Source organism: Euphorbia lathyris, chromosome 4 (genome assembly GCF_963576675.1).
Source record: "Euphorbia lathyris chromosome 4, ddEupLath1.1, whole genome shotgun sequence".
NCBI lineage: Eukaryota > Viridiplantae > Streptophyta > Magnoliopsida > Malpighiales > Euphorbiaceae > Euphorbia > Euphorbia lathyris.
In genome coordinates, this window is record NC_088913.1 from 18,825,304 (window position 1) to 18,897,392 (window position 72,089).

Sequence of the window (72,089 nt, forward strand, 5' to 3'; positions counted from 1 at the left end):
GGTCAAAACCGTAAGAAATCTCGCTTTGAGCCAATAATTAAAGTTTCTTAAAATAATATTTTGAACACATTTTTTATCCGACTTACATTGTTCCGACAGTGTACGAAATTGTTCCAAACCAGTGTATCATTCGTTCCAACATAATACTTATATTGTTCCAACAGCATAAATCAGCGTACCAGTTTTTCCAAAAAAAATAGTTATATTATTCCAGTGTAATATTTATATTGTTCCAACATAATAAATCAGTTTACCAAAAATTCCGGTGAGCGGAATCCGGTTGACGTTTTCTGGTGAGAAAACAAGTGTCCAGAAAATTCTCAAAAAATTCCCAAAAATGTAAAATATTATTCTGAGAAACTTTAATTCTTGGGTTGAAGTGGGATTTCTTACAGTTTAGTCTCAATAAAACGTTTTCCTTAATTTTATCTATTTTACATGCTTCAACAATTTGTTGGGTCAAAACCGTAAGGAATCTTGCTTTGAGCCAAGAATTAAAGTTTCTTAAAATTATGTTTTGGAATTTTTTGATAATTTTCTAAACATATTTCTTATCCTACTTACATTGTTCCGACAGTGTATGAGATTGTTCTAAATCAGTGTACCATTTGTTCCAACATAATACTTATATTGTTCCAATAGAATAAATCAACGTACCAATTTTTTCAATAAAATAGTTATATTATTCCAGTATAATACTTATATTGTTCCAACATTATAAATCAGTTTACCAATTGTTCCAAATCAATGTTATTATATATCGTCTTCAATTTCATTTTTTATTTTTAAATATTTAATATAGTATCTTCAAATTTATATTAGTTATATTATTTAGAAAATGTATTATTCTAACAGAATAAATCTGTGTACCAATTGTGCCAACAGAATAGTTATATTGTTCCAACAGAATACTTATATTGTTCCAACAGAATTGTTATATTGTTCCAACAAAATATTCCAACACATAGTGCTGAAAGGTAGAACCAAAATTGCCCAGAAAATTATCAAAAAAATTGAAAATATGTAAAACATAATTTTAAAAAACTTTAATTCTTGGCTCAAAATGAGATTCCTTACGGTTTTGATCCAATAAATTGTTGAAGCATGTAAAATGGATAAAATTAAGAAAATTTTTTATTAGTACTAAACCGTAAGAAATCCTACTTCGACTCAAGAATTAAACTTTCTTCGAATAATGTTCTACATTTTCTGGAATTTTTTGAGAATTTTCTGGGCACTTTGGAGTTTCTCACCGAAAAACGTCCACCTAATCGTCAGATTCCGTTGATTTGGGACTAAACCGTAAGGAATCTCACTTTGAGTCAAGAATTAAGTTTCTCAGAATGATGTTTTACATTTTCTAGAATTTTTTGAAAATTTTGTGGACATTTTTTTCTCACAGAAAAACAGATCGCCAGATTTCGTTCACCGGAAATTTTTTTACCTGAGCTTCTGGGATCTTAAAATGACCGTCTAATTAAGATGAGTCCAACGATATAAATTTGCTTGAAAAATGAGGTTGGAAAAGTCGGAAAAATGCATTTTAAATAAAAAAATAAAACAATTTTCTTTTTCCTTTTATTTACAAATTTGACACATTCCCTCTCCTTAATTATAAAATTGGTCTTTGTCACACAATAAGGCTTGTCACACCATAAAAAATATGTCACACTTGATCTCTTTTCTCTTTCTCTATATATATGATAAATTAACTAATACAATTTTAATATTTATAGTAACGTGTCATTAATTTACGTCAACAACGTTTGGGGGAGCAAAAGGAGAATGTAGAGGTGTTGAATGAGAGCCAAATTTTCATAGAGGCTGCAAAAGAAAACACAAGAGATCGGATCTGTGGAATCTAAATTGTGGTTTATTTATATGGCAGTAACAATAACTACTTCTGCTCTTTCATCATCTAATACCTATGTTGTTCAATTAGAGCAAGTAGGAAATTTGAATCAAGTAGTTGGTACCATGCATGGAGAAATGACGCACATGTGCCAATAGGTAACTCGGGACGATAAGCGACTTAGAGAATTGATTCGAGAGATGTATCCAATCTTACTCTAAATCATGGTGGACAGAGTTCTGAGAGGCCACCAGATTTGCAATCTTAGTAACTTGTCATTTCTTTATTTTTTTTTTTGCCAGTTGGTTATCTTTTGGATATCTTAGGAATAGTTGATCATACATAGCTAGTTTACTTTCAAAACACTACCCAAATACGAAAGCTTGCAACTAATTAAAACATTATGTGATTGTACTTTATATTTAGATAGTTATTTTGTTTCTATTTATATATCAAGATTGTCTTATATTAAATTATATTAGTAATTTTATCGTCCATAATATTATTATTATGTATTAATTTCTTTATTTATAATATATATATATATATATTGTCTACCAATAACATGAAATTCATAGATATACCAACAATTTACTAAAGACACATGATAACAAGAATATACTAATGACATGATATTCATACATACCAAAGATTTACCAACGACACACAGAATAAATAACATGAATACTAATGCTTTACCTACGACATATATCTGCGGCGATTTATGGACACAACAATACATACCAACAACATTCAATTTATTCACGCATTAGTGATGACATTATTAAAACTATTTTTGGTGTCATTATATTTCACATCAAAATTGGTGTGAAATGCCAACCATATAACAACGACATATAGTGTACCAACACTTAGCAATGAAAATTGTCCCGACTATTAGGAAGGACTACTTATCTAATCAAGTGGTCACCGAGGGTTTACCAAATTTCTTTTTTAATTATGAACTTCATGGCTCATAAGTATATATTAACGAATTCATTTTATATATAATATATAAAAGATATCAATATATTAGCGATATTTTAGCAATTCTTTGTACTCATCCTAGGTTTTCGGTGAGTTTTGTTTCAAGGTTAGCGAACGGTGCAGCCCATATTATGGCACGAAATGTCCGGTCCTATGCTAATTCTTTTATTCATTTGAAACTAACTAGCTAAAGGGAGTGTCAAGAAAAGAGATCGACTAAGCCTGACTAAGCCACAAAAAAAAAAGAAGAATTGACAAGTATACGTATTTGGTGATCAGTTACTCGACCTACCGGAATTGGTTCCATAGAAAGAAGGTGCTCAGTCAGCTACGCGTACTCGACCTCAGCTAAAGGAAGCAGCTGCTCGACAGTTTCGCTCAACTAATAGCGATAGGGAGCGGTTAGTTCAAGGGACTCATAGATTAGATAGGACAGGAGTGAAACTTCTTTTAGAGGGTTAAGGAAATTCCACTCGTTGTTGAGTACCCAGACGGAAGAAGATCTACTTAACTAGAATAGGAAGAGAAGCACGGGTAAATAAGCTCTAAATAAGGCCTAAAGCCGGGCAAAGAAAATAGATGGCTTAAGCCAGGAAAGCTGCAAGCGTGGGGATCAGGAGCCGGGTGCTAAAAGCCGATTAGCAAAAGCAGATTACCCAGATCAAAAGCATAATAGGCAGGCTGAGAAGTCACTTACAGAAGCACGGGTAAATGAAAGAAGGCCTAAAGCCGGGCTAAGAAAGCAGAAAGCAAGGTGAAAAGGTTCCGAATGGCGGGCTAAAGGTTCAGAATGGAGGCCAAAAGGGCGAAGGAAATAGGATAGTAGAGAAGCCAAGAGCTGGCAATAGGAATAGTAAGCTAGCAACCCATTACCTAGAACGATGTAATTCAAGAGATTAGCAGCTTATTGAGCTAATAGCTCTTGCCGAGTGTAATGGGAATAAAGCTGAGTTCTGAGATGACTTTCCTGTAGTAGTTATGGTTTACAAACTGAGGTGAACTATGCATGAACCGAGGGCTATGGGCTGAGTTAGCGGAGAATGGCTGGCTGAGCTAATAAAGTTATTATTTCCACAAAAAAAAAAAAAAAAAAAATCAATATATAATTATAAACTTCGGCATGACTCTTAAGTATTTATTAACAAATTCATTTTATAATATATAACAGATCTCAATTTATAATTATAAACGTCTGCATGATTCATAAGTAATTATAAACTTCTGCATGACTGATAAGTATAATATATAAAAAGGTCTAAATATATAATTTGTAACGAAAAAAAAAATCTCAATTTTGAAAGTAATCTTCTGGAGTATCCAATATATATTAATTGTTATCAATTTATATTAATTCTTTTTATAAAAGAAACCCACTGCTCAGATTTCAGTTGTGCAGTATATATAGTGCCTTCTCTTGTGCAGCATAGTCCCTTAAAAAACACTAATTCACTTTGTTTTTCTCATCATATGGTGATGGAACCTTGTTCAACAGATCTCAGCAATGGAGATGAAATCAACATCTCAAACCTTCCTCAACAACCAAGCTGGAAACATTCTGTAAATTTATACAAATACCAACAATTTTGGTTCTACGATTTCCCTCTAAAAGGAATCATTCAGTTTCAGCAAAACTTCATACCTCAACCCACTGATATTTTCCTGGCCACCACTCCTAAATCCGGCACAACTTGGCTCAAGGCCTTGGCTTTCGCCATTAAGACAAGAACCCAGTTTATTAATAACGACTCTGATCATGATTCCCCTTTACTCTCTACACTGCCACATGATATCTTGCCTTTTATAGAATTCGTTTATGCTTATGGAAAAAATAGAGACCCCCAAAATCCATTACTTGCCACTCATGTTCCTTTTCATTCCTTGCCCAAATCGATTCTGAATTCCAATTCGAAAATCATTTATATGTGCAGGGATCCAAAGGATGTTCTTGTCTCGCAGTATATTTTCACATCTAAGCATGGTGATGCAGAGATCATAGCATTCGAGGAGGTGTATGAGAAATTCTGTGATGGGGTTTCAAATTACGGACCCTTTTGGGATCATGTTTTAGGATATTGGAAGGCAAGCTTGGAATTTCCTGACAGAGTATTGTTTATGAAATATGAAGATCTCAAGAAGGATAATTGCTTCTATGTGAAGAAAATGGCTGATTTTATGGGATGTGGTTTTACAGTTGATGAAGAGAAACAAGGAATTGTGGAAAAAGTTATTGAATTGTGCAGTTTTGAGCATTTGAGCAAGTTAGATGTGAATAAAAGTGCAGAAAACAGAGGAGATGGTATCCTCACACGTGGAAATGAATCGTATTTCAGGAAAGGTAAAGTTGGAGACTGGGCAAATTATTTAAGGCCTGAAATGGCACAAAGGATTGACCAAATCACTTGCCAGAAGTTCAGCGGCACTGGTCTCTCTTTCCTATAACGATTGGATTCCGAAGGAAGGTCTAGAAACCGCTTGAATAAAGAGTATTTGCAAGGTGTGCTAGAAAGAATAACACTTGGATCATAGGGGATAGTAGTAGACCACCCAGTTGCATTTCCAAGTTTGAATTCTGTGAGTTAGAACTGTAATTTACAATAATTCTATGGTTTTTATTTGATTCTAATAAATATGGTTGGTACTTATTCGCACTTCTAGTCAAATTTGCCAATTCGTTCTCTTGCACATAAGCGATCTCCCTTACAAAATTGAAAACAATGCATTCTTAAGGGAAGGTAAAATTGGTGAATTGTTGAAATGGCAGAAAAGTTTGGTGGGAAAATTTAAGGTACATGTACACATTTATAACAATATATTCTTAATTGCTTTGTGAGAAAATTTTAGGCTACTCTCGAGTAATACTTTCGACCAATGAATGCATATATAGTTTTTTTTTTTCACCAACATGTAACCGGTTTGGTGAACTGTTGAACTTTTGGATTATATTTTTGAAACGTCCAAGTTTATTTATTCCTCAGAATTGGCATTTTCTCTGTTTTAAGTCTTGGTTTGGGTTATATTTTTGGTGTGTTTTCTGTACATGGAGATAAATTCAATATAAGTTTGTTATTATCCGAAATTCCTACCATATTCTTGAAATAATATAATTGTCATTTTCGGTTATATTTTTAATTTTTTTTTTTAGCAGATGTATGAAACAGCAAACACCAAGGAAAGAAACACGTATATCATAAAAACACAACATTACGTTTAAAAAGCCCTTTCAAAGGCAATCCATTTTGTATTGCAAGACATAAGAATAAATTAGCTTTAGAACTCAGGTGTACTAATGAGATACCTTCCAATTCTTTTCCAGACTAGGACCCTTGATTCACTAGAGGGATTAAAAAATTACAATTCAGACATATTACTAACCGTCTAAATCGTGTCTCTGTCATTTAGAAGCCGAGAGTTGTCCACAAAAAAAGTTAGGGAACACACCTCATATTGACTACTGGATTTGCCTATGGCACACTATAGATCATATTGACTACTGGATTTGCCTATGGCACACTATAGATAAAATGCGACATCACATTTAAGGTACATATACACATCTATTACAATCTATTCTGAATTGCTTTGTGCTTTCATATAAACTCTATTAGCTTAAATATTAAAGTGGTACACCCACCTTGATCTTTTTGTATCGTACTTAAGAGGAATTTCAACAATAATAGCATTCGGGTTTAATCGTATGAGTTATATTGAGGAATGTTCTTATGTCTAGTGGCCAAGTGAGAAAAAAGAAAAATACTCGGGTAGTCAATGGATTGAAGAGTAAATTACACCAATGGTACCTAAATTTTACCCTAATTCACACTTTGGTACCTAGATTATATTTTGTCTCAAAAATATACCCGAAGTAACGATGAACGGACAATTAAGTATATTTTACCGGTTAATTGCCGGTCAATGCGATTTTGACGAGTAAATTACACTAATGGTACCTGAACTTTACCCGAATTCACATTTTGGTACCTAGATTTCATTTTGTCCAAAAAATACACTTCAAGTAAAGATGACTCAATATTTTAGTATATTTGACCGATTAGTGATTGATCAACCCGAGTTTGACCATTTTAAATTAAAAATTGAGACCAATCATACACTCAATTAACATAAAATTATAATATTTTCATTTAGCTCATAAATGACAATATTATAATTTTATGTTAATTGAGTGTATGGTGAGTCCCAATATTTAGTTCATGTTACCCGGTTACTAACCGGTCAAATGACCTAAATCTTTCAGTCACCTTTACTTGTGTTATGTTTTTAGGATAAAATAAAATCCAGATACCGAAGTGTGAATTATGGTAAAGTTCGGGTACCATTAATGTAATTAACTCATGAAACTCGCGTTGACCGGTCATAACCGGTAAAAATATACTAAATTGTCTGGTTATCGTTACTTCAGTTATATTTTTGGGACAAAATGTAATCTAGGTACCAAAGTGTAAACTATGTAAAGTTCAGGTACCATTGGTGAAGTTTACCCATGGATTGAAATATGAGGAAGAGTAGAGAGGTTTTTTTCAGGCTAAAGCATCAGCGATGATAATTCCATCTCAAAAAAGCCAGAAAACTCTATGAAAAGTGGTACACGAAATTATAATTTGGTTGTGCAATAATGGAAGTTCTACTATAATTTAGCGGATCCGTAAATAACTAATTCCCATGCCTTCAACAGTTAGCAATAATGGAAGTTCTATAATGTAATGGTCAGCAATAATAATGGTAGTGAGCAACTCAATCAGACTTTTGCCTTGGGCTCATCTGTTATACCAAAAGGAGAAGGTTTGAGGATTACCACCAATTTGAAATACAAAATTATTTGTCTAAATAAAGAGTTAATAATTTGCATGGGGCCATTAATTCAAAAAAACTCTTATAGTAGTTTTTTTTCTTTCTTTTTGAAGTGTAGACTTACTCATAAAATAAAGAATATAGTTTCCTAGTTGGTCTTGATGCGGAGCATTTCCTCAAAGGTTCGAGTCGCGATAAAAGGAATCGACAAATCGGGCGAGACACGAGGCGAGATCGGGCACATGGGACAAATGGCCGAAATGTGCCAGATTTGCGCCCATACAGCGTGTAACATGTCCCACATGTCGTGTGGGCTGCTCTTGCCCAAAGCTTTTAAGTTAGGAGCTGGGCGAGTGGCTCCATCTTTGGCGACGAAACATTTCTTTTCTGCGATGGCATATTCATTTTCAGCGACAAAATGTTGATTTTTAGCGTCGACGAATCAGCTCTTCAACGCAAGAAGAACACACACAAGGTTAGGGTACAAGGGGACCAAAGCTGTCCCAATTCCTTACATATCTTATTTACATTTATACCATTTTAGCTTTATTGTTTGTCCTTTTAATTTCAATTCTCTAAATGCCATTTTGACATTTCCTTCATACTCTACCCTTATCACTCTTTATTATATATTTGTAACCCTAGTTAGCCTTTTTAATCTTTTACATTTCATTTTGATGAGCTATATAAGCTCCTTTATTTGCAAGGATATGCATCTTTTATCAATACAAATTAGGATAATTAATTTATTAGTTCCTATATTTTGATAAAACACACTGTTTAGTCCCTGTATTTTCAAAAACACATGGTAAGGTCCCTAACCTTTTTCTCGATGAACTGTTTAGTCCCTAACGTTTTTCTTGGTGAACTGCTGTTTAGTCCCTAACGTTTTTCTCGGTGAACTGTTTAGTCTCTGCCGTTAGATTCTTATGAAGATTTTGTTAGTCAATTTGGATTAGCAGAAACATCTTTCGTCATCACTGAAGCAGTTGGCAGTAAATATGAGTTGAGAATATGGAGGAAATTAAACTCACCATTGAGAGTAAGAGGATTTCCACCCTCAATTCTAACAGAAAGAGTAAGCGAGAGAGATTTGAGTCGATTTCTACCTTCAATTCAAACAGGAAGAGTGTGCATGAGTGATTCGATTATGGGTTAGGGATTCAATCCTTTCTCCATTTTTTGTGAGCGTGAGTTGTGAAAGAAAGACATAGAGGTGTAAGTTGCTTTTGACTGATAAATAGTAAAGGGTAATTTAGTCATTTCCGAATTCATAAACGGTAAAAAATCTAACAAACAGACGGAAGGACTAAACAGTTCACTGAGAAAAAGGTTAGGGATCTTACCGTGTGTTTTTGAAAATACATGGACTAAACAGTATATTTTGTCAAAACATAGGGATTAATAAATTAATTACCCTACAAATTATTATCACCTTCTTCATTGAAACTTTTGTTAAGGTTTCTAACCTTTAACAATGAGGAATCTTTTTTTCCTAAGATTTTAGTCCATAAAACCCGGGATTAACTCCTTCTAGTTTATCGAGAGAAAAACTATCTTGTGGATTTAAGATTAAAATCTTCAACTCGTGACCGATCTGTATCAGGTCTCATTTTTAAATTCTCTAAATCATCTCAAAATTGAATTTTTTACTTTAGACTACAAGTTGTAATCTCATCAATTAGTTAATATGAATGGTTATAATTAAAGCAATTAATATTCTGAAATAATTCTTGCTTGTGTTTCATTAACAGTAATGCCACATATATATATATATATATATATATATATATATATATATATATATATTTATATATAATTTGCCAAAATCCTAGAGCCAATATTCCTAATCAAGCTTTATATACTAGGTGTGGAATACGGTACTCCTGCTAGAAAATTATAAAAAAGATTATCTTTTGTTATAAAATTTCCGAATTATATTAACTATAACCACATTTATATATAGATTAATATATATGTGTGAATATATATATATATATATATATATAGATTAATATATTGTAATGGAGAACTTTTCTTTTCTTGGACGACGGATCATGTGGGGTTTTCTTGCCTTTTGACTTGCTTTTTCGATTCCTTAGCATGGTTCGCCATTTTCTTGTCACATCATCAATCTCCATGAACTTTTTGGCCATTTTGATCAGCTCCATGAGAGATCTAGGACGATGTTGGATGAGATCTTCCCTATCACATGTTGTGTTTCAGATCACATCCTCTATTGGACTATTAAGGTCAACTCTCACGATCTGACCACACAGTTTGTTAAACTTATCAATATACTCCCTTAAGGGTTGATCTTCTCCTTGCTCGTACAACCTTCGGTAAGCCACCCATCAAACTTTGCGCAAACTTCGCAGCTTCACTGTTCCCATCCGACAATTGATCCAGCTTGGAGAGATTGAAACCAGTCAAATATCAGCCCTTTAAGGGTTGTGGAAAAGGCTCTACATATCATCCCCTCATTGGTGTAACAAACATACATTAGCTCTTTGTATCGTACATGGACTTCTGGATTGCCATCACCTTTATATTGTGGCAATGTAGGTGCCTTGAATTTCCAGTCTTTTTCATAGCTAAGGATCCGCACAGTGAATCGCGAACCTTTGTTTGTGGGTCTTTGCCTATTGGTTGAATATCCTTGTTGCGCCAATTTTTCCAAAACTCGCCTATGTATCTCATCATCCATATATTCCTTCCCCCATATTGTTGAGGCGTGGAAATTCGGTTGCACCACGTTTGAATCTGTTTGCCGTTGGTTGAGATCTGATCATCACGTGAGAATCAGGCCATCTCTATTCTGGGGTAGTTTTTGTCTAGAAACTAGATCAAATTTCCACTGTTCTTTTGGTGCTTTGGATCTATCCGGCTCTCGAAAGAATTCTCGACGGAGATTTCTTCATGTGTGTATGATAACTGCTGAATCCATGTTATGAGTTACAGGAGGATTTGACGTCCAAGGCGGCATAAAGGAAATGTAATCTGTAGAAGATCCAAGTACTGATCCATCATGTAGAATAGTGGGGATATTGGCTCGGTACGATTCTACCAAGGCCTAGGATTCGCGCTTATGAATACATTAAGTATGGTTCCTCCATGGAAATTTTCTAGAAGGCGGCTGTGTGTTGGAGTTTGCGCATTAGGCAAATTTCCCAACGTTTGCATTACGATTGCGGAGATGAATCTTGTGCGTCTCCTATTTGTATGACGAGGTCGTTAAGGCCAAAAGGGAGAAGTAGGTCTATTCAGGGTACTCGAGATAATGGTAACCCCTGTAGTGGGTGGGGCTGGGATCCCCGTGGTGTTAACGTCAGTGATCCCAGTAGTAGGCGGAGTTGGTAATCCATCTGATGCCATCTTCGCTCGTCGTGGTGAAAATCTAAATAGTTGAGAGTTCCATGCTCACCACACCAGTTGATAACTTGAGGAATTTTCTTTCGTCGGAATACCTTCCATTTGAGGTGCCATTGGGATTGGTAGAGGACACTCTGATGCCAAAGTCAGTATAGAATTGAGAGAATAATAAGAATAATCTCAAAAGTGCTCTAGAACTAGTAAGTGTGTTGGATCAAATAAATAAACTTTCACATATGTAACAGAGGAAGAGTATAATTGCTGGAAGAAAATTCTGTTTCCTTACTACTTGTATTGATAGGTATTTATAGATTACAGACATGACTCTTAGTAAATAATAATAACTCTCTATAAATACAAAAGACTCTTTGTGAAACAACACAACTCTTGATCAATACAGAAATGACTCTTGAATAATACAATAAATCAAATTAAAGACTATTAATTATAAGTTTATTATTTCAACACACCCCCTTAAACTTATAATTTTTTATCCTTTAGTAACACCAAGAATATCTCTTAATTTGCTGACAGCTTCAAACTTCATCGTCATTGACCTTTTCACTCTAGACGCCATCATACCTATTAATATCTCCATCATTTTCTTCTTCCTCATTGTCTTCCTCATCATCCTTATCAGTACCATCAACATCACTATTATCAATGTCAACTCGTATTTTGGGGTTTGGATGAAGCTCATAACTGATGCACTTTCTATGTGAAATTGACACGATATTACTCGTGTCAATGCCCTCGACTTCTTTCACTCTTTCCTTTCTTTTTTCAACTTCTTTGACTTCTTTGGAAAATATCTCATTGAGTTCCTTGATTAGCTTAGCCTCACGTCTGTTCTCCGGTACTTGCTTGATTTTATCAGAGGCTTTCTCAATACCTTCTGCACTTATGTTGTCCTTTGCTTCTTCTTCCACATGCTTGCTTTGCGTATTGTCTGATGCTTTGATTTCTTTTTGAAGTCTCTTCCTCTTTTTAGATACTTCACAAGTTTGCTCCATTTGCTTTGCACTAATTTTATTCTTTGGTTTTACTTCATCTTTGTCATCCACATCACTGTCTCTTTCTAAAGACTCTGAATTCTCATCAGCCCATAGAAATACCTCATCTAATAGATTGCCTATATATTTCTTGTATGGATCAAGTGCAAATTTATCAATTCCAATATCTTCTTCTAAAATTCGACAAAAGAATGATCGTTGTAACTTCCTCACAATTGGCTTTAATATAAGAAGATCTCTTCAATGGCCTTGGTAATGCTGCTCTTACTTGGAACTTCTTTCTTCTTACTGACTGGATCAGTTTCTAGCAAAAGACCCATCACAGAAGAATCTTCCATTTTCTCGTCATCATGTGATACATTTTCTTCTTTTTGTTTGGTTAAATAGGCATGCCTTTCACCAATTTCTCTTAAATCCTCAGAATTCTCATCATCATCATTTTCTAAGGATTCCACCAGACATCGCATGACAAAACTCTTATGTACATCCAAAGCATATTTCTCCAATCCCAAATCATTTTCCAACAACCTCTTGATCCCCTCAAAGGACAAAGAATCGACTTGTTCTTTGATGTGATTATTGCAAGAGCACACAGCTTTCCAAATCTGCGACTTGATCTCCCATGAACCAATCATGATTTCTCTTTTCATCACGATTCTCAATTTTCAGGAGAATTTTTATCTGGCTCTGATACCAATTTGTTGGATCAAATAAATAAACTTTCACAGGTAACAGAGGAAGAGTATAATTGCTGGAAGAAAATTCTCTTTCCTTACTACTTGTATTGATATGTATTTATAGATTATAGACATGACTCTTAGTAAACAACAATAACTCTCTATAAATACAAATGACTCTTTGTGAAACAACACAACTCTTGATAAATACAGAAATGACTCTTGAACAATACAATGAACCAAATTAAAGACTATTCACTACGCCAAAACCCTCTTCAGATGACGGTTAAAAACCGTCGCCCCGCACGATATAAATCTGTCATAGGGCTCGCTGCCGTCTATTAAGGCATCAGACGACGGTCACGTTCTGTCATCCGTAATAGCTTCACATGACAGCGACCAAATAATGACCTGTCATCTGACCACTAATTATATGACAGTTTATCTAATAACAATTGTCACCGAATATATGTTCTCATGACACCATTTTTAAATAATCTGTCAAAATATTAAGTTAAAATGGAGGTGTTATGTTAATGTTATGACAGTTTTTGTTTTCTCGACTGTCATCATAACGTAATTCACATGATATAATTTGTATTAAATTATGTCGTTGGAACGTAATTAGTATGGCAGTTTGTTATCAGTTATGTATCGTTAGATAGAAAGTAAGATGACATTTTCTTATAAGAATTTTGTCATTGTTTTTTTTTTGTTTTTACCTCTTCCATGAACGTGTATATATAACCAAAGTAGATTGCAAATAATGTGCAAATAACCTTTATATATAACAATAAACTTGTACATATGTGAAGATCACAATCCTAACCAAAGGTTTCTCATTACAAAACTAACATTTAACTATATAAGAAGCCTAAACACTTAAACCTTGAATCTCCTGACTTGTTATGCCCATTCTTTGCATGTTTCCTTCCATCCCTTTTCTCCCTGCAACATAAAATACACAAGTTAATTGAGTGATGAACTTAATGCCAATTGCCTCTATTGTGCCACACACTTTAATAGCGTAATTAGAGCCATTATATGTAATTCATATTGACATAAACTGAGGGTAAAAGAAACGGCTCACTAGAGATGCATGAAATTCTGATAGCACATAACCCACAGTTTATTGAAAATAGTCCAATCTGTTCTCAATGCCTAAATTGATACCCTTTTTTAAACGTGAAGCCTATATCGGTGTTATTTTGTACATGGAGCCTAAATTGATACTTCCCCAAAAACCATAAACCTATTTTGGTACCTTATCCTTACAAATTGGGAAAAGTATGCAGCAATTGCAAGGTAAACTCAGCTGAGTAATGCATAGAATTCTGAAACTACACTATCTGACAAGGCAATATGAGCTCGATCTAATTTTTTCTTAGACTACAAACGTACCTTTCAGATTCATTGATCGACCAAATATTAACCTAATGACGTATCATGTATGGTATTAATTGTATAATGCAAAACTATCATTATAATAGACTTGAATCAGATCATCTGCAAACAAAAGAGAATAAGCACTGCTTCATACTATGATCAACTGTATGGTGTATGGAAAATATTACAGTATTTAGGAGTTGCAAAAGGTACTGTAGGGATAAAATGGAAACTAAAGGAAATAGTAGCAGTGCAAGATAATTTAAGCAAATGAGCAATACCTCAATGTTTTGGAATTCTCTAATATCCAGCTTTGCCCTATACCACAACCCCAATTAAGATTTCACAAATACATTATTGTTTAGTCAACTACATTTCACAAATAAACATGACTTAACATATAAGAAATAAACTAACAGGTCAGGTTCAAAAATTCTGTACTTCAAAGAAACACAACATTCCCAGAAAAATGAAATCAACTTGAATTGCAGTGGTTGTTTGATGCATTAACTCTTGAAAGCTACCTTTGCTTCATTAACTGTTGAATTTCAGAACATTCCCATAGAACATATTCTTGTTTTATGATGCCAAAGATGTATAAAGAAAACTAACTTTGCTTCATATTAAAAAATAGAAGATATTTGTGTGTACAAAAAACAAAAATTTACTTATTCATTTGTCTTTTTTCCAAGCCAGAATGAGATATTGTCATAAACTATTGGAATGCTGATTTCTAAATCCTTGGGCTTCTTATTTAGATTCTGTAAGATTACATAAAAAAAAAAACTGTTAGGGAAGAGAGGGTAACCTGGAGAGTAATATTGATGGTGTTGTTGCAAGATGAGCCAACTTTTAAAGTCACTCAATAATATCTCACAAAGCACCGGAGATGAGCCAGAGCCTAACAGAAATTGCACCAAATCTATAAACAACAAAGCAAATAACAATTAAAAAAATTCAAAATCTAAAAGCAAATGAATCAAACATATTCAGTATAATGCTTATCATCAGGAGCTATGTAAATATTCACAAGATCTGAATCACAATGAGTAACTTTCGTGCCTGAACATCAACATAATAAAATCCCTTTATCTTTTATAGAAAGAGTCATAAAGCATAAGATGATGCAGAACTTCTCCAGTACTACGTCCCGACACTGACACAACTCAAATAACAATTATATTACATAGAAAAATGGAAGGTGTACATGTATAATGAAATCTACGTAAATAGTGGCTCTTGGTTTCAGGAATATAACAAGCAGCACTAGCATTCGTTGCTTCAAGCCCCCTAATCAAATCCAACAACCACTTGTAAGTTAAATAGTTGCAGGATGAAGTGCAGCTTCTTGAAACTCAAAATTTGGTACTAAATGGGTATACATGGGTAACCTATTAAAACACAACAAACAAGCATGAACATACCATAAAAAATATAAATTTAACACCAAACGCATGCCATGTTCATGTACAATACCACGAAATTAAATAAATTCAATTACTGAAATTCAAGTTTCTTGCACTGATTGTTGCAAGTTCCATATTCCTGTCAAACTTTATTCATGATCGTATTATAGCTGTCAAAGTATATTTGTTTTTATATATTATTATTAGATAAAAAAAGCAATACAAATGTTTATTTCATTTGTATGAATATACAGATAAAACTACACATGGGTAAGAAGTTGTCTAGTCTTAGTTCAGCATGTTAAAACAGCTTGAAATGGAGGCTGTTATCCATTTTAATGGCTCTTTGTTTGCAAAATGATCAATTTTATGATTATGGCATGTTATGCCACGTGCACAAGTCAATATTACATCTATCTGCACATACCAAAAGCAAGCTAACTAAAGTAAACTCATCAGGCTCCATTTCCCGTTTCTCTCATCTCTAAATAATAATAAAATCTTCCCTGTATGAACCCATTTAGGAGTATCCAACAATCATAGAATTCTTAGAAACTAAAGTCCTCTAGGACATATTATCAAACCATTGGCGGGCAAAATGTAAATCCACATCCAATATATGCATTTATTAGACCGTTTTGCATGTAAACATGAGAGCCAAAACCCAACTTCTCATAATGACCATGGACAAACAAGGATAACCAAAATGCTGGTTCAGAAGGACACGCTTCAGTATTAAAGAGAAAGTGATCTGATTTGGTGAATGACCCGAATCATTCATAATTTATGCACAGAACTGATAAACTCATAATAGATTAGAGAGACAAAAAAGATTAACTGAGAAAAATCATTAAGCAAAGATGAAATCCACAATTAGCAGAGACAGAAGAAGAAGAAGGATAGAGAGGGATAGATACCTTCAAGTGGAATCATCGTACAGAAATATAGGAATTTGCATCTCTTCTCTAACCAGACTGCAAAGAAAGCGGCTCGTAGTTACAGTGGCAGAAATATAGGCTCATTCCGCGAGAGTTTGAAGAACTGGAAAGATCTAGGGTTTGGGAGGGTTTTGAAATGGGAGAAGTGAGCTTACTGGTGGCAGCGATTGAGGCCACAAGACAAAATGAGAAATTAGGTTTTCACTTTGGCTTTTATATGCTGTCTAAAAGATTGGGCGCGTTAAAATTTTAGGAACTTTTTGCTCCCCCGCTTTTCTAATATTTGGTTGTCGCTTTTTTTTATTTTCGTATAACAATGACAGTCATTTATTCGCAGTGTCGTCTGATGGTTAAGTGACTTTTTCATAAAAATCGCGTTCTTTTGGGATGACAGCAGACTGTAATCGTAACGCCATCTGAGAATGGAGCGCATTTTTTTTCCGCCTTCAGATGACATAGAGTTAAAATACTGTCACGAAAACTATTCAGACAACACGAAAACAAATGTCTGTCATGTATCTTGTGTCATGTGAAAGGGAAAATGGCATAGTGATTAATTATAAGTTTATTATTTCAACAAACTGTACCTTGATCCCAGGAAGCTGGGATATTTATATAGATTTCTGTAAACTTTAGCATTGATGGTGAAGGAAATAAATGGTTGTATCTTTATTGTTCATTTAATACCTTTCAATAACTATGTAACTGTCTTTGAAAGACGTTTATTCAGTTACATCATTAAGCTTTATCATAACTGATATAAGATATAATGGTGGATTACGGACCCTTCTGCGGATCCTGGTTTATTCGTCATGGTGTATAATCCTTTGGGATCTTGGGATATCCGCCTAGCGTATCTCGATATTGTAATACTTGGTTGGTTATAATGATGGCGACTCATGTGTTATTTGTATTATTATAATGTTACTCTTTGGATAACATATTTTCGCATTATTCCTCACTTTTTTTTTTGTGTCTATTTGCTTTTAATAAACTAATATTTTTATCTAATTGCATTTAATACCTCTTTGTTCTTATCTAAATTGCTTTTAATAACCTCTAAACTTCAACTGTTCAATAAACTTTTAATAGTTTTAAATTAGTTGTGTATTTACTTTTTCACACGTAGCGATGTCGTAATGTCGAATCACCACGTTTTGATACCTGTAAAACAATCAGATAGGGAGTCGGTGACCGGTGAACCCTCTTCGAAGCTTAAGTCAATATGTGAATATGAGACTTAAGGAATGGACTACAAGTTGTAGTATGTAGAATAACGTACCTTTCTTCTTGGACCAAGCTCCTATTTATAGTAATTTGAGCTTCAACTCATGCACACGTGTTAATATCATATTGGTCCGGAACCAAAATTCCCTCTTCAAATGAGCTTAGCATATTTCTAAGGTCCGAAACCTTATTGTATAATGTTCCAAATGATAAGTTATAGACTTTACGGAAACCATCTGATATTATTTACTATATTATTTACTATATCACGTAGCAACATGGCTTTTGATAAAATAATGTCATTGTATGACGTTGCAAACCATATAGTTAAGGAGACTATCGCATTTTTAATTATAAACTACAGCAAGTCTCGGACATACAATCATACTGCTGCTGACATCTTCGATTTGGTTTTCTTTTGTAGCATGTGTAAACCATGTGTAAAGTATTATATTTATGGAGACTAACGCATTCTTTTCATTATTAACAAATTCATTTTATAATATTAAAAGATCTCAGCAATTATTGCAACTTTTAATTGTAATAAATAATGTACATATAATTATTACTAAATAATTGGAGAAATTTTGATGTTCAAACTTCATATATTTTCTTTAAAAAAAATATTTCCAAATAGATCTTGATATTGCACCTAATCTTTTGGAGTATCTGAGTTTCTCGAAGCCATAATCTGGTTTGGTAGAGGACATACAATCTTATAATATATAATATGTTAGAATAAATACATTTGTATTTAGGCTTAATACATCATTTGCTTCTTGAACTTGTTCAAAAAAAGTTGATTGGCCTCTCTGAACTTTCAAAGTGTTCCGATAGCCTCCTGAACTTGCATAAAATGTTCAGTTAGCCCCCTAAACTTGCGTAAAATGTAATCAATTGATCACTTGGACGTAAAAAAAAAATAAGTTAAATGCGGAAGATGTATTTCACGCATCTTAAAATGTTATTACATAATTAAAAAATAGATTAAAAAGGAAGTTATTGCTTGCTCAACTATAAAACTTGTCTTCTCTAATATTAAAATCGTATACACCGATTTTGGTCGTTTAAATTTTTTTTAAGACTCGTGGAATACATCTTCCGCATTTAACTTACTTTTTTACGGCCGAGTGATCAATTGATTACATTTTACGCAAGTTCAGGGGCTAACTGAACATTTTATGCAAGTTCAGAGGGCTATCAGAACACTTTAAAGTTCAGGGGGCCAATCAACTCTTTTGGACAAGTTCAGAGAGCAAATGATGTATTAAGTCTTGTATTTATTGAGACTAACACATGTGTAAACCATGCGTAAAGTATTATATTTAGTTTGATGTAACCACTTAGATTTATTGATCCACGAACAAAATAAATTGTTTCTCCTTTTGCTAAATTCGAAAACATCCAAAGAATAATAGATAGAGCAGATATAATTTAACCGATAAAAAGATCCGATAAAATATATGGAAACCAATTAAAAGAAAAAAACAATAAAATAAAACACATAAAATCTAACCCGGTTGGAATAGGAAAAAGGTAGACAAACTTCATTCTTTCTAGGGAAAATTATAAAACTAGGTCAAATGGAAGACCCATTTACATATTTAACCCATTTACTCAACCTACTACACATCTAGACTGTTTTATGTGACTTTCCCATAATACCCCAATCTTTCATCTTCTCCTTCCCCTTTCTCTTCCAAATTCACGATTTTTGTGGCTTCACCCAAAATGGCTCCACCTCCTCCTTCCACAGGGATCTAACCTGCAAGATCTTCAACACGTTTTCCTCACCTCTCTCTCCATTCTCGACTAAGACATCGATCGTTTCTTTTATATCACTGCCATATATTCTTCATCTGCTTCAGTGGTTCCTCGTTCGACTGTTCTTGAATTTTTTTCTAGTATTACGGCTCTCTTTCTACTATTGCGATTTCCTGGTTTTCTGGTCTTCCTCTTCAAGTTGTGGTTGTTCTCTCAATTTTCTGGTTCTATTGGTTCTCTGTTTTTCATCTCCCATCGGTTTTCTCAGTTTCTCCGTTCGGCGATCGATATTCTTCATTTTCTTTGGCTTTCATCTCCGATATTCTCCATAATCTTGTTGTAAATTTTGATAATGTTATGATTTTAATGTTAGAATCCGTTGTTGTTTGCCATTTTTTGTTCAACTAAACCAGACATTCGTTTCGCAGGCTTCGCATATGCTAACTAAAATCATCAACTAAACCAAACATTTGCTTCGCATATGCTAACTAAAATCATCAACTAAACCAAACATTAGCTTCGCAGACTTCGCATATGCTAACTAAAATCATCAACTAAACCAAACATTCGTTTTAGAGGCTCCACTACAAGAAAAAGTGGATTGAATGACAGGAAATACCATCATTGAAAATCGAATTCCACTCATTAAAGGTTTTTAATGAGCGGAATATTCCCCTTGAGGAAGCCCTTCTTACTAAAACTATTAATGAGTGGAATAATTCCACTCATTAATAACTTATAATGAGTGGATATTTACCGTGATTAAAAAGAATTTATAATGATTAATAAATACAGTCATTATTAATATATATAATGATAAAAAAAATACGCTCATTAAAAGTATTTATAATGATTCAAAATACGCTCATTATAAGTATTTATAATGATTAAGAATACACTAATTAAAAATATTTATAATGATTAAAAATACGTTCATTAAAAGTATTTATAATAATTAAAATCACACTCATTAAAAGTATTTATAATAATTAAAAATACGCTCATTAAAAGTATTTATTATGATTAAAAATTAGTATTAGTGACCAAACATACTATCATTACATTTATAAAGCCCAACATTAAAAATGTATATTACTGATGACAAATATAATATATTTTCACAAATTTACCACCAAAAGATAGAAAATATATATTTCCGAAGTCCAAGTATTCAATAACATCAACATAAGTAAAATTTACATATGTAATATGTTCAAAAAGATAAATGGTAGAGTTTGACAAAGAGATAATATTTCCACTATACTTAGCAAAATATAGTGATAATTTGTCCAAAAAGTACTGATAATCTTCATCTTGAACCAAAATTCTAAGTAGAATGATAATTTGTGGAAAAAGTTTTCCAGTCAATTAGCCTGCAAAAAAAATAACAATAGAGATTCAGAACAATAAAAATTTATATTTAGAAAATTGAATAATAAAATAAGTTTTAAATAATAAAAAATAACAATAAATAAAATAATACATTGCACAAAAACAATTACAGAATGTAGACTAATAGTAATATATAGCAGTAAAACCAGCGACAAACTAACGGCAAGAATAGTCTGAATAACAACAACATAAGATAATTTTGTATGAGCACAACAATAGACAACGAAATTAGCAACTACATGAGAGTCCAAGCCAGATTTTCACATAAACTACAAACAAAATGCAAGGCAACCACCGAGACTCAAAGACGGAAGAAAACTTCGTATAATTGGTTCTTGTATCTGCCCACACTACAAGGATAAATCATGCCGTATAAGAACACGACATATCCAGCCATGATTAAATATTAAACACCCTAAGGATGAAAAGAAGAGGACTGAAGAATTTGAAAATGAAACCGACAATTAGCAGACATTGGAACACTCACAAGAATATTTAGTGCTTTACCCTTAACATATGTCATTTACAAGTTGCAAATAGTGCAAAAACGAAAACAAATAAAAAGCATATAGTTCACCGCCAAAGGATATATGGGATTAAAAAATAAAGCATATAACACATCCTTGAGTAACAAATGAAATGATCTATGGATAATAATCTGGTAATTACTCTCAGCTATTGCACATGCAACATATCCAGGCTTATATTACAGACTAATAACAAAAATGGGATAAGGTACAAAAAAACCCAACGTTGATAAGAAAGAGCAATAATACTTTTAACGTTAAAAATGGTAGAATTAAGGGTCTAAAGTTGACAACTTGATCCAATTTCACCTAAAACTAACAGACCTCCCTAGTCAGCTAATATTTCAGTTCATCTACATCGGAACGAAAACATAAAAACTCTAAAGTCCTCTCCATGGGAACGAAAACGTAAAAACTCTAAAGTAATTAATATTAGGGTACATGCTAAGTTAAATTTTATCAATATTAAAAACAAAATGAGTTAGTAATCACACACCTCATGATGGTTGGTATTTGAGGTTGGCAATGCAACTGATGATAGTTGGGCACCACCATTATCCAATTGGTCTAACCTTGAGTTTATGTTTTTTTTCCAATCTTTCTCTTGCATTTTATCTTCAAGCTCTTTTTCTTTAGTAGATTTGGATCCTAATATATCCTTTCGCTTAATTCCACCTCCATAACCAAAGACATGGCTGTGGGTCTGGGGTCCAAAGCATTTGTCAATAACCTCTATAGTGGAAAGTGAAGGCTTAGATTGAATGGTCTCTACAATTTCATCCTACAAACATCGAATGAATAAATATGATATAAAGAAATAAATACAACAATAAAACTAAAGAAAATCAATTTGAAATGTGTACATATTTCTTTGTTGCTTCTTCATCTTGCAATTTTCCATCTTTCTGCCGAGTCTCGAAAAAAAGACTTAGAAAATCAGGAGGGTTTCCATCTTTGCCTCCCTATTTGATGTACAAAAAATGTGTACAGTATTTAAGGGCTTAACTGAATACATAATAAAAGGCGTTGTAGACTTGTTTCTTACCATGTCATACATAATTGTACGATGTGGCTTACTTCCGCTACGATGATGCATGACTGCCTTAGCTCTATTATCGATACTTAGTTTTCTCCTTTTCTATAAATAGTGCAAAATATCAAGGTTTTTAAAGCTAGTTTCTAAGATAAAACATACTTCATAATAATATACCAACAAATCATTCTTACCAGAAATGCTTCAGTAAAAAACTTGTTGTTCACAAGCCATGTCCAATCTACAATAGTGATATGTGGTGGTAAATGTTTTATGGCTTCCGCAATTCTGACCTCCAGGCAGTCCATAAAGTGGACATATGCTCCAACGTATCATCACGATAATTTTCTATGTTACAATGTTGAAAAGATTCCTACATGAAGTTTTTATCAGAACATCAAAAATTATAGCAAGAAAATCACATTAACATAACTAAATATTTGCTAAAGTTCGTTTGGAATCATTTTCCATGAGATTTACCTTGACTGCACCCCACATATGGTCTTTGACTTCTTGCGTCAAATCCTTCCATGTTTGAACTTGAACCGGACAGATATTGCCATCACGAATAATTTTTCCCAAGTGTCTTGACCAACATGTATGATTATCACCGACTGCACGATTGTTGTAGAATGTGACATCAATCTAATTCTAAAACAGATTTCCGAATTTGCTGCCATAACAAAAACAGTCTTAGAATAACGAATTGATGCTAAAACATAAATTTGAACTAGTGTTAAAAGAAAAGCATAAATCTGAGCTGATGCAGTTACTTGTTTGATGAATAATCGGTTGAGGTTTCTGATTTGCAACCAACAAATTAGGAGATTCTTTGACATTACCAACTAGTTTTCGTTCACTCTCACTCTTCTTAGATAACATTCCGGGTGCTATAAATTTTCCTTGACGTGTAGTACTTTTCTCCTTTGCCATTTTAACTGCACATGTTAGAAACTGCATTAATAACTAAACTAATAAATAAGTAGTTAAAGATAAATACAATAGAACATCATGTATTATAAAAGACATGACCACACCAAGTTCATTCATTTATATTAAAGAAACAGTGATCAAATTACTTGAAATCAAATGATGCAACTCTTTATAATACACTTTGTTTCCTCTTCCTCTTAAATGATGGAACTTCAATATTTGATGGCTGTAAACGACTCCTTGCTTGGATTTCTTCATTATTTGAATCTAATGATACGGGAAAGTTGAATGATCCAGCATGTTGATATGCATCATCTAGATCTTCTATATTGTCACTTCCATCATCTTCTGTTGATGGCAAATCATAAGCATCACGAGGTGTTGTTTTAATAACAACATTCCAACCCTTATTCACGTTATCATTGGCATAAAACACTTGTGATGCTTGGCTTGCTAAAATGTAAGGTTCATTTGTTTTTAGCAAACGATGACAATTAACAGTAGTGAACCCATATGTATCCACTTTGACACCTTTCTCCTTATCATGCACATCAAACCATCTACATCGAAATAAAGCCACCCGTCTTCCACCAAGATATTGTAACTCAAGAATCTCAGTTAAAACCCCATAAAAAATAATGGAATCTATTCCACTACCTATATTAGCAGTTACGCATACCCCACAATTTTGTGTCCTACATCCCTTATCACATTCTTCTATCCGAAACCTATATCCATTAACCACATAACCTTTGAAGCGTGTAACATGTTTTAAAGGACCACGAGACAATGACAATAAGATCTCCACCTTTTCACTCTTATCTTCCTTACACATATTTATGACCTACAAACAAATAATGAATATCAATTAGCTTTAATATTCAATCTTTTAAACATTTGTTTTTTTTAACACTAATTCACCCACCCTAGCTTTAAACCAACTTCGAAAACATTGATTCCTTTCATTATTCTTGATTCCGAGCATGTTATTTTGCTGAATTTTAGAATACTCTCTGCATTAAGACATCAATTAGATAAAAGCATGAATTTTGTAAATATATTATTACATTTCAAGAGATATATACTTACTCAAGAAAAGGTTGAACAATACTACAATTGTTCAAAGTATAATTATTGGCTTGTTCCCACTCTTCGGCACTAAGATCACGACTTAAACCAAATCCTAATGTCCGTCCACATTCTGAAAATAAGGATACCTCGCCTTTAAGTTTATGAGACCCACCATCGTAATTCCGCTCAAGTTTAGGAAACCTTACAGGTTACATCCTGCTCTACCAACACCGTACGAGGATTTTGAGCAGCAGCAGTTGGACTCAAACTCGGCTCACTTAGAGGAAGATGTTCACTTGGCCTTATTGGAAGAAAGAAAACGGAATGATAAAGTGGATATTGATTGATAATAAAATTGGGACTAGCAAATATGGTATTGAGTTTCATGTTTGTTTTGTTTTTTTATTGTGAAGGATATAGTGGTGGCCTAACCCTTCACTGGAATAATAAAGTGGATATTTATGTATTTTCTTACTCTCATTCGTGTACTGATTTTACTATTTCTAATGATCCTACATTGATTTGGAGATGCACTAGGTTTTATGGCTAACTGGATAAAAATAATAAAAAATATTTCTTGGAACTTACTACTGGATTTAAAAGGTACGTCCACTCTACATTGGTCTGTCATGTGGGATTGAAATCATCTCTTTTTTCTTCTATGATAAGAAAGAAGGTGCTTCTCACCCATAATGGCTTTTTCATGGTTTTAGAGAGTTTGTGGCCTATTATGAAGTATTCGACTTACCTATGAGTTACACTTAGAAAAAAAGGGATAGATACAAACAACTTTGTAGAAGAGAGATTAGATTGTTGCTTGTTAATGCTAGTTGGCTGGTTATATTCCCGGATGCTAAGCTAGTGTGCTTTTTCGCTAGTACCTCGAACCACCACCCTATTGAGCTCAGTACCGTTGTTCAGGCTCTAAGGAATTATCACAAGAAGTTTAGGATGGAAAATAGGTGGCTAAGAAAGACTAGTGTTAAGGAAAGATGGATAAATTTTATAAGCATGCAGTTTTGTACACCAACTTCCACTTCACAATCAATTAATTAAGAGATACTTGTAGAACCCAATCAAAACAACTCATATGAGTACCTTTCTTTGAAGTTCAGAAAGTTGATTAAGCAGAAATGTACTCTGAGAATAATAAATATATATATCAGACAAGGAATACAAACTTAAAGCTGGAGTTTACTGATCATTCTCATTTATTTATTGGATTGAACTTCTAATCTTTATTTCAACATATTAAACCTCCAATCTTCAAATTAATATTTTTTTTTATCTCCAAATAAGATGTGTACAGTTTTTCTATAGTTACATCGCACGTATAAAAAATACATTTTCGAACAGTTTAAAATAAAAATTTGAATTCAAATGAAATAAATAAGACACTGTTAACATGAGTATTTGTTCAAAACTGAATTTGCATATGGTTAGGAGCTTAATATGACAAAAACCAAAAGAATTAGAGGTTTAATACGTTCAAATTAAAGATTACAAACTCAATGCACAACAATCAAAATGATCAAGACCTGGTGATACTATTCGCCTTTGTAATACACTTTAATTAATTATTATATATTGTTAATGTTTTATTAGTTATGAAATTATTGACTTGATACACCAATTAAGAAATGCGCAGATCATATAACAAAATAGGTCAATGAAATTGGTTACTTAACAGTTTGCAAATCAGTGAATTTGAAGTTGAACACAAAGAAATGAAGGAGAAATAGAAATACCTTAGTTACTCTAATTTGCTTCAATGAAGAGTAGAGCTGGCATTCAAGTTGCTCAAGTTGGTCAGTCAGTGTGCAAATGTCCCAAATCTTCTCCAAGGAAATTCCTATCAAAGTCACAACTTGTAAATTCAAACAAAAGCTTTTGCATTCAAAATATTTAGAGAGCAAGTGCAGGTGTAGGTTGTAGAGCTTCCACTTTTGCCTTGAGCTTCAGGTATTCCTGGTAGCAACTCTGTTTCACCAACATCATTACTTATCAAAACTCACTTTTATCCATCACTTTTGCATCATTCATTACCTTCCTGTTTATACCAATTCAAGGGATGATAATGTGTCCTTTAGTGGTAATTATGTTAAGTGAAGGACTGATTACGGTCAAGTGAAACTTATTCATTTTGAATAATTATAACTGAGAGAGAGAGAGAGTATTAAATGAAGGGCTGATTAGGGTCAAGTTATATCTTCTTGCTAATTGATTGTTTAATTGGGCAAATGGATTTAATCAATTAATGTTAGATTGACAAAACTTACCATAAACTATTAAATTATGCCAAATTATATTATGATGCTAATTTTATATCCATAAACTATTAAATTGCTCAATTTAAATGTTCTCAGTTTTTTATAGCTCAATTGTTAATCAATAATAATGTTCATTCCAAAAAGAACCAAATTGCAGAGTGTAACTATTTCAGAGATCAAAATGCAAAATTTACCAACTACAATTCTAAACCAAAACACAGAAACTGTGCTAATCTGTGAGTGTCATATAGTCATACTTGCACAGGGACTGTGCTAATCTTCTGTGTCAGATATCCAATAGATTGAATAAAAGTAAAGTGGCCATATATATACACGGCAGTTATTAAGCAGAGGCTGACACATATATTTATCTACATACTTTACCAAAGGAGCATAATCAAATCTAACAAACCAAAAACAATCTCAACAGATGACATGAATTTAAAACAAAAGTATTGCCCTGTGCCCAAATCTGTAAAGCAAACTTACGATAAACAAAAGTATTGCCCTGTGCCCAAATCTGGTGATAGAATTATATATATCTTCAAAAGAATATTTACGTAGATATATGATTGATTCAGACATCAGAATCCTCAAACTTCTCTAGGTTCTAGACTTTAGGGATCTGATATATGCTGTAGATGGAGAGCATTTAAAGCTTTTTGAGATAGACTCTTGTCTGCTAAACTCCTATTTATGTCAATGCATTCAAGTGGTATAAAACAGGTTTCATGAGTTTTTCTTGTAACAAACGTAAATTCATGGAAGAAATTTAATGAATGACATGGGTGGCTTTTCTCACTTCATAAACATATATGTTATGAGATCTTTTCATGATCATTCACAATAGGTAATACTAGTCATAAATAGATATCAATACTGAAGCAAATTAAATTTAAATTGTTCCAATTCAATGCTTGCTTTATTAATTTGCTTCTTCCTCTAGACTCGACCTATTCTTCTAAATCCTTAAATGGCCTATATTGATCATTGTAACAAAAATTACAACATTTAAGGAGATTCATTGTTAAATTATCAAGTTTGCTTTTAGTTTTAGAGCATTCTACTAGCCTTCCTTTGGGACCCTACTTGAGGGCATTAACTATAGGGAAAAACTTGAACTGCTTTCAAGTCAAACTACCTTACTAAGGGCAATATAACATATAACAAATTTTGAAAACTATAAGAATGTGTATAAAAAATTGCAATAATCATCACTCATCAAAGAGGAAAACATGAGAACATTAGGGAAAACTGGAAAAAGAAAATTACCAAGATAGGAGAAAGAGATACCAGCAAACAAGGAGGAAACCCGAGACCTAGGTCGAACAAGAAGCTTAATCCCAGGAACAGAGGTCCCACTACCGGTGTGCCTATATCTCTTGCTGTGAGTTCAACTTCTACTTAGATTTGCTTCAGTAGGGATAGTAAAAAGCCCATACCTGGCACTAATTTGAAAGAGGAAAACATGAGAAAGTTAGGGAAAACAGGAAAAAGAAAGAAATTACCAAGATAGGAGAAAGAGATACCAGCGAACAAGGAGGAAACCCGAGACCTAGGTCGAACAAGAAGCTTAATCCCAGGAACAGAGGTCCCACTACCGGCCTATATCCCTTGTTGTGTTCAACTCCTAATTAGATTTGCTTCAAATGGGACAGTAAGAAGCTCATACCTGGCACTAATTTGAAAGAGGAAAACATGAGAACATTAGGGAAAACAGGAAAAAAAAAGAAATTAGCAAGATAGGAGAAAGAGATACCAGCGAACAAGGAAGAAACCCGAGATCTAGGTCGAATAAGAAGCTTAATCCCAGGAACAGAGGTCCCACTACCGTTGTGTCTATATCTCTTGCTGTGAGTTCAACTTCTAATTAGATTTGCTTCAGTAGGGATAGTAAAAAGCCCATACCTGGCACTAATTTGAAAGAGAAAAACATGAGAACATTAGGGAAAACAGGAAAAAAAAAAGAAATTAGCAAGATAGGAGAAAGAGATACCAGCAAACAAGGAAGAAACCCGAGATCTACGTCGAACAAGAAGCTTAATCCCATGAATAGAAGTCCCAGTACCGGTGTGCCTCCCTTGTCGTGAGTTCAACTTCTAATTAGGGTTAACCTAACCTAGGTTGTAGGAGAACGCAGAAGCCCAGACCTAACCTAGGTTGTAGGAGAACGCAGAAGCCAAACTATCGTTGATGAGTAAGAAATGCTTCAATCTTCAATGGGGGAAATATTCTTTCTAAGATGAATTAAGAAACCCAGACCTAACCTAGGTCGTACAAGAAGTCAAAAGGACAAATTTGAGGAATTGATTTTGTCTAATTTTAGGGGGGGAAATGAAATAATTGGAGGGAAATGTTTTCTAGTGTGGCGGTAAATGAAAATGTTTTCTAGTTAATTTTTTATTTTTTTAAGAAAGAAATAGTAAGGTTATTAATGAGTGGATTTGTTTTTGTTTTTTACAATTATTGACTGATTTTTTTTGATATATGAAATAATGAGCGGAATTCCAGTAAAAAATTATGTTTTAGTCCATAAAAGTAGGGTTGTATATTTTCCACTCACTAAATGTAATGAAACCATAGTTTTAATGAGTGGAAATTATACCCACATTAAATTTTGGTTGTAGTGCTCCGCATATTAGCGCAGACTTCGCATCCTCTGCGAAGTTAGATGGGAGAAAGACAGACACGCGTAAATATTGAGGGTATTATGGGAAAGTCACACAAAAACAGTCTAGATATGTAGTAGGTTGAGTAAATGAGTTAAATATGTAATAGGCTTCCCATTTGGTCTAGTTTTATAATTTACCCTTCTTTCTATTCGAAGTAGATAGTGAAATAAGGAAAGTTTTGAAGCTTGAGGTTTCGATGTGGGTGGGGTGTTGCACATATGGCATGTAACTCAAAATAAGACCTCGATCTTAATTTCTTAATTCCCCAGGATCAGTAGCGACGTGAGTGGTGAACAGGCGTCGCAATCACTTAAGGACCAGTTGCGATGCATGCACATCACACTTGTCGCTAATGACTTATTATATATATATAATTACTTAAGTTCTTAATTCGCGATGGTTATTAGGAATGTATGTACACTACATGCCGTGTGAAAACGAACAATTTACCAATCCAAATTACAAGTGACTGCTTGTTGGACACACGCTTCGCTATTGATTCTGTGTCACATTTCTCACACGGTCTATCATTCAATAGCGACGTGCGTGTTTGCGTTGCTATTGACCCTTTTTTTAAAATTAAAAGAATGTCAAACTCAATATAATTATTAAAGATAGTTATTGAAGATATACTAAATTAAAGAATACCAGAATAATATATAAATATTTTAGATTAATTAATTATGTAATGAATAATTATTGTCTCTTATATTGTTTTACTAATATGAGAACTTTTAAATTCCACTGCATAGATATGATTGGTTGAAAAAAAAACTAGGACTTGTCAACAGTTCGGTTGGACTAATAGTCGGTATTGATTTAGGAATAACAGTCTGTAAAAAATGATTTCTTTGAGATGTTCGTCACATATTCTAAGAACATCTGATGAAATCATTTTGCGCAAGGCAATAATTAATGGACCCTGTTTCTTTTATTTTTCTTTATCATTTTCGATAATTTTCTTTCTTTACAATAAAGAGGGGATCACCAATCAAGTTTATTTTATTATTGGAAACCCAAATTACAAAGTTCAAAACTAAATAAAAGCAAAACACAAGATCCACATACAACAAGGCATAAAATGAAAACCCATTGGGATTTTTCAGACCAATAAGCCAGAACCGCTAAACTTATCATGGACGATTTGATCTAGTCTTTCTGCCATATCAGCTGTTAGATAATTCTTCCAGTCACCAATTTCACCTTTCCTAAAGAATAAATTGTTTTCAATTTTGATAGGACATATTTTGCTAAAATTGTTTCTCTTATTCACCTCCAAATTGCTCAAACTCTCAAAACTACACAGCTGAACAATCTTTTCTGGTATACCTTGTTTCTCTTCATCAACAGAGAAAGGACAGCCCATGAAATCTGCAATTTTCTTCACATAGAGGCAAGTATCATTTTTCATCTCTTCGTATTTCAGAAACAATACTCTGTCAGGATATTCAAGGCTTGCTTTCCAATATCCTAACAGATGATCCCAATACGGTCCATAAGGCGAAACTCCGCTGCAGAACTTTTCATACGCCTCCTGGAATGTGATTACTTGTTTATCACAGGAAAAATGCCATAGAGAAACAAGAACATCCTTCACATTCCTACACACGTAAATGAATTTAGTGTTGGAGTTGAGAATGGATTTAGGCAAGGAGTTGAAAGAAACATGTGTCGAAATTAAGGGATTTTGAATTTCCCTTTCCTGGCCAACGGAATAGAGCAATTCCTGAACAGCAACAATATCATGTGGCAGCTTAGTGAGTACAGGATTTTGGGAGGAATTTAAGTTGGATCTAGTTGAAATGGCAACAGAGAGGGATTTAAGCCAAGTTGTGCCTGATTTTGGAATGCTGCAAAGAAGAATATCATTGGGTTGAGGGATGAAGTTTTTCTGAAACAATATGACTCCTTTGAGGTAATCTGTATAGTACCAAAATCCTTGGTATTTGTACAGAATTTGATTAACACGCCAGCATGGCCTTGATTCTTCAGGAAGGCTTAAGATGTTCATTTCTTCATCTTTGGCAGCACTGGTTTTCATCGTTGAACAAATTTCCATGACGAGAAAGAAAGTGAAATAGTGTTAGGGACTATACTGCACAAGAGAAGAACTGTGCTGTCTTTGCTTTGATAAATTCTTTTTTATAGAGAACATCAGATCAAGTTGGAACATAGAAATTTCTCTAATTATTTCCTTCCAATTATTCAGTGGTTGGCTCAATCATATATCTATTAATCTCTAATGCATCTCACACGCAAATGCTCATTGAGCTTGCAACATGTATAACACATGTCTATCCCGCCATATGTTTTTAATTCCCAAATTAATGAGGTTGCGAGCACTTGAACTTTCGACCATTTGGTCCAAAAAACTCTGATACCATTTTATGAAACCGATTGAACTAAAAGCTCGAATTTATAGGTAAGGATCAAATGGTGGTTTTTATCATCTACTCTTCTTTTTCTTTTTTTTATGTTCAAATTTCATAATCTGTCAAGCTTCAAAACTTTCCTCTTTTCACTATCTGCTTTGAATAGAAAAAAAAATAAGTTTGTATTCTTCTTCCTACTCCAACCGGGTTAGATTTTATCTGTTTTATTTTGTTGGTTTTTTATTTTTAGTTGGTTTCCATATATTTTATAGGATTTTTTTATATGTTTAAATTCTATCTGTTTTCTATTATTTTTTCGTTTATATCTTTTTCGAATTTAGTAAGAGCTGAAATGATTTATCGGATTGCAGCTACTTTTCTATGTTTATTTTTTTTTTTTATACCATTTATGATTATTGTATTTCTTATAATCGTTTTAATCTTGTTGTAAATCTTGTAAGGTTTGATTCTTTTATAATTCTTTTTTATTTCTTATAATCGTTTTAATCTCGTTGTAGATCTTGTAAAGTTCTGTTTTCCTTAAAGAAGCTTTTTGCTTTTTATAAAAAAAAAAAAAAAGAAAAATCTTACAACCATTCCAGATCAGTAGACCCAAATTTGTAACTTCCATGCTTTCTTAAAAAGATAGAAATGATTTGAGTTTTTCTTTTTTCTTCTTTTTATTTTTTTTTTATTCGAACATATTATATAATGTATGATTGTATATCCTCTACCAAACCAGATTATGGCTTCGAGAAACTGAAATACTCCAAAGACTAGGTTCAATATGAGATTTTTTTTTTAGATTTTTTTTTTCTATTACAAATTACAGTATTATTATTGAGATCTTTTATATATTATAAAATGAATTTGTTAATAAATACTTATGAGTCATGAAGAAGTTTATAATTAAAAAAATGCCTTAGTCTCCATAAATATAATACTTTACACATGTGTACAGTCTCAATAAATATAAATATATTTATTCTAAAATATTATATATATTGTAAGATTGTATGTCCTCTACCAAACCAGATTTTGGCTTCGAGAAACTCAGATACTCCAAAAGATCTATTTGGAATTTATTTATTTTTATTAGTGGGGTTTCTTTGTTTCCTAGTTTTGACTTTTTAAAAAGCATATCAGATCAAGCTGGAACATCAAAATTTCTCCAATTATTTAGTAATAATTATATGTACATTATTTATTACAATTGAAATGTTGCAATAATTATTGAGACCTTTTTTTTTTTTGTTACAAATTATTGAGATCTTTTTTTTTGTTACAAATTATACAGTAAAACCTCTATATAGGAATACACTTGGGACCGAACGATTTGTATAACAATTGGGAGGTTATTACTAAATAGAGTTTGGTATAATAAAATTTCCCAACACATAAAATTTTAAATTTTTATCATAGGCATGCATGGTTTATATATAATGTATAACAATAGACATTAATGAAACAAATTAAATATTTAGAATTTCAATTTAGAGTTTAGATTTTCAATATATAGATAATTGGAAGAGTTTTATGAGAAAAATGTAAACATCAATGAGAATACTAAATATTTATAATTTCAAGTTGTAGTTTGTGTTTCCAACTCATAGATCATTTCAATAGTTCTTTTTAATAGTTTATAATTTAGTTTGAATTCTTAATATATATATATAATTATTACTATATAGAGGCATAGTTTCTAAAGGTGGGACTCGAAAAGTATATAACAAATAACGTTTGGGAGGTTATTCCTATTTATAACTGGCCCAAGTTGGAACCGAGTTTTTTTTATAACAAAATAGAGGTTATTCCTATATAGAGTATTCCTATATAGAGGTTTTACTGTATATTGAGATCTTTTAATATTATAAATGAATTTGTTAATAATTAGAAGAATGGGTTAGTCTCCATAAATAACACTTTACACATGGTTTACCATGCTACAAAAGAAACCCAAATTAAAGATGTCAGCAGTATGATTGTATGTCCCATACTTGCTGAAGTTTATAATTAAAAATGTGTTAGTCTCCATAAACGATGAGATTATTTCACCAAAACCATGTTGCTACATGTCAAAAATTTCACCAAAACCATGTTGCTACATGTCAAAAAGTAAATTCTAAATAGATAAATAATTTGAAACTATTAAAAGTTTGTTGAGCAGTTTAAGTTTAGAACTTATTAAAAGCAATTGGATAAACATAAAGAGTTATTGAATACAATTAGACAAAAATATAAGGTTATTGAAAGCAAATAGATAAAAAAAAAAAGGGTTAATGAATAGAAGTGGACACGAATATGAGTCATTTAAAACTTTTGAAAATTCGGAGAGGCAGTTAAAATTTCTGACTAAATATAAGGGCAATATATGTATTAAACCAATAAAAGAAATTTGAAACTCAATTTTGGAAAGATAAAATCAACTCATAACCTACATTATGATGAGCTATTATTTCTCTTATTTGTTACGGAAAGTTATAACTAACTCACCTACCATCAGAACTCCCACTAGACAATAAAACGCGACGATTGGAATTATGTTCTTACAGAGGCCCAACAAATGTTACAATACTACGGACCATTATAAGGATTCACATGTAGGTTAACCAATCCATTAACAAAAAAAAATACTGATAAGTTCATTTAATTCGCTTAAACACATTTCAGCTAATTTATTACTTGGATTGGTTAATCTATATTTCGGTCTGTCAACTGTCAGTGACTTTGCATAGAAAAAATAACTTTAAATCTATAATTATTTACTTAAAAATAAATATATAATTATTTATATATTAAGCGAAAAATATTAAAATTTAAATTCAATTAAAAAAATCACGCAAACAAATAAATTTTAAGTTATTTAAAATTTTTAACTTAAAATGTAAATATAAATATGTATATTTATGTATTAATAATTAAAGTTCTACCTATAATTATACTAGTTTTATGTGTATCAATATGTAATCGGTTAATTTTTCGGTTTCGGTTAACCATCGATTTTCGAAATGAAACCCCATAATCTAGTCAAACAGTTCCGGTTAACATATTCTTTTGATTCGGTTTCAATATCAGAAATTGGGTTTTCCAAGTTAGTGTTGTACAACCTGATACCATATTATGCTCAATAGAGTAGCAATAATGAACAACTTCAATTACCATACTGTGCTCGGTAGAGTACAAATTTTGAATGAGATAAAGAATAAACTAACGTTTTAAGAGCTAATGAATGAAATGGTATAAATTTATCCTTAATAATTAATATTTATAAGTAAGATCAATTTTAACTATATATTATCGAAAATTAGAAAAATTAGTTTGGCTGGTATTTAACGGTCATCTCAGACCTTCCAAATATCAATGATGTCTAAGATATTTTGTGTATTACTAACAAAATTACAAAGATTATGTTAAATAAAAACTAAATCTGCTACATATAAGTTAATCATTTTTTTTTTGTCAAACTGTCTAAAATAATTGTTGTGTTATTAATATAGTTACAAAAAAGTGTACGAAACTGGTTCAATTTTTCGACAAACTTTTTTGAAAGATCCGATGTGACAGTTAAATAACAGTCAAACTGGTTTTTTCAAATTTTCAATAGTGTATGGTTAAAATTGATTTTTCTTGGAAATGTTAGGGTTAAATTTACATTAGTTTATACATTAGAGTTAAATCTGCAGTTCGCTTGAAATGTTATTGTTAAATTTAGCCTTTATCCCCATTAGATCAATGGTAATAGCATATCTGTAGTATGTCATTCAGTGTTAGATCTAGGTTTATTAGAAATATATGATGAAGATTCAAAGCAGCATAAGACTTAAATTCATTAAGCCTGAATTTAATGGTAAATGTCAAATTCATTTACTTATATTAAAATGCATGTGAACAATGGTTTGTTGAATCATATATATATCAAGCCCATGAAGTTTCAACTTAGGATGGGGTTTTCTTGAGAGGAACTATATGGCATAACTTTTCTGCTTCTTGAGGAAACCAATTTTGTATTTCTTTGGGTCCTAATTTGATCAATCCAAAACTAATTATATTTTCAATACAAAAGGCTCCCCTTAGTTACCAAGTAAAAAAAAAATTGATTTTAGAATAAATAACTAAGGAAAGGGTGAAGAGAGGAAAGGGATATGCAGAACTACCTTATTGTCAAGAACTTACCACATACACCTTTTCTTCAATTATACTAGTGTACGAGCCCTTGAAAATTTTCGTTATCTTAGAGCAGCTTTAATGGTTGTTACTTTATAAAAAAGTTTGTTGTCAAACATTAAGCTATTGTTATTTAGATGTTATTTTATTTAGTAAGTTACTATAATTAACAAACTTTTCTATCCGCTTCTATAATGCAAAAAGAAAGTTGCAACCGAGATTTTGGGATTTTGGACCATGAGGGACGCTAATGCGTTTACATCTCGCGCGTGGCTGACACACGCCAAAAGCCTCAATTGTCCCAAAATGCGAGCAATCCTTAATATTATTAAGAAAACATTTATTTTATATAAACTTTTTGTATTTCAATGGTAAAAAACTTGTAATGTTTTAAAAGTTATATTTACTTCAAATGGTAAAATGTAAAAAAAAAAAAAATACAAGAAATATAACATAAGTTTTCATTTGTCACTACAAAATCTTTTCTTATTCTATCTAATTTTCAAAATTACATTAAAAATACATAATCAATTGTGGAATTAATTATTTTGATGGATAAATATATTTTATGGAATTTATAATAAGTATTGAATAAACAACTTTGTTGGTTAAAATTAATACTTATATAGTATTTTATGACAAGTGGTTCCTATAAAAATTGAAAGTAATAGATGATTATAGTGGTATGTTATTTGTATTTGTTATTTATGTATATGTGGCAAGTGAGAGTAATAAAAGTTTGTTACTTCCATTTGAGATGCTTTTATATATTGATGCGACGCAGTCAAGTCTCCATTATCAAATATGTTGAGGCAAAGAAAAGTAAGTTACATTCTAAGCACGTGTCAAGGTTGTCAGGTGTTAGGATGAAAAATTAACTAGTTGCATTCTAAGCTGACATGTCAAAGCTTTTAGGTGAAGACAACATATATTTTAAGCTTGCGTGTCAAATGATTACTTTACCTTTCGGAGACTAAGTTCATGAACAATCATTTACTTAGCTAATTGTTAAACGATTTAAATTTTAATAAATAGTTTTAGTTATTATTTCTATGTTTGTTTATATTTATACTTCTACATACTAAAGGGGTAAATTACATACGTGGTGTACAACCTTTACCTATTTTCATACTTTGGTGTACAACCAAAGTTTTTTCACACTAAACTATACAACCTTCATGTGACCTCCCACTAAAGTATACAACCGGTATTTGTGACCGGTCAACGCAAGTCAACGTTACCACGTCAGCATTTTGACCACTTTAAAAGTCAAAAATTCACATTCCTAATATGGAATTACTAAAATACCCTCTCTCTCTCCCTTCATTTTGTGTATCTCATATCTCTCTCTAAAAGCTTTCAATCTCTCTCTCTTTTCATTTCTCTCTCTAAAAGCTTTCAATCTCATAGTTTTTTTCTTAATTGATAGGTTGACAATTGATTTATTGGCTCACATATTTGTTTTGATTTATTCTTTTACTGATTTAGCCCAGTTAAATATTATCAATTTCTTCTTAATTCTTTGTTGATGATAGTGAGTAATTGTAAAATTCAGAAGTTTGGTTCATCTGATGTTAAACAATCTAAATTTCAAGATTCATGGTGTATATCGCGTGCATACTCCAAAATCAAAAAAATATTAGCTGCTACATGTCGAATTCACTCCAAGAAAAAGATTTCGCTAATGTTGAACTAGCAGAAGAACTTGCTCAAAATCCAACCTTCGAATTAAATGCCACAAATGATCAAATATTGAGCTTTTAGATTTTAAGAATTTGTCTATTGAATTGAATCCGAACAACTTGTTGTCAAACTGGACTGCAATTTTTATCAATCCTTTTTCATCTTCCTCGCCTTGCTGCTCTTTCATCTCTCAAGCATCTTGTTTTTTTTTTGTGTTTAGGGCAAGCAGTGTTTACCTGAGATGGAAAGAGAAAGATTGAAAGCTTTTAGAGAGAGAAATGTAAAGATAGAAAGATGAGATATAGAAAATGAAGGGAGAGATGGAGTGAGTTCTAATTTTTTTTCAATTTAGAAGGGATGATGGTACTTTAGTAATTTCATATTGGGAGGGTGAATTTTTTACTTTTAAAGTGGTCATTATGCTGACGTGTCAATGTTGACTTGCATTGACCGGTCACAAAATACCGGTTGTACACTTTAGTGGGAGGTCACCTAAAGGTTATATAGTTTAGTATGAAAAAAAATTGGTTGTACACCAAAGTGTGAAAATAGGTAAACGTTATACACCACGTATGTAATTTACCCCATACTAAAGAAACATACAGGGCCGTCTCCAGCATTTTGGAGGCCCTAGGGGTATTGTGCATTTTTTTTTCATATCTAAACCTAATACTATTTTAGAAATAATAAATATTAAATAGTAAAATCAATAAATTATTAACTACAATTCAAGTCATATAATAATAACATAAAGCTAAGTTTGTTTTTGTACATGTAAAATCGAGTTTTCTTTTATATATTTAAAATCAAGTTTCTTCCCACCAGCCATGCGAGAAGCAAGCAGACGATAAAGTATTAATTTCTGAAAATTAATCTTGGACGGCTGAACTCAAACCTAATCGCAAGATTCTATTGAAAGAAAGAGAAGAATTTATCTTGGAGATTAAAATTTGGTTGAGTCGCGTATTTATTATGAATTACAGGCTTAAATCACTATTTGGACATCGATTGATCCAAGGAATCTTGTCATTTGACACTTGATCTATCCAAAATTTTATCACTTGGCCACTGAAAACTATCCCAATTGGTGAAATTTCAATCCAATTTGGATGGAAACTTGATAGAATTATTGACATATGATGATATTTTGATAACTGGACTTGATAAATTTTAGTTTAGAGATTTGTTTTCTTGTTTTAATCTCATTAATTATTTGGGTAAATCAACTTTAAAACGTAAGGAAACTATTTTATCAAGACTTCATCAAAATTAAGTAGAATTTCATCAATTTGAATAGTATATGGTCCAAATGTGACCAAATGATAAATTAGTAGCCAAATATTAAAATTTTAAATAAATGAGAGTCTAAATAACATTTTATACCAAATTACAAATTGTAATTTATAAGTGCATTTCGTCTTGTAATTAAAAAAAATAAAAAGTTTAAAAATCACTACAATAACAAAATAATAGTTTATACATTGTTTCCAAATATGAAAAAAAGTTCAGAAAAAATCAGTACAAGTGTTGTCAAAAAAAAGAAAAAAAATAAGAGAAAAAATGAACCAATAAATATTGATCCAATGAATCATCAAAATTGAGTGAAATTTCATCAATTTAAATAGTTTATGGTCTTAATGTGATCAAATAATAAATTAGTAGCGAAATATTAAAATTTTAAATAAATCAGAGTGTAAATAACATTTGGCACCAAATTACAATTTATAAGTGAATTTCATCTTGTAATTTATTAAAAAATAAAAAATTTAAAAAATAACTACAATAACAAAGTAATAATTTATACATTTGTGTTGTCAAAGAAAGAAAGAAAAAATAAGAGAAAATGTGAACAAAAAAATATTATTCCAAGGAATCAAACCCTCACCCTTGTAAACATCTTGACTATGTCTTTACCATTCAGCCTAACAATATCTTCTATTATATATTTAAATCTATATACCTTTTAACCATATATTTTTTAATAATTATTAAATTTTAAAAAAATTCCGATCGGAGGCCCCTTGAAGTCGGAGGCCCTAGGCGGCCTCCCCCTAGAGCCAGCCCTGACAATATATAAAGCACTTCTGAGACCTTACGAAATATATGCGAGAAAACAAAGGTATTAATTGATGGCCCTCAAAGCGTTACTCTTGAAACGTGTCTCCATTCTCGGAAAATTCTTTTGAGATTTATGACATTAGGACTTCTTTTGAGATTACTAACTTAGGGCGTTTTGGATAGACTAACTTTCGGAATCAATAAACCAACTTTTGCTGGCTTTCAGACTAATTTTCTCTCTTTTGTTGTTGGAATTTATCTCTATAAAAATATAAATTTCTAAAAATGTTGTTTTCTCTCTATGTCGCTATTTCGGAATAAAGACCAAATTTAACTATAATTTTTCAAGCCAAGTGCAGATTTAGGCCCAAACTATGAAATTTTGCAAATTTTATTCTAACGTTTCCAAACAAGATCAATTTTAGCCTTCAGCTATCAAAAATTTCTAAGAATTGGGGTATGAAGTGTTGAAACACCTTTCCATATGATTTTGATTTGACAAAATTATTTAGGTTAATCCATGATTAAGGGACAATTAAATTTAAGTGCTTTGATTTAATTGTACTAATATGTTTGTTCAATGTTGAGCATAAATATAAATGAAAATAGAAATAAAAAGTAAGATAGGACGAAGTCAGCATGAGAACACAGCACAATAAGCTGAGTGAAGTGCAACTCAGCGTAATAGAAGATAAGTCATCTTCTGAACAGAAGCTTAAAGATCAAGCTAATCAATGAAGCTGAGTGAAACACAACTCAATATCAAAAGTAGAGAAGTCTTCTTGGGAACTATATCTTGCAGAACGAAGCTGACCATGGAAGTTGAGTAAAAGAGAACTCAGTATCAGAATTGACAACAATCATAGACAACGGCTATCAAAGTCAAGCTGAGTGATCCCCAGGACAACGCGAATGATCCGTTTGCTAAAAGACAAGATCCGACAACTCTCTGCACCAATTCATAAGCTTTGGAATTATGCATGGATACAATTTCGAGATGCATGGGTCAACTGCTCATTAGCTAAAAGACGAACTGGCACAAGAAGACGAAACCTGCGAGAAAAAGACAAACCTGACGACTGTGAAATTCAGACGACAGGATTGGCCTGTAAATCTGAAGCTGACCAGAACATGTCGCCGGAAAGAGTCGTTTGAATCCAACGGATAATTCTAGATTCAAATCATTTGGCTTCAGACTTCAACTATAAAAGGACAAGTACACTTCTTGGATCCTTTGCCGATTGCCAAGAGAACAAAAAGCATACATACAAAGCACATCAAAACAAGAGAAAGATCTTACACCAAACTTCTATTTCTATGTAAATGCTAGAGTGATTTTTTTGTAATCATCTAAAGTGTTCTTTATCTGAGAAAGAACAATTTTGTATCAATCGTTGAATTGAGAGAGTGTGCTGAGTACTCGGTGTTAAGTACTCAGTGGTAGAGAAATCTAGGTGTTCGGTTATATCACTTAGTAGGAGTTGAGTAGACGAATAGAGGACGGTACTCTTGCATATTCAACTGCCTTGTAAACGGTTTGTGCTCTACCTTTAAAGAGCTCAGTATTGGATTTAAAAAGCCCGGAGGGATTCTGGGGACTGGACGTAGGCGGAGAGGCCGAACCAGGATAAGTCGTGCTGAGTAATCTCTAACTCTCTTTCAAATATATATCTGTATGTGTTGCTTGCTATATTTACTCAGTATATAAATTGTTTAAGCTGACAGTGAGTAAATCAGAGTGCTGAGTTGGAAGCTGACCACAAAAGTGTCATTTCCCAACTCACAAGTAAAACAGTTCTAGTCAGTATCTGACTAAAGCCGTCTTACGCCTCACTCGGCCGTGCTGACCAAAGCTGAGTTGTGAAACTCAAAGAATTGAATTAAGTCAGCCTAATTAAAGCGAAAAAGTTATATTAGTTCCTAACCCCCCCTGGAACTAATCACACGGGACCAAGAAGTGGTATTAGAGCCAAATAGCTCACTACTCAAAGATTTAACTATCTTGAGCTGATCCCGATAAATGGCTGAGAACAACACTCGTTTCCTTCCAGGGAACCAAACAACACAGATACTTCCTGAAGGATTATCAATCAGTCGGCCTCCCCTATTCTTTGGATCTAATTATACATTATGGAAGAATAGGATGAAGAACTTTATTCAAGCCACAAACATGAGTGCATGGCTTGCAATAGTTCAAGGCCCATATGTGCCTTATAAAACTGTTAACAATGAGAAAGTTGTTAAGAGTGAAACTGAGTGGTCAGAAGATGACCTTAAGAAATTACAAAATAATGCTTCGGCTATCAATATGCTTCACTGTGCGCTAGATGCTGCAGAATACAATAAGATTTCAGGTTGCGAGTCAGCACATGAGATTTGGAAAAAGCTTGAGGTAACCTATGAAGGTACAAGCAAGGTCAAGGAATCAAAGGTGAACCAACATATGAGATTATACGAGATGTTCGAGATGAACTACAATGAGGATATCTCTGGAATGAACGCTAGATTCACCAACATCATAAATGAGCTAAAGAGACTCGGCAAGAACTTCACTGAAGAAGAGCAGGTGAAGAAAATCTTGAGAAGCTTACCGAAGAGCTGGCAAGCTAAGAAAACGGCCGTGGAGAAAGCTCAAGACTTGACAACATATAAATACGACAAGCTGATTGGATCTCTGCCGACTCATGAGATCTCTATGAAAAATTTCGAAGCAAAAGAAAAGTCAGAAGACAAGAAACAAAAATCACTTGTCATGAAAGCTGACTCAACCGAAGCTGACTCATCGGATGATGAGGAAATGGCCATGTTCACGAGGAAGATGAAGAAGTTGTTCAGAAAAAATGAAAACAACAGCAAGAGGCCATTCAGAAGAGGCGATAGGTACAAAACTGAGTCTAGTGACAAATAAAAAAAGGACAGCTCCAAGCCTGTCACGTGCTTTGAGTGCCATCAAACTGGGCACATTAAGTCAAGCTGTCCTAATCTGAAGAAAGAAAAGAAGGGAAGCAAAAAGGCAATGGTGGCCACATGGAGTGACATCGATGAGTCAACACCATCTGAAGCTGATCCCACCGAGTCAGCAAACATATGCTTCATGGCTGATGACGCTGCTGACCACACTCGATTTGAGCAAGCTGACCTCTCTAAAGAATCTGAACAGGAGGAGTACTCAAATGAGGTAACATCCTTACACTTGCTTAGAAATGAAATGATTAACGCCCTGAGTGATTTATATACACTGACTAAAAAGTGTAACAAGAAAATAAAGGCACTCAGCAGGCGGTGTGACGAGATTGAAGAGGTCAAACTTAGTGACCTTCGATATCTTCTCCAAGACAACTCAACTTTGCATAGCAACATGGAAATTATGCACAAGTTTGTCTCGGAAGTCCAATCAGATTCAAACAAACTGAGAAAGGATGTCACAAACCTTCAGAACCAAATAAAAGGTTCAAACAAATCCCATGCTGAGTACTGATGCGCCTCCCGTTGAGAAGGCTCACTAAGGGATAAGTGTACCCCGTCGTTATCAAGTAATAAAATTCTGGAAAAGTCCAGGTATCATCCACATGATTTATTTCTGCAAGTATCAAGCTACTTGGTCTCAGGTGTTATCTAGGGTTTGGGGGTTTTGAGTTTGGTTTTGCTTAAGTTAATCTACTCCTAGGTTGAATTATACTACTCCTAGCTAAGTTATCTAATTCTAACTAAGTTATTCTACGCTTAATTAAGTTACTCTATCCCTAATTAAGTTAAACTACTCCTAGGTGATCTTTTACCAATGTAATTATCCGAAGGAACATGAAGGGATACGATGATAATGAAAATAGATTGTTTAGACAACGGAATTGAAACCTAATCTAAGTCACTTGTGTCCGAGGCGATTAACCCTACCTATCCTCCTGAGGTCCCTAGTTCGTGATTCCTTTGTAAGGCCGAAACTAGCTCTAAGGCTCAGCAATTTGGGCTTAATCTTCTATAGGGTCGTCAATCCTATAGGCACTGACTAGGTCAGATTCAGCTCGCAATATGTGTCAACTTAATTTTGGGATTATCGAATGAGTTAAACCAATCAGACAAAGCGTAAGACAAAGATTAAAGCAATAAAGAAATTGAATAAACACAACTATAATATATATCAAAGATTAAAAGTATTGTCACGAAGATACAATGAGCCTAGGATTCATAACATGGATCAGAGGCTAGACAGAATATAAAAGAAGAAAAATCCCTTTCAGGGAACCTGTCTACCAATGCAGGCGTCTTCCTAGGACTTAAGGATGGAGCTTGAGCAATCCTTGATGAGCGAAGCTTCGGAGGTGTCTTCAATGGAGGTTTGAAAGATATGGAGGAGGTGGAGAGGATTTCTCAAGGTGAAAGCTAAGAAAATTACAAAGATAAAAGATATTTAATTTACAATTGGAAAATCTTATTTATAGACGCGGTTCGGGCCCTCTTTCTGACCTATTTCGTGTCCTTTTGCAAAATAGGAAGTCGTGGGGCCAATCGTGCCTTTGTGGGGCCGGGAATCAGTTTTTTGACTGATTCCCGCAGGCCAGCTCGCCCTAGCAGGCGCCAGCTCGCCCGAGCAGGCCCTTGAGGGCCTGCTCGGCGAGCTGGCCTACAGGGGCCTGCTCGGCCGAGCAGTGCCTGGGTAGCTCGGCCGAGCAGTGCCTGGGAAGCTCGCCGAGCAGTGCCTGGGCAGCTCGCCGACCAGCGCCTGGGCTGCGCGCCGAGCAGTGCCTGGGTAGCTTGCCGAGCAGCGCCTGGGCTGCGCGCCGAGCACCGCATGGGCTTCTCACCGATGCTCAATTCACCGAGCGACTGCCGGGGGTCCCCGAGATGCGATTTTCACCCGAACTCGTTCCTGCTTTAGCCTGCACATGCACGAAAACTCCAAATAACATTAGTTCTGAGGCTAAATTGACCCGCCAATCGCTCATTTTGAGTAGACACTCTGTTTGGTGCGACTTTTGGCGGATCAATTAGCTATAAAAGATAATGGAATTTTAACATACATGCTATTTTGGCCATATTTGCCTAAAATAACCAGAAAACGAGCCTAAACAATGAAAAGTAAATAAAACATTTCCAATTTCTAACTAACTCACACAAAAGCATATAAATGCGAGAATTGCTCGCTTATTCATGAAATAATGCTAAAAACCGTCCTAAAACCATACCCAAAGATAGGGGGTTTTGACCCCTATCAAACCTCCTCGCACTTAAAACTTTACTTGTCCCCAAGTAAACTAAAAAACTAAACCCGCATTCACAAGCAAGCTAGAAAACCTCCTGGTTTGACTAGGTGCTTGACACAATTTCGAGCATCTGTAATTACATGCATTCGGAAATACAAAGTAGAGACACGATATCCAAAAGCAGCATTTCAATTATCACAGGTCATATGTTTAAGAAAAATGACACATGTTCAATTAAACTAGCTTAAGGGGATAGCTAAGTAAAACACCTCACCATAGGTAGTTCACTCAATTCACACAATTTTGGTGGCTAAAGTGTTTTACTCTCGGCTTATGTTCTTGCTTAGGATTACGTTGATTTTGTACGTTCATCCGAGTTCCTCTACTATGCCATATGACTCCGATGATATAAAAAACAGCCTCGAATTGGGGTTGTAATGTGGTTAGGGGGTTAAAGGTACAACAAGGGTTAGGAGTTCTAGCGCTAGAAAAACGAAGTTTAAAATGGCTTTAGCAAATTGTGAAGTGATTGAGCTTTTTATTCATTATTATTTTTTTTTCTGAGACGTTCTAATTTTAGAACTGGGGAATATAGTTCTCCCTCTTTTGTTCGTCTCTTTTTCTTTTCCTTTTCTGTTTTTCTCTTTTTTTTTTCTTTTTTTCTTTTGGGTAGTGATGCTCAGTCACTTCTTAGCCTTTTGGCTTGCTACTATGGTGCCACAAACAAGGATAAAGCACTAGAAGAAAATAAAGGCTTGATACGGGCTTTGTAAAAACTCGAGTCAAGCAACAAACCAAGTGATGGTTTGCGAAAATATGGGTTAGAACGAAAGAAAATCTATAAACTACAAAAATACAGGCTCAAAGTGGCTTCCTAGAGTAGATGAAAAAGAGAAAATAAGGTAAAGAAAAAGGTTAATTCTAATGAGTCTGATTCATCGTTTAACATCTCAAATCATCGCATGTAGGTTCAACTCAGTATTAGGTGCAAAATTTATAATCTTTCTACAAGTCAAAGCATTCACACAAAAATGTCAAGAAAAAAAGCTTTTTGATGTTCGCTCTTAGGCTCAAATTCAACTCACAATTCTTTGGGTTTCAATTTGTGCTTACTAGTTCTCCCCAAACTCAAGTTTAATATCACATGCCTTCAATTCTTAAGTTATCTACCTAAGTAATGATTTTAGCATTTCTTCAAAAGTAGGGTCTAAATGCAAACTTTAGCTCATGCTTTTACAGATACAAGAATTGTGTCCTACACCTAAACTAGTTGTCATGCAATCTTAGATTCGGTTCTCAGCCCTCAAGGACAAATAACGAAGTTTAGATTCGAAGGAGGTTCACGGTTTTAGGTCCTAAACATGCGAAAACATAAATAAAACCCGAAAATGCCAAACTAAACTAGACACGACGCAACAAAAATTTAAAAATTATACAAATTTTTGTAAGTTTGTCTACCCCTCCTCCTCACACTTAAAATATGCAATAAGTTCCAACATTGCATCTAAAACCATAAAACACATGTGCAAGAAGTTAGGGTGGAGAAGACAACTTACTGATTTTATCACAATCGCAAAAAAAATTGATGATTTGTGGTGCCAATGTTTTTTTATATATTTATTATTTATTTATTTATTTATTTTCATCTCCGTTCGGAAAAAAATCTCGAACTGTTGCTTGTCTCGCCCGAGTTGGGGTGCTCCGCGAGCTGGGCGGCAATGCCTAGCTCGTCGAGCGGCAGTGTCCAGCTCGCCCGAGCTGGGATGCCCAGCTCGCCGAGCTGGGCGGCAGTGCCCAGCTCGCCCGAGCTGGGCCTCCCGGGGCGAAATTATGCTTTTTTTTTCTTTTTTTTTATTTATTTTAAACCCGAACACTAAAAAAATGTAAAAGAAAACTAACCATTAAACTAAAAGCATAAATGTATAATCTAAATAAAATAAACCTGAAAAGTTTTATTAAAACTTGGGTTGCCTCCCAAGAAGCACTACGTTATAGTTGGTGAGCTCGACATAGAATTCCCTCCTAGGTGAATGATGACATTCGCGTTAGGAATTCAAATTCCTTAACAAATAATCCGTACCTACAAAACGGATTAGGAGCCTCACATGAGTTAAATAAAAACAAGAGGCCAAATTTAAACAAATTATGAAAACGTTTGGTTTGCTCCCTTTTGGATTCTCTTGGTAGGTCAAAGAGAATGAAAACTTCTGAACAAGGAGTAAATCCAAACTTTTCTAACTTTTGAGGAAAAGGTAGTTCATATACACAGGCTTCAGTCTGATCATTTATTTCTATCACATGATTTAGGATTTTAGGTTTTGAACCGGGGTTGCTTACCGCTTTCGGTTCCTCACTTACCTTGAGTGATGCATGTGACAGTGGAGAGCATCTCGGGATTGCTCTTGCATCTCATGGTTTATTTGAGCCAATTGGTTGCTCAAGTCCTTGCAAACCTCCTCGTTGATTGTAAGTCGGGCTGATATTCCTTTCAAAAGGGACAGCACCTCATCTCGTGAGCTAGTGGGTTATGGAGGAACTTGGCTTGCTTGTTCGTAAGGGAACATTCCCAATTCATTTTCCATATGCTCATTAACAAACCTATTTGGAGGCCTCAACATGTTAGGGTTCCCGTAGGACAGATTTGAGTGTTGAGGTCTCCTCCAATCACTACCATAAAAGCTGTAAGAATTGGGGTTAGAATTATACCTTTGGTGATTACCCACAAAACTTACACTTTCATTGGTGTTGAGGCTCAGTTTCGCCATCAAGATATCCAATTTCTTATTTAAGTCGGCCATGGAGGGATTGGGAGCCTCATTCTCCAGGGCATGAATGTATTGTCTTGATGGGATTGTAAACTTTTGAGCTTGCCACTCGACTCTTTCTTGCCAATTCATTGATCAGAGAATGCTGAGAAAAAGTGAAGTTCTAGCACAAAAGTTGATAAGTAAAAGTATATAGTTATGAACAAATATAAAAGATATGAACAAGTATAGAAGTTATAAAGAATTATATATAAACAGGTATAACCGATATAAACAAAGGATATTCACAAAAGAATGCCTAAACTAACAAATCGACCTTTGGTTCGATATTGCAGAAGAAATAAATCCCCGGCAATGGCGCCAAAAACTTGATGCGCCTCCCGTTGAGAAGACTCACTAAGGGATAAGTGTACCCCGTCGTTATCAAGTAATAAAATTCTAGAAAAGTCCAGGTATCATCCACATGATTTATTTCTGCAAGTATCAAGCTACTTGGTCTCAGGTGTTATCTAGGGTTTGGGGGTTTTGAGTTTGGTTTTGCTTAAGTTAATCTACTCCTAGGTTGAATTATACTACTCCTAGCTAAGTTATCTAATTCTAACTAAGTTATTCTACGCTTAATTAAGTTACTCTATCCCTAATTAAGTTAAACTACTCCTAGGTGATCTTTTACCAATGTAATTATCCGAAGGAACATGAAGGGATACGATGATAATGAAAATAGATTGTTTAGACAACGGAATTAAAACCTAATCTAAGTCACTTGTGTCCGAGGCGATTAACCCTACCTATCCTCCTGAGGTCCCTAGTTCGTGATTCCCTTGTAAGGCCGAAACTAGCTCTAAGGCTCAGCAATTTGGGCTTAATCTTCTATAGGGTCGTCAATCCTATAGGCACTAACTAGGTCAGATTCAGCTCGCAATATGTGCCAACTTAATTTTGGGATTATCGAATGAGTTAAACCAATCAGACAAAGCGTAAGACAAAGATTAAAGCAATAAAGCAATTGAATAAACACAACTATAATATATATCAAAGATGAAAAGTATTGTCACGAAGATACAATGAGCCTAGGATTCATAACATGGATCAGAGGCTAGACAGAATATAAAAGAAGAAAAATCCCTTTCAGGGAACCTGTCTACCAATGCAGGCGTCTTCCTAGGACTTAAGGATGGAGCTTGAGCAATCCTCGGTGAGCGGAGCTTCAGAGGTGTCTTCAATGGAGGTTTGAAGGATATGGAGGAGGTGGAGAGGATTTCTCAAGGTGAAAGCTAAGAAAATTACAAAGATAAAAGATATTTAATTTACAATTGGAAAATCTTATTTATAGACGCGGTTCGGGCCCTCTTTCTGACCTAATTCGTGTCCTTTTTCAAAATAGGAAGTCGTGGGGCCAATCGTGGCTTTGTGGGGCCGGGAATCAGTTTTTTGACTCATTCCCGCAGGCCAGCTCGGTGAGCTGGCCATCTCATCGTGAGCTGGCAATGCCAGCTCGCCCGAGCAGGCCCTTGAGGGCCTGCTCGGCGAGCTGGCCTACAGGGGCCTGCTCGGCCGAGTAGTGCCTGGGCAGCTCGCCGAGCAGTACCTGGGCAGCTCGCCGAGCAGCGCCTAGGCTGCGCGCCGAACACCGCCTGGGCTGCTCACCGATGCTCAATTCGCCGAGCGACTGTCGGGGGTCCCCGAGATGTGATTTTCACCCGAACTCATTCCTGTTTTAGACTGCACATGCACGAAAACTCCAAATAACATTAGTTCCGAGGCTAAATTGACCCGCCAATCGCTCATTTTGAGTAGACACTTTGTTTGGTGCGACTTTTGGCGGATCAATTAGCTATAAAAGATAATGGAATTTTAACATACATGCTATTTTGGCCATATTTGCCTAAAATAACCAGAAAACGAGCCTAAACAACGAAAAGTAAATAAAACATTTCCAATTTCTAACTAACTCACACAAAAGCATATAAATGCGAGAATTGCTCGCTTATTCATGAAATAATGCTAAAAACCGTCCTAAAACCGAGATAGGGGGTTTTGACCCCTATCAAGTACTCAGGTACTGGTCAGCGTAGACAGTTCACTCAGTGTGACTATTGTGGGAAAAGGGGACACACAACAGATGTGTGTTGGTATAACAAGAGGATTGTCCAATGTGACTTCTGCGGAAAGATAGGACATACCACTAAGGTATGTTGGCATGCTCAGCACAATGGTGCTGACCAAAAACAAAGCCATCCTAAAAGGGTAACTCATTGTGACTTCTGTGGTAAACAAGGCCACACCATAAAAGTATGCCGTCACAAATTAAAACATGACTTTGCACCTGTCTATGCTAACAAACAAGGACCCAAAAAGAATTGGGTACCTAAAGATGAATGATTCAAAATGCAAGTGAGCCTGAGGTGCATGGAGAAGTCAAAGCTTTGGTATATTGACAGCGCATGCTCGAGGCATATGACTGGTGATGAAACTCAGTTCATCACACTTGAGCTTAAACGAGGAGGTAACGTAAGCTTTGGACACAATAAGAAGGGTAAGATAGTAGGGTCAGGTACTATCGGAGGTAACCCCTCTATTGAGTCAGTCTCCTTAGTTAAGGGTCTCAAATATAACCTATTAAGCGTAGCTCAGCTGTGTGACAACGATAGGCAGGTTATATTTGATGCTACTCAGTGTCGAATACTCGAGGGAAAAACAAACAAATTGATTTTAACTGCCCCTCGTGTTGACAACGTATATATGTTGAGTTTAGAAAAACAATTTTCTAAAAATATATGCTTAGTATCTAAAGAGGATAACTCTTGGCTATGGCACAGGAGACTTGGTCATGTAAGCATGGACCTCCTTGCCAAATTAGCTAGAAAGCAATTAGTTGAGGGATTGCCCAAATTGAAATTTGAAAAAGATCAATTATGTAATGCTTGTCAGCAAGGTAAACAAATGAAAAAGTCTTTTCAAAGTAAAAACATTGTCTCAACCAAGAGACCATTGGAATTACTACATTTGGACCTTTTCGGACTTGTCTAGCCACTCAGCTTGGGCGGTAAGAAATTCTCCTTAGTCATTGTAGACGATTTCTCTCGGTATACTTGGATCATCTTGCTGAGTAGCAAGGATGAAACTTTTGAGATGTTCACAACATTGATTAAAAAGCTTGAAAATGACAAAGACCTTAGAGTAGCTCATATCAGAATTGATAACGGCGGAGAATTAAAAAACCAACAGTTTGACGAATTCTGTGAAGTCAGTGGAATTGACCATAACTTTTCTGCTCCTAGGACACCTCAACAAAATGGGGTTGTTGAAAGGAAGAACATAACCATAGTTGAAATTGCTAGGACAATGCTGAGCGCAAACAGGCTTCCAAAGTATTTCTAGGGTGAAGCTGTCCACACAGCATGCTACATACTGAATAGGGCTTTAGTTAGACCTATACTCAAGAAAACCCCTTTATGAACTTTGGAAAGGACGAAAGCCCAACATTGGCTACTTTCGTGCCTTTGGGTGTAAATGCTTTATACTCAATACAAAAGATAACCTTGCTAAATTTGATGCTAAAGCTGACGAAACGATCTTTTTAGGGTACTCATCTAACAGTAAAGCATATAGGGTGTATAACAAATGAACTCAAGTTGTAGAAGAGTCTATCCATATCGAGTTCGATGAAACTGACCCTGCAGGAAAGACAACTCAGCCCGCCGAGTTCGATGAAACTGACCCTATAGGAAAGACAACTCAGTCCGCCGAAGATGACCCAATCTCAGCTTCCGCTAACCAAATTGGAGCCGCTGAGTCATCCGTACAAGGGCTAACCAAAGGTAAAAATGAAACCGAAATTACCTTTGCTGACCAATCTACTCCTGCAGATATTGTAGAAACACATATTCCAAACAACTCAACATTACCTAAAGAAATAAAAATTCCAAGAGGACATTCGGAGAAGTCCATTTTTGATGATGCTGACAACAAGCTGATGACAAGAGATCAACTTAGAAAGTATCTCGGTAATGTTGCATTCGTCTCAGTACATGAGCCAAAGAACTTCTCAGAAGCTGAGCACGACGAACATTGGATCAATGCTATACAAGAGAAGCTTGATCAATTCAAAAGAAATGAGGTATGGGATTTAGTACCAAAACCTAGGAATCAAAAGACCATAGGAACTAAGTGAGTCTTTAGAAATAAACTAGATGAGCAAGGCAATGTGGTCAGAAACAAAGCCCGACTTGTAGCCCAAGGCTATAGTCAGCAAGAAGGCATTGACTACAGTGAAACCTTTGCTCCCGTTGCTAGGCTAGAGGCTATACGAATATTGTGTGCATATGCTTGCTATATGAACTTTAAACTATATCAAATGGATGTCAAAAGTGCTTTTCTTAATGGATTTATAAACGAAGAGGTTTATGTTAGTCAGCCTCTCGGGTTTGAAGATCCAAAACTTCCAAACCACGTTTATAAACTCAAGAAGGCCCTATACGGCCTAAAACAAGCACCACGTGCTTGGTACGAGAGGTTGACCAATTTCCTGCTGACCAGGAACTATGTCAGAGGCAAAGCTGACACAACCTTATTCATTAAGAAAAAGGGTAAAAATACCCTGTTGGCACAAATTTACGTAGATGACATAATCTTTGGTGCTACTGATGAATCTATGTGCAAAGAATTTAGTAAACAGATGCAAACTGAGTTCGAGATGTCTACGATGGGCGAACTCAACTTCTTCCTTGGTTTACAAATCAAGCAAGGGAAGAACGACATCTTCATTAGTCAGTCTAAGTACGCCAAAGAAATGTTAAAGAAATTCGAGATGGAGGAATGTAAGCCCATATAAACCCCAATGGGTATTGACACTGTCCTTTGTTCTGACGAGAAAGGTAAGTCAGTAGACAACAAGTTATATCGAGGTATGATAGGCTCTCTACTTTATCTTACTGCTAGTAGACCTGACATTCAGTACTCAGTATGTTATTGCGCAAGATATCAAGCTGACCCCAGAGAATCTCATCTTATAGTTGTAAAAAAAAATTTCAGATATTTGCAGAGCTCAGTTAATGCAGGTTTATGGTATCCAAATACAAATGACTTCACACTCATTGGATACACTGACGCTAACTATGGATGAGATAAGCTAGAACGTAAGAGCACTTCAGGAGGATGTCACTTCCTAGGAAGCTGTCTAGTATCTTAGTTCAGTAAGAAGCAATCATCAGTGGCCCTGTCTACAACTGAAGCTGAGTACATTGTTGCTGGAAGCTGTGTGGCCCAGGTCCTATGGATTAAGCAACAGCTAGAGGATTATGGAGTCAAAACGGAAACCATAGAGGTCAAATGTGACAACAAGAGTGCCATTGACCTATCCAAAAATCCAATCCAACACAGCAGGATGAAGCATGTCAGCATAAGACATCACTTCATCAGAGATCACGTACTTAAGGGTGAGATCAAGCTGATTTATGTTCCAACAGATGAACAGCTTGCGGATATCTTTACGAAGCCTCTGGCTCGTGAGCAATTCAACATACTAAGGGAAGCTATCGGTATGTCTAATCCTCTTCAATGAAATTCTATGTTTAAATTGAATGATGAGTGATTACCATGCTGAGCAATTTGTGCTAAATTAGTAGCTATTGCATGCTAAGTAACTTACTCAAACTGAGCTAATACGAATATCATAAAATCACTTTATGCTGACTAAACTTACATACTGAGTGATTATCTTAAGCTGCATTACTAAGCATACGAATAAGTCTCTACGTAAAACTGTCTACTCAGAATTTCAAACGTTTAAAATTCCTAACGCTGAGTAAAGATCCGGTGCACAATTAATGCTAGCACATGAATTAAATAGCCACCTAGGATGACGTAAGCGCAATAATTAGAAAACACATGCGCCGATTGTGTCATAAATGCCAGAATCATTATCGGTTGATTATCTCGAGGTCAAACCGCCATTGCAATGATCCAGATCAACTCGATACCTCTATAAATAGTGGACGAATTCCCACTTGTGTCTCTTTACACACAGAAATTCTGGCATTCAATCCCTCTCTCTTTCTCTCTCAAAACCCAAAAGTTCTCAAAAACTCTAAGAATCATGTCTAACGATTCACAAAATATCTCCGGTGCCGGTTACGACGACAAGCGCTCTGATGAAAACCCTCCATCTCCTGCTCAGTAAGAATATAGCAAGACTCCCACCAAGTCTCAAGAACATGGTCAGCATGACCAAACTCCGAGTAAGAGCCCCCACACTAACCTTGCAATTTTGTCAAAAAAGAAACAGAAAAAGGATAAGGGGAAGAAACAGATGGAAAGAACTTACTCTCTAGTCTACAACAGTGTCAGGGGATACAAGGTTGATCACTCCCGATGGTTTTCTAAGGGATTTGTAGACGCTGAGAAACTGTTCTGCGAATGGATCTCTAAAAATGGCTGGGGCGAACTATTTTCTATTCGAGAAGCCACCTACCCAGAACTGGTAAAGGAATTCTATGCAAATTTGCGAGCTGCTGATGATGACAGGGACTACATGGTCACCAAGGTCAAGGGAAAGGAAATCTTCGTCAATCCTCCCTATCTCACTAAATTGCTCAAGTTGACCAATAGCGGAACCATACTCAGAACAACAAATGACTACACTAAAATTGAATATCCCACTGAGTTTTGCAAACCCGCCGGTCATGTAGGGGAAATCGCTAGTACCTCCATGGGTCAGAATCAGAAGATGGCCCATTACATCCTGACTAACTTTCTCTTCCCTAATGTCAACTCCACATCCTCAGCGTCAAATTTTGAGCAATGCTTTATCTGGCATATGCTGACCTACAAGCCACTCAACATGCCGGTTTTTCTCATTGGTGCTTTCCAACGAAGCACTGGCACCCTTAGGTTAGGCTCCCTCATCACCAAAATCCTCCAAGACTACCAAGTGAGCCTAGTAGAGAAAATCAACGTCTGGGGTACGGAGATTTCAGCTGGAATACTGTTCGGCTTGGCCTACGACCAACCCATCATACCCAAGAAAGGTAAGGGGGCCGCAACTAAGGAAACACAGGGCATGCTGACCAGAGAGGGGAAGAAAGTAAAGCAAGCTCACGCTGATAAGCAAGACAGAAAGAGGAAAGCTAGTCAAACCTCTTCCAAAGACATTGATGCTGTCCCAAAAAAGATTCGAATTGTGTCCAAAGGAAAGAAAACTGAAGCTGAGCAAGGTCAGGATGGATCCAAGTCAGCAGAAAAACTGAAAAGGCAAGCTGAGCTTGAGGAGGAAAAAGAGGACACTCCCGAGAAAACCCTATTGATGCCTTTGAGAAAGAAGAAGAAGATCTCCTCTAGGTTGAACCCTATTGATGCACCCCCTCTAGCCTCTGTAATATCTGAAGACTCACACTTTGTGAGAAGCCAAGAGATTGATCTCGAGAAAAACCCTACTGACCAAGATGCAGAAGAGTTGGGTGATCTCGGAGGTCAGTTTGATGTTGAGGAGACAATGGCTGCTGAGCATGAACAGATAGTTAACACTGAGCAGGTTGAAGAACAAACTGAGCCAACAGCGAAGAATCACGCTGACCAAGGGGTAAACTCATCTTCTGAATCTCTTGACTCTATTCCAGCTGACCCCTCTCCTCCAAAGGCTAAGAAATTCAAACGGCTCAAGAAAAAGGCTCATAAATCTCTAGTCATTGACCTTCTGGATGATTCTCCTCTACGGGATCCCATCACTGACCTTACTACAATGCAATTCAAATTCTTCTCCAATACCACTGAGCCTTCTCCAAGGAAACTCCAGAAAAAGCAAGCCTCTGTTTCTCAAGCTGAGGAACAAACCGATCCCAAGACTCCAGAAAATCCAATCTTTACCAAGCAAGTGCTTGAAGTTCTTGCTGGTCAAACCACTGAGTCAGTGCAGGAAAAGTCTGCTCGAGTCAGCTTTGAAATTCCTCAATCTTCAACTCCAATTCCAGCTGACACTGAGCCAGTCAATAACTCTGCCAATCATCCTCCTCCAAATCCTTCAACGCAGAATGCTAACCCATCAGTTCTTGTTGGTAATCTGAATAAAAGTCCAACCGCTGATCTCGCTGGCACATCTGCTTCTGGACAGCACCAAACACCTCCTCCATCCGGTGCTACTCATATTCCGCCATCTGGGCCACAAAATGATGAATCCTACGCATACTTGCATGCTACTGAGTCTGGACGTCGAATAATCGACTCAGCTCAAGCCTTACTTCAGGATATCCATCAATCTAATGCCGAAGCTGCTAGGTCTGATCATGTTGAGCCAACTCAACTTTCCTCTGTCACTCAGCTCTTGACTGAAATCAAAGGTCTCAAGGATCTTATGAGTGTCATGACATCTCTCCAATCTCAACAACCCAAGCAGGAATCTATAGTAAAGCTGGCTGAACTCCAGCTGACAATGGTAAACCATATGAACTCTCTCTAGGGTCAACTCAACAATTTGTCAGCTGTGAACTCAATATATGCAACCTCTGCTGAGGTTCATCAACTTTTCTCCCAGCTAAACATTGAGTAGATAAGAACCCGTGAGTTAATCTCCTCTTCTTCCCAGTGTTCAATTGAGCAAATAAGTGAGGTTGTCCGCCTAGTCAACTTGAGTAAGGAAGAAATGGAAACTGACCAAGTCAAGACGAATGAACTTTTGCAATACTCCTAAGCCACCTTCAAACATGTGCGCCATACGAATGCTCAACGTCAGTTCTACGATTCGGCTTTGCTCAAGATGTATCATCAAGCTTATGCCATGCTGATTGACACTATCACATGGGTTGGGAAATCTCAAGAATATATTTTGAGTATGCTCAGTTCCTCTATCAGGATTCCCGGTTCTGTCTTGGACGATGGTGTTCCTGTTTTCGATGGTCTAAGTGAAATCACGAAAAGGCTTAAGGCATATTCCGTGAGGTTAACTCGTGCTGCTCTCAACGACACTTTCATTCCTCTTCCGCCCGATACTGGCAAAACGGGGGAGAAAGAACAAGCTGATGGAACTCAGCACCACTCAAGGGAAACAGGAGAAGCATCTGGTAGTCAGCAGAAACAAAAGGAAAAAGGCAAAGTTAATCCTGCCCAAGTCAACAGAAATAAATAGTTGGGCTAGATTTGCTAATTTCTTGACTTGTAATTTTTTTTCTCTTATCTAGCGTATTTTGTCCTGCTGACCATCAATATAAACTTATGCATCTCTTATTCAAATTGACTAATCTTATGTGATGCTTACTTACGTATTGTGATTTATGCTGATCTGCCTTAATTGAACAAACAAACAAAAGAAAAAGGAAAATACTCAGTACACATTAGCTTTGATACATTTTTTTTGTTCTTCATAACTCTGATACCTAAACTGACCATGTATCAAACTGAGTAAAACATGTAACTGAACTCTTCTGAAAGCTGACCTAGACGCATATGAATTAGATCTTGGAAGGTCTAGAATTGAACTAAGTCAGTATTGGCATGTCTTAATTTTACTCGATTAAATCTTAGAAGGTTTAGAGTTAAGTTAAGTCAATAGATGCAACCCTTACGGGGGAGTAATTTCAGAAGAATAAAAAGAATTTCAATCATGGGAAATCTCAATACTGAGTTCCATCAATTAAATATTTTGCCAACATCAAAATGGGGGAGTTTGTTGAAACACCTTTCCACATGACTTTGATTTGACAAAATTATTTAGGTTAATCCATGATTAAGGGACAATTAAATTTAAGTGCTTTGATTTAATTGTACTAATATGTTTGTTCAATGTTGAGCATAAATATAAATGAAAATAGAAATAAAAAATAAGACATGACGAAGTCAGCATGAGAACACAACACAAGCTGAGTGAAGTGCAACTCAGCGTAATAGAAGATAAGTCATCTTCTGAACAGAAGCTTAAAGATCAAGCTAATCAATAAAGCTGAGTGAAACGCAACTCAATATCAAAAGTAGAGAAGTCTTCTTGGGAACTATATCTTGCAGAACGAAGCTGACCATGGAAGCTGAGTAAAAGAGAACTCAGTATCTGAATTGGCAACAATCATAGACAATGGCTATCAAAGTCAAGCTGAGTGATCCTCAGGACAGCGCGAATGATCCGTTTGCTAAAAGACAAGATCCGACAACTGTCTACACCAATTCAGAAGCTTTGGAATTATGCATGGATACAATTTCGAGATGCATGGGTCAACTGTTCGTTAGCTAAAAGACGAACTAGCACAAGAAGATGAAACCTACGAGAAAAAGACAAACCTAACGACTATGAAATTCAGACGACAGGATTAGCCTGCAAATCTGAAGCTGACCAGAACATGTCGCCGGAAAGAGTCGTTTGAATCCAACGGATAATTCCATATTCAAATCATTTGGCTTCAGACTTCAACTATAAAAGGACAAGTACACTTCTTGGATCCTTTGCCGATTGCCAAGAGAACAAAAAGCATACATACAAAGCACATCAAAACAAGAGAAAGATCTTACACCAAACTTTTATTTCTATGTAAATGCTAGAGTGATTTTTTTGTAATCATCTAAAGTGTTTTTTGTCTGAGAAAGAACAATTTTGTATCAATCGTTGAATTGAGAGAGTGTGCTGAGTACTCAGTGTTAAATACTCAGTGGTAGAGAAATCTAGGTGTTCGGTTATAGCACTTAGTAGGAGTTGAGTAGACGAATAGAGGACGGTACTCTTGCATATTCAACTGCCTTGTAAACGGTTTGTGCTCTACCTTTAAAGAGCTCAGTATTGGATTTAAAAAGCCCGGAGGGATTCTGGGGACTGGACGTAGGCGGAGAGGCCGAACCAGGATAAGTCGTGCTGAGTAATCTCTAACTCTCTTTCAAATATATATCTGTATGTGTTGCTTGCTATATTTACTCAGTATATAAATTATTTAAGCTGACACTGAGTAAATCAGAGTGCTGAGTTGGAAGCTGACCACAAAAGTGTTATTTCCCAACTCACAAGTAAAACAGTTCTAGTCAGTATCTGACTAAAGCCGTCTTACGCCTCACTCGGCCGCCCTGACCAAAGCTGAGTTGTGAAACTCAAAGAATTGAATTAAGTCAGCCTAATTAAAGCGAAAAAGTTATATTAGTTCCTAATCCCCCTGGAACTAATCACACGGGACCAACATGAAGTTTTTGCATACTCAAGCATCGATATGTTTTCAAGAACACCGAGTATCAAGCTTTAAACTCAACAAACTAATCCGTTCAAGATGTTGACGAAAGTGGGCCCGGAAACTTATGGGGTGATCCTCTCGAATTGTTTGTGAATAACATGTTTATTCGATATAAAAGCTTTTAGTTCATTCAAGATTGACAAACTTCTTCCATACTGAGCAAACAACATAAACTCAAGTTCTTTTCAAAAGAGAATTTATGATGAGAGTCAAAGAGGTTCAACTCGAAAGCAACATAAGAGAATTGAAGATCATTATGTTTTTATTAACCAAGAAAATAGTGCTAAAACAAGACAATTTGAGTGTTCCAAATGTGCAGGATGATTCGGAATTCATTGAAATACATCAAGAAAGCATCAAGTAGCAAAACACGCGTTGAGAAGCATTTTCAGGAGCCCAAGTAGGCCATCTGACACTGGAGTTGCTGACCTAAGCCCCAATAATTTGGAGTGGAAATTGAGGTCACCAAGCTTATCCAAGGGTCGTCGTGTTGGGTATACATCCCAAGTCCCACATCGGAAAGATACAAAGGAGATGCATAGTTTATAAAGAAGTTCACCAACTACATTAGTATGAGGCCTTTTGGAAGGAGCCCAAAAACAAATCCGTGCGGGCTTGGCCCAAAGCGGACAATATCATACTAATGGTGGAGCTGTTGGTGAACTCGTGGGCCCTACAAATGGTATCAGAGCCGATGGTTCGGTTGGGAGAACATGCATGAAATCTAAGGAGATGTGGGAGGCTCTTAGTGTGACCTCGCGATGGGAAATCTGTGCTTGGTGCCTTGTGTTGAAAGTCTTCCTGATATTGTGGTGGTCAGGCGGCGTGTTTCGCGGGTTGGCGGCGGTACAAGATGATTAGACAGATTATCGCTGAAGGGGAGGCTGTGGTCCTTGGTCTGAGGGGAGGATTGTTGGGTATACATCCCAAGTCCCACATCGGAAAGATACAAAGGAGATGCATAGTTTATAAAGAAGTTCACCAACTACATTAGTATGAGGCCTTTTGGGAAGGAGCCCAAAAACAAATCCGTGCGGGCTTGGCCCAAAGCGGACAATATCATACTAATGGTGGAGCTGTTGGTGAACTCGTGGGCCCTACACGTCGACCCCATTAAATGAGCTCGGTGTATTAATACTCCCAGCATGACTCCTTTATCAAAGAAATGATTTATCCTTTCTTCGAAAAAGGCCTCCACCCATACTTAATAGTCCCTCTGTTTTACAATACATGTCTTTCTAGAGAATTTTTTTTGTTCCATAATACATGACATTTTGCTTTAATTATGCACAATAATTTACTTTTACCAAATATACCCTTATTTAAGTTGACTTTTTATCTAGAGAATAGATAAAACTTGCTAGTGGATGCAATTAATATAAGGGTAACAAAGTTTTTTACTTTAAGATTAATTGCATTTCTTAATTAGTGTGCATTAATCTTAAAAGAAATGCATTGTGGAACAGAGTGAGCATTAAATATATATATATATATATATATATAATTCTATTATGGCCCCTCTTTATTTATGTATTTAGTTTATTCAAATTTTAGTTAATTATATTTATGTCCTTAGATTTTAGCTTATTATGAAATCGACATCTTTATCTTTATTTCTCTTATTTTAGGATTTTATGTATTTGAGTATTGATGTATTTTTACTCTTAGGCTTATTTGGTTATAAATTCATCTATTTCAGGTAAAAAATTCAATCTTTTATCAATCAAAATTCAGAAATTTCTCCTTTAAGCTTTAGAGTTGATCTCTTTATCAATTTGGAGAATTTTAAACCCTTCAAGTTCAAGTATAGCTAGAGAATCATTTCGTTGGTTTTTTGGAGTTAAAATCCTCACAATTTCTATTCCCAGCCCCTTTCAGTAACAAATCTTCTCTTACTAACCCCATTCTGATACAGATTGAAAGCGATAATGAAGGTTTTAATCGTAAACCCACACAGATGTTCTTCTCTAGCTAAACTAGAAGGAGTGAATCCCAAGATAAAAAGGTATTAAACCTTGAATTCTCAAAGAGAAAGAGTTGCCGTCATTCTTACAAAATGAGGGTTTAAATACTTCCCCTTAATGATAACAAAAGACAAGGATTACCCCTACTAGGGTTACAATAAGGCTATCCCTAAAAGGGTAAAATAGGTGATATGCCCCGACAAACAGTACGTTGGTACAGGTACGGATTGTCAGGGTTGTTGGTGAATTACTTCGGGAGGAAGTAAACCTAGAGATCCACCCAGGGTAGATGTTGATACGCCTCCTTGCGTACTCCTAGATTCGCCCCGCTTGCTTGTCTTGGGGATTCGCCCTCCTAGGTATAACCTCCGTGGGTCTGATGTCTGGGGATTCGCCAGAGCGCCTGTGATCAATGATCTCAGTTAGGATGTCCGCATCATTCTCTCCTTCTTTAAAAGAACTCGGCACCGATTCGCCCTGTTTGAACTCCAAAGGACCATCCCGCTTCCATGGGCTAAGGTCACGGATGTTGAATGCTGGTGAGATTTTACCAAGCCAGTTCGGCAATGCTATATGATAGGCATTGGCATTGACCTTCTTGGTGATCTATGGCCCGTATTTCCTAGGCCGAAGCTTGCTACTTGCGGCGTTGGCGAGTCTCTCTTTGCCCAAATATACCATAACCTCATCCCCGACTTCAAACTGTAGGTCCCCGCGGTGCTCGTCCGCCTTAGCCTTTAATTTCTGATTTCTCTCCTCAAGAGTCTCTCTCACCTCTTGGTGCATCTGTACATAATCTTTGGCCAGCTGGTTGGCAGTCACGTTTCCTTTAGGAAGATGGGCTATATCAAGGATGTGATTCGGGGTCTTTGTGTATACCACCTCAAATGGAGATCTCTCGGTTCCCGAATGTACAGAGCCGTTGTAGGTGAACTCAGCTTGGGCTAGAACCACATCCCACATCCTGGGCTTATCCTTACACTTGTTGCGCAGTAAGTTTCCCAAGGTTCTATTGACCACTTCTGTCTGCCCGTCTGTTTGAGGGTGGGCGGTGGTTCTAAACTTCAGAGACGTATCGAACAAAGCCCACAATGTCCGCCAGAAGTGACTGAGGAACTTCGTATCACGATCCGAGAGAATGCTCTTAGGTACGCCATGTAGCCTGACAATCTCTTTGAAGAATAGCTTAGCAGTCGCTGAGGCATCATTAGTCTTGCGACATGGTATGAAGTGAGCCATCTTTGAAAACCTATCAACCACGACAAAGATGGAATCCATGCCCCTCTGAGTTCTGGGTAATCCTAAAACAAAGTCCATGGACAGATCCTCCCATATGGTCTTTGGTATAGGCAAAGGTAACTGCAAGCCCGCATTTGTAGTGCGTCCCTTAGCGGTCTGGCAAACATAGTATCGTTCTACTAAGTAGGCAACATCTCTCCTCATCTTAGGCCAGAAATAGTGGGAACTCACTGCTTCATATGTCTTGTCTCACCCAAAATGCCCTCCCAGGCATCCGCCATGTAGATCCCGAACAACCTTCTCACGGATGGAAGTGCAAGGTAGGCAAAGTTGGTTGCCCCTCATGAGATACTCATCCATCAGATGATACGCTCCATCTCCATGCTGGTTCTTACACTTTTCCCAGATACTACCAAAATCAGGATCCGCCACGTATTCTCCTCGGATGTGTTCAAAACAATCGGTCTCCAGGTTAACTGTCTTGATTAGTGACACCCTTCGACTTGGCGTCCGCCATCGCCACTTGCTGAACGTCATCATCACTTATCAAACACAGCAAGCTAAGCAGGACGCCATCGCCAAGCTGGCTGAGATCCAGCTGACAACCGTTCAACACTTGAATTCTCTACAACAACAGGTTCAGAACTTGTCAGCTGCGAACCAAGGCTATGCAACCTTTGTTGAGGTAAAGATGCTCTTTGCTCAGCTTCACACCGAGCAACTCAAGACCAATGAGCAAATGGTCTCTTACTCTCAGTGCTCAGTGGAGCAAATTGGTGAAGCTGTTCGATTGCTAAATCTGAACAAGCAAGAGATGGACACTGACCAAATGAAACAGAACGAGATGCTGTCTATCACAAGACAAACCTTCAATCACATCCGTCACACAAATATTCAGCGTCAGTGCTTTGACACCTACTTACTCAAAACCTTTCATCAAGTCATTGCTGGACTGACTGATGCGCTTATATGGATTGGTAAGTCTGAAGCTTTCATCGTCAGTATGATCAGCGCTGCCAACCTCAATATACCTGATGAAGTATCCAATCAGGGTGTTGCCATTTTTTATGGTGTAAATGAAAGCGCTGACCGTCTTAAAGCGCTGTCCAACGAACTGACCAGGGCTGTCTTAACCGACAGCTTTAGGATTCCTCCTCCTGATGCTGACAAAACGGGGGAGAAAGACCAATCGAGAACACCAGCAAGAACACAGCATGGGTCAAGTCAGTCCCAACAGTAGAAAAAGAAATAGATATATAGGCTAGCTCAGTATAGGCTAAGTATGTGGTCTGTATTTCTTTTTGCCTATCTTTGAACTGTTGATTGTAAACACTGACCTACCTATTTTAATATCATACCTGCATCCTTGATTCTATTCCTGAGTTATGATATATATTGCTGTGTACTGAGTCATTATGTATCTTCAAATTAAATCAGCTATGTTTAATACTTATGAAACTTATTGATTGAATCAAATGCTGATAACATGTTTGACATTGTCCTATGTGTTTATAAAACATTGTCTCTTAAGAACTCATTGAACAACAAATTACTCAGCGCACTCTAAATGATTAAACCTTCCGCTAAATACTGAGTAAATAGAATATGTTACATAAGCTGACCTATATCTGAAAACTGACCTTAGACTTACTCAATTAAACCTTTAAATGTTTAGAGTAAAACTAAGTCAGTAGCTCAACCCTGACGGGGGAGTTTGCTAAGTTATAATAGATCAACTATCATGGGGGAGCTCAATACTGAGTTCCTCGCTAAATAGTTTTGCCAACATCAAAATGTGGGAGTTTGTTGAAACACCTTTCCACATAATTTTGATTTGACAAAATTGTTTAAGTATAATTGAAATACATATTCTAAACACACTAAGTTTAAATACTTTGATTTATTCTACTAATGTGTTTGTTTAATGTTGAGTTAAAATTGCTTATAAGATACAAGAATTAAAAGGCCCAAGCCCAATACAAGTGTCAAAGCCCAAGTCAAACAACTCAGTACAACTCGGCCCGCGTTTGTCAAAACGTTGTCGCTTTGGACAAAACGCAACTCAGCAATCGAAGGATCTGGAAGACCTTCGGGAACAACTTCAAGATGAAGCTGCTGAGTAGATTCGACAAACGTACAAGACAGCAGCTGGCTAGGGGAAACTTCCAGACAAAGTATTTCCACTTTGGGTAAAGTTCAGACGACACAGTATGCTGTCCAGTTGACTTTACCATAAAAGGAGAGACAGTCTGCTGAGCTGACCGAGGACAGAAGATACACAAATCTGATTGGCCCAGAGCTCTGAGCAAGTCAGGATGACAACGACAGGAAGCTGTTTCCCTCCAACGGTTATTTCGAAATTCGAAATGACCGATGCCCAGACGTCTCTATAAATAGAGTGCCATCAGAAGCTTCAACACTAACAGAACTTGATCAAGCCATTACGCTGACCAAATCTCTATGCAAAGTTCTGCAAGCAAAAAGCAAAGCAATCTTACACTACATTCAATATTTTTTGTGTAAAAGTCTAGAGTGATTATTCAATCATCTAAGGTGTCTTAGCAAATCATTGTTTAGGACAAACACTTATCATTTCTAGAGATTAGAAAGGAGAGGCTGAGTACTCGGTTATAGTACTCAGCGGGAGATTAGGATTGAGTAGAGGTATAGAGGAAGGTACTCTTGTTATACTCAGTTGCTAAGATTGTAAAAGGTTTGAGGCTCTACATTTAAAGAGCTCAGTAGAGGATTTGAAATCTCGGAACGTGTTCCGGGGACAGGACGTAGGCTTAGAAGAAGCCGAACCTGGATAAATCTGCTGAGTAACGTATTTCTTACCTTAAACTCCTTATATATATTGCTTGCTTAAATAACCAAAACTGACCAAGTAAAAAGGTCAAGCTGAGTTGTGCACATCGAACATCTGAGCTCAGGAATAGACTTTAAGTGCTATCTCCTGACTCAAGTTAAGAAACTGACCTAGTCACCAGTTGACTAAGCCAGTATCCTACTGATCACTCAGCGCCACTGTTAAAACCTTTTCTCTTAAGAAAAGAAGTTTGCCCAAACTTAAGAAAAAGTTTAAATAGTTCCTAACCCCCCCTTGGAACTATACTTGCAACGTTATAAGGGACCAACATGTTCCCATACTTTCAACGCCCTCACTACAGCATAAAACTCTTGATTATACGTTGCCCATTTTTGCCGTGCCTCACAGAGCTTCTCACTGAAGTATGCAATGGGCCTCTTTTCTTGCATCAAGACACCACCAATCCCAATTCTGCTGGCATCACACTCAACTTCAAACAGTTTATCAAAATCGGGATACGCCAGCACTGGCGCTGTACTCAGCTTTTTCTTGATCAAGGCAAAGCTCTCTTCTTGGGCGTCCGCCCACTCGAACCCCCTTCCCTTCTTCAAACATTCCGTCAACGGGGCCACTATAGAACTGAAGTTCCTAATGAATCGGCGATAAAACGTTGCTAGCCCATGAAAACTTCTGATATCCCCCACATTCCTCGAAGTAGGCCATTCTCGGATTGCTCTTACCTTCTCCCCATCAACTTGGATTCCATTCCCACTGACCACGAATCCAAGGAAAACTAGGCTCTCCATGACAAAGTCACACTTCTTGGTGTTGGCGTATAGCTGGTGTTTTCTTAACAGGTCAAATACTGTCTGCAAGTGTTCCTCATGTTCCGCCAAGGTCTGGCTATGAATCAGAATATCATCAAAATACACAACTACGAACTTCCCAATCACCGGGCGAAGCACCTGATTCATTAGCCTCATAAAAGTACTGGGGGCGTTGGTCATCCCAAATGGCATAACTAACCATTTATACAATCCATCTCTCGTCTTGAAGGCGGTCTTCCACTCATCCCCAGATCGGATTCGTATCTGATGATAACCACTCATGAGATCAATCTTGGAGAAGACTCGAGATCCGCCAAGTTGGTCCAGCATGTCATCCAACCTTGGAATCGGGAACTTGTACTTGATGGTGATCTTGTTAATAGCCCTACTGTCAACACACATCCGCCAAGACCCATCCTTCTTCAGTGTAAGTAAAGCTGGAACGGCGCAAGGACTCATACTCTCCCTAACGTATCCCATCTCGATGAGTTCCTCCACTTTCTGTCTCATGACGTCATTCTCCTTTGGGCTCATTCGATAATGTGGGAGGCTTGGTAAACTAGCCCCAGACACAAGATCGATATGATGTTGGATGTCTCTCAAAGGTGGTAACCCACTTGGCAGCCCTTCAGGGAACAGATCTTGATATTCGCCAAGTAGGCGGGTCACTTCAGTCGGCATCTCCCTTTCGTCCCTTTGGGCAGATTCGTGGTTCGCCTTAACCATTACCACATACACCATCTGGCTCTCTTCACATTCACTGACAAAAGATTTGTGTGTGGGACAGACTACCAAGGTAGACTTTTCATCGGCCTTTGGCTCTCTCGTCATTGGCGTAAGTACGAACTTCACCCCATTCTTCACAAATCTGTAAGTGTTCTCTCTTCCTGTGTGGATGGCGTCATTGTCAAACAGCCAGGGTCGGCCCAACAATAGGTGACAGGCATCCATATCGACCACATCACAACAGACTTCATCACTGTAATCTCCAATCACAATAGGTACCCTGCATCTCTGGGTCACCCTAAGTTCACCCACGTTTTTGATCCATCCCACCCTATAGGGGTCGGGATGCGCCTCCGCCAACAACCCGAGTTTCCGAACGGCGCTGCTGCTCACAATGTTCTCTTGACTCCCACTATCTATTATCACATTACATCGCCCGCCTTTCACAAGACTCGGCCAATAACAAGTAAAACGAACGTCTCGCTATATGTGACTTGACATTACCCATAGTCATAAGATTCAGTTCAAGGATGTAGTTGATAAAGGATCGTATTATACCGTAACTAATACGGAAGGGTTAACGATAGAATCAACCTGTCTTCTTAACGGACTCTAGGGGAATGATTACGGACTTGCCAATAACATACTCTGTACATCATTCCGTTATGCAAGGGATTAAATATAATTCTTGAAGAAATTAATTTAATAGGTTGCATACGGCCAGAAGTAGTAAGGACCTAATGGATCACACATAAGACTTGGAACCAAAAGAGAGATGGATATGATTAATAGATGGAAGCCCAATTAAGCCCAGTAAGGCCCAAATACTAGGAGGGGGCCGAAATTTATATGTATTAGTAAGGAATTAATTTTATTCCATTAATCCTAATTTGATTAGGATTATGAATTAAATTAATTAAGAGATAATTTAATTAGGAGTTTTAATTAGATTAATATTCTCCTATTATTATCCAATTAGGTTATTTATTATTATCCTAAATATATTAGATATATAGTGAGATAATAATTAGGAATCCTTTTCCGAATTGGATTCTTATTAAGTAACCTATTCCTATCTAACTAGGGTTTAGATACAAGCTAATATATATACCCCTTTCCTTAATGAATTTCGACTAAGCCTATATCCCTCCCCACTTGTGATTTTCGAAATTGCTTAAGAGAGAGAGAAAAGAATTCTATTCCCAAGTTCGTGAACAAGAATTCATACGGCATTCCATCGATTGATTAATCTTATTCATCCCTCTTTCTCTTTGATCTTGTGTTGGTTTATTAGAAGCAATCTATTTTGGTTGCATCTTATAAGGGTTGATTCTAACTTAATCTCACCGTGTTCACGAAAGAAGGAAAAACAATCAAAAGGGAGAAATTCGTTTTTCTTCGCCTACATCAGGTCAGTTCACTATTTCGAGGATTCCCGGAGATTGAATCGTCGGATCGTCGCGATTTTTTGACAGTAGCTTCTAGACATATTCTTCCACGTTTCCACTGATGGGATTGTCGTTCGGAGGTCTGGAAGGTCTGTTTCGGATAGGTTCAGATTGGTAAACAGTTTACATCTCCTTTGGGTTGTTGAGTAAACTCAAGCTCGGGATCTTATGGTAACACCTGAATTATCGAAAATTATTTTTCATGAATATGGGGTAATACTTAAATTAGATTATGATAATTGGATGAGTAAACTCATGTTGTCATAAACTAATAGGCAAAACGGTTGGGATTAATATGAATAGCATATTAGTTACTAATGTGGTTAGTAACCCAATAACCTAGGAATCACATTAGAGATGTGATTGATTATATGAATCTACCTAATGAATGAGACTAGCTTGTTGAGTAAACTCAAGGCGAAATCTCAGGAGTTAGGATCCTAGCTCGCTAAAGGATTTGTGAAGTTCTTCGAATTAATATGGAGGGTTATTAATTTGGCAAAATAGTGGGAGCAATCTGAAATAAATTAAAAGGCCTATAATTTTAGATTGTTATACTTTAAAGCAAATGAATGACATACGTTTACTCTTTCTCACTCTCAAGTTTAATTAAACACTCTTAAAATCATGACTAAACACCGATCTGCAAAATATACTTACCGATAACAAGTTGAATAGTTCAAACTTCACCGACTGGTTTCGTAACCTCAAAATCGTTTTGAAGTTCGATAAAATAGGGTATGTATTTGATACATCGATACCCCCTATCCCTAATAATGATGCTCCCAATCGAGGAAATTGATGCTTATCAGAAGCACAAGGCTGATGATGATCATGCCGCTTGCATCATACTTGCATCGATGACATCGGAATTACAAAGGCAACATGAGGAGATGAATGCATATTCCATCATCATGCACCTAAAGGAATTGTTTGGGAAACAAACCAGGTGCGAACGCTACGAGATATCAAAACTGTTATATCGTTGCAGGATGCAAGAGGGCACATCTGTCATGACACATTGTGTCAAGATGATAGACTATATTACCAAACTTTCTAGTATTGGATTTGTGATGGAGAACGAATTAAGTACCGACTTGGTTCTTCAGTCCCTCCCAGAGAGTTATTCACAGTTCATCATGAACTACCAAATGAATGACTTGCAAACCTCTCTTGAAGAGCTTGCAAACATGCTCAAATCAGTTGAGCCCAATATGAAGAAAGACAAGGCCATACCGGCTCTTGTAATCGAGGGATCGAGGAAAAGAAAAGGGAAATTTCCCAATTCTAAACATCCCAAGAAAGGTAAGAAAGATGTGTCCAAGGGAAAGGAAGTTAAGAAGCCCAAAGGAGAGTGCCACTTTTGTGGTAAAGACGGGCATTGGAAGAGAAACTGCAAGGAGTATCTAGCCACCCTCAAGAAGGGAAAAGGTGGTGCTTCTTCATCTGGTATGTTCTATATTGAAATAAATACGGTTTCATTGTCTGAATCTTGGGTACTTGATACCGGATGTGGATCTCATATTTGTACAAATATGCAGGAGCTAAAACAGACTAAGAAACTAAAGAAAGGAAGCATAAACTTGCGAGTGGGAAATGGAGCAAGAGTTGCTGCCCTTGCAATTGGAGATTATGTTTTACTTTTGCCCTCTGGGCTTGTAATAGAATTAAGGAATTGTTTATACGTTCCTGAGATGTCTCGTAACATTATTTCTATTAGTCGTCTCGTTGACGACGGTTTTCATATTTCAATAAAGAACAATAGTTGCAATTTTTATAAAGATTCGATCTTTTCTTTTTCAGGAATATCACAAAATGGGATTTATGTGTTAGATGATAAAACTCCCGTTTTTGCAATTGATACCAAAAGACATAAGCTAGATAATTCAACTTACTTGTGGCATTGTCGTTTAGGCCATATAAACAAGAGACGCATGCTAAAGCTACATTCAGATGGGCTTATAGATCCAATCGATTCTGAATCATTGGAAACATGCGAATCATGTTTAAAAGGTAAAATGACAAAGACACCCTTTAGCAATAAAGGTGAGCGTGTATCAGACACTCTAGGACTCATTCATTCAGATGTATATGGCCCTATGTCAGTCCAAGCAAGAGAAGGATTCAGATACTTCATTAGCTTCATAGATGACCATACTCGCTATGGTTATATCTACTTGATGAGGCACAAATCAGAAGCTTTTGACAAGTTCAAATGCTTCAAGAATGAAGTGGAAAATCAATTAGGAAAGAAAATAAAGACACTTCGATCTGATCGAGGTGGCGAATATCTTTCTGATGATTTTCTGAATTATCTAACTGAATGTGGGATATGCTCACAATGGACACCTCCCTATACACCACAACACAATGGTGTATCCGAGAGGAGAAACCGTACCCTATTAGATATGGTACGATCCATGATGAGCATGGCCTTACTTCCAAAGACGTTCTGGGGCTATGCCTTAGAAACTGCCCTCTTCACCCTGAATCGAGTACCAACTAAATCCGCTAGTTCCACGCCATATGAATTGTTCGTTGGTAGGAAACCCGTGTTCTCTTTCATGAGAGTATGGGGTTGTTCAGCATATGTCAAACGCGTTGCGTCTGACAAATTAGATTCTAAATCTGATAAATGTTTCTTCATTGGATACCCTAAGGAAACTATGGGATATTACTTCTATCATCCAGATGATCAGAAAGTGATCGTATCCAAACACGCAACCTTCTTAGAGAAAGAGTTTCTCGAAGAAACACAAAAGGGAAGCGTGATTGAACTCGATGAAGTTCAAGAGGAAGAAACACCGACTGAAACAACGGAGGCGGTCGAGGTACCCGAAGAAGTCCCATCAGATGAGACTCTAGTGGCACCTATTCGTAGATCACGAAGAGTTCGTGAACTCCCAGTTAGATATGGTTTTCTAGTAGGAGATGATGACGAGGTTCCCGTGTTAGACGACGAACCCGAAAACTACGAAGAGGCTCTTACTAGTCCAGATTCTAAAGCATAGCTTGAAGCCATGGATTCTGAAATGGATTCCATGTATACTAATCAAGTTTGGACTTTGGTTGATCCACCCGAAGGGATAAAACCCATTGGGTGCAGATGGATCTTCAAAACGAAGACTGACATGGATGGAAAGGTTAGCACCTACAAGGCTAGGTTAGTAGCGAAAGGATATCATCAAAAACAAGGTGTTGATTATGACGAAACCTTCTCTCCCGTTGCTATGTCCAAATCAATCAGAATCATGCTTGCAATTGCCGCTCATTTTGATTATGAGATTTGGCAAATGGATGTGAAAACAGCTTTCCTAAACGGAAACCTGCTTGAGGATGTATACATGATGCAACCTGAAGGTTTCATATCAAAGGATGCAAATAAAGTTTGCAAACTTCAGAGATCCATTTATGGACTCAAGCAAGCATCTAGAAGCTGGAACAAGCGTTTTGACGAAACCATAAAACAATTTGGTTTCGAACAAAATTGGGAAGAAGCTTGCATTTACAAGAAAGCAAGTGGGAGCTCTATAGCATTTCACACTCTATTTGGACGATATACTGTTAATGGGAAATGACATTGCTCTTTTACAGTCAGTGAAAATATGGTTATCCGGTAACTTCTCAATGAAAGACCTCGGTGAAGCAGCCTATATACTTGGTATAAAGATCTACATGGATAGATCACGTAGACTGCTTGGTCTTTCACAGGCTACATACATTGAAAAGGTGCTAAATCGGTTTAGCATGCTTGAATCGAAACGAGGTAACTTACCCATGGTACATGGAGTAAAGTTAAACAATCATCAATGTCCTAAAACTGATGATGACAAACGACGCATGGCTGTAGTCCCGTACGCCAGTGCGATCGGTTCGATTATGTATGCTATGCTATGCACTAGACCCGACGTAGCGTTCGCGTTATCTGTAACGAGTCGTTACTAAGGGAATCCGGGAGACGAGCATTGGATTGCCGTCAAGAACATTCTTAAGTACTTGAGAAGAACTAAAGATATGTTTCTAGTGTACGGAGAAGGAGATCTGAAAATACAAGGATTTTCAGACGCTAGTCATCTCACAAATGAGAATGATTTTAAATCCCAATCAGGATACCTGTTTATCCTAAATGGGGGCGCGGTCAGTTGGAAAAGTTCCAAGCAGGGAAGCGTAGCTTTCTCTACGACCGAGTCAGAGTACATCGCTGCTGCGGAAGCAGCAAAGGAAGCAGTTTGGATTAGAAAGTTCATTATAGAACTAGGTGTGGTGCCTGACATTGTCAATCCCATTACTCTGTACTGTGATAACAATGGAGCCA

The 72,089-nt window shown here is 36.0% G+C and overlaps 2 protein-coding genes across 21 annotated transcripts; one reads left to right on the plus strand and one right to left on the minus strand.

Moving 5' to 3' along the window:
- The first annotated feature begins 4,197 nt into the window (after positions 1 to 4,197).
- Positions 4,198 to 5,487, plus strand: LOC136226814 (flavonol sulfotransferase-like). Its single transcript, XM_066015472.1, has one exon. It carries the CDS (start codon positions 4,307 to 4,309, stop codon positions 5,276 to 5,278), a length of 972 nt encoding a protein of 323 aa, XP_065871544.1. The 5' UTR covers positions 4,198 to 4,306; the 3' UTR covers positions 5,279 to 5,487.
- Positions 5,488 to 20,504: 15,017 nt separating this feature from the next.
- On the minus strand, positions 20,505 to 29,031 carry LOC136226978 (uncharacterized). 20 transcript variants are annotated; one of them, XR_010687927.1, is made up of 16 exons: positions 28,651 to 29,031; positions 28,414 to 28,568; positions 28,184 to 28,332; positions 27,927 to 28,102; positions 26,133 to 26,236; positions 25,483 to 25,524; positions 24,403 to 24,685; positions 24,239 to 24,326; positions 23,460 to 24,157; positions 23,154 to 23,318; positions 22,861 to 23,053; positions 22,575 to 22,753; positions 22,393 to 22,485; positions 22,211 to 22,309; positions 21,844 to 22,128; positions 20,507 to 20,801 (listed from the first exon to the last, which is right to left on the minus strand). XR_010687927.1 is itself a non-coding variant. In XM_066015698.1 (15 exons), exons 11-15 carry the CDS (start codon positions 22,686 to 22,688, stop codon positions 20,793 to 20,795), a joined length of 543 nt encoding a protein of 180 aa, XP_065871770.1. In that variant the 5' UTR covers positions 22,689 to 22,753; positions 22,861 to 23,053; positions 23,154 to 23,318; positions 23,460 to 24,157; positions 24,239 to 24,326; positions 24,403 to 24,685; positions 26,133 to 26,236; positions 27,927 to 28,102; positions 28,184 to 28,332; positions 28,414 to 28,568; positions 28,651 to 29,008; the 3' UTR covers positions 20,506 to 20,792. The 20 variants fall into 20 exon arrangements, 8 of the variants coding, with proteins under 8 accessions (XP_065871770.1, XP_065871763.1, XP_065871762.1 ...); XR_010687929.1 differs by having other exon boundaries at positions 26,133 to 26,364; XR_010687936.1 differs by lacking the exon at positions 25,483 to 25,524 and having other exon boundaries at positions 20,506 to 20,801; positions 22,211 to 22,252; positions 28,651 to 29,030.
- Positions 29,032 to 72,089: the final 43,058 nt, after the last annotated feature.

What these genes read in the sequence shown, in the direction of transcription:
- LOC136226814 (XM_066015472.1), top strand. Translation starts at nt 4,307, where the DNA reads ATGGTGATGGAACCTTGTTCAACAGATCTCAGCAATGGAGATGAAATC.
- LOC136226978 (XM_066015697.1), bottom strand. Translation starts at nt 22,688, where the DNA reads ATGGACTGCCTGGAGGTCAGAATTGCGGAAGCCATAAAACATTTACCA. An exon ending in TTTTTACTGAAGCATTTCTG is followed by an intron (nt 22,486 to 22,574) that starts GTAAGAATGATT and finishes CACTATTTATAG; the next exon opens with AAAAGGAGAAAACTAAGTAT. An exon ending in GTACAATTATGTATGACATG is followed by an intron (nt 22,310 to 22,392) that starts GTAAGAAACAAG and finishes TACATCAAATAG; the next exon opens with GGAGGCAAAGATGGAAACCC.